Here is a 72,089-nt window from a genome sequence, read left to right on the forward strand (position 1 = left end):
CATTTGCTCCAAGAATGTCTAAAGTGTTTTTAAGTGTTTCGTGATTTTTGCTGCTGTGCATAGTAAGCTGTGTTTTATAATAATGTGTAACTGAGAGTAGGTCTAGGAATGTGTGAGCATCCTCTGAAAATATGGTATTGTTACCCTGCCAAACAAAAACTGGCAGAGTACTGGAGTAAGTCTTGCGTCCGGATCCACCACCTTGTGAGATAATTATTCCTGGTGGGTTAGTTAATGTCACATGTTATTATCGCAGATGGTAAGGGAATTCTGCGTTTCCGCAGGTTAGATACGATGAGCTCCCGTATCTAAAACATGGAATGGATGATGCGGCAGCCGTCGTATAAATAGCATTCAGCAGATAGAACAGATCAGCAGACCTACACACACAGAAACGCCAGAGATTTCAGCTTTAATATCGGTGTCTAATAACGCTGCTTCCTTAAAGTAGCCGCATAGGCTTTCCCCACCATTAACTGTTATTCCGCTAACTTACGTATAAGTTGTTCCCCACACCTCTCAGATTGTAAGCTCACTTGCCCAGGGCCAGTGTTACTGTTTGCATCATGTCACTGTATGTAAACTGTATGTAAACTGTATGTAATTACTGTATGTAATTTGCATAATGATCTCTTCAGTGTATAACACTGCGTAATATGTCTACGTAATAATAATAGCAATAATTATAATGTTCGCTCTGCTCCAAATGATTCATTTACATTACCATGTGCAAAACAGATCTGCTTTGTCGGCAAAATCTGCCACACTCCTATCTTTTTAACCTTGGGAATAGGAAACATGAGGACAAGCCAGGGACTGCTGGCAAGTATGCAACTGATTTTATACAATGTGTCACAATTGTTTTTCTTTACATATTGCACAGTACGCTTGCAGGGCTATAAGCAGGCCCGGCGCTCCCATTAGGCAAGTTTAGGCACTTGCCTAGGGCGCCAGGCTCTGGAGGGCGCCTGGAGGGCGCCACAGAATGGTAAATGACTTTAAAACCGTGTGGCGACCGCTGACCATACCTGTCACGGCCGCCGCACAGCATCAGATGCACGGGGGAGGGGGGAAGAGGCTATTGCTCACGACCGCCGCCTCTCTGCTCCGTCTCCTCCCCTCCACTCACTAGTGTCAGTGAGTGGAGGGGAGGAGACGGACCAGAGAGGCGGTGGTGGTGTGACAAGGTAAGGAGAGACGGGGTGAGGGGGGAGGAGGGAGGAGGGCGCCGATTTTTGCAGGGGGGGGGGCGCCGATTTTGTAAAAATGCCTAGGGCGCCATGGACCCTAGCACCGGCCCTGGCTATAAGATGATCAGCCTGCAAATGGAGAACTTATTTGCTCAATCTATTGAGCACTTTGGGCCTGATTCATTAGTGATCTTATCTTGTGCAAAAGTTTAGATGCTTATTTTTAAGAAGAAACGGGGATAAGAGTGAAGTTCAGATGGATTTTCATCTTAACTTAAGAAATTCTTTACTTACGCAGTGGATTTGGCTTCTTATCTCCCTTTTCTGAGCATGCACAGAGTGAATTTGCTTAAGATAAGCAAAAAAAACGGCAGATAAGATCACTAATGAATCAGGCCCTTTATCCTGAAGTCACATTGTTTAACACTATCATTTCCTGATTGCTCTGCTGAGAGGTGCGAGAAAGTAGTTCATGTGGGAACACATCTCATTCACTTGTTCCAGGAAAACTCCTTTGTGCTTTTTTTACATATACCTTTTAGATGGTGGCACTGTCTACATCGCCTCAGTCTTTAGCTCTAACCAGTTTGTCTGTACCAGCTTTCACTAAGACAACTAAGGTATATCAAATTTTCATTACAACATGACATTGTAATCAGTTATTTAAAACCCCGACTGCCAATCACAAGCAGCGAGTATCCAAAGTCACCTGTGTACAATCTTCCTAGTTGAGAAACAACGTCACGGGTTGAAGGGGTAATGCCTTAAAAAATAAAACCTTCACGGGAAGACCCAAAAATAAACAGTTACCAATAGAACTATAGAACAGCATACAAGTACCCTTGGTAAAGAGCTGGTTGGCTGTTGATGATACATAGAGAAGAGTTTGAACACAAATAGAGAAAGAAGATATCTATCTCTTGGGTTCATGCCAGAATATCCTGAAAACATTAAACAACTGTTCCCCCTTCTGGGCAATAATGTAACTGCACTTACAAATCATAGAAGAAAAGCAATAGTGACCTCCACAGGCCATCAGGAGGTACTGCATTGTAGTCACTCTCTTAGGGCTAGATTTACTAAGCTGCGGGTTTGAAAAAGTGGGGATGTTGCCTATAGCAACCAATCAGATTCTAGCTGTCATTTATTTAGTACTTTCTACAATAAGACAGCTATAATCTGATTGGTTGCTATAGGCAACATCCCCACTTTTTCAAACCCGCAGCTTAGCAAATCTAGCCCTTAGTCTGGAAATGACTATGATTAAAACCAATTCTATCAATTCTATATTCCAATACGTCATGTCTGAATTTTATTTATGTTTTTTGTGTCATCTTGTCTGCTTATCTCTGGCTCTTTCTCTATTACCATTTTTATTACTAATTGCATGCCTGTATAATTATCTGTTTACTACATTCATAGCCTGGGATCATAAACTGTTATAAAACTGCTGATATATATATTGTCTAAATAAAATTTACACTAAAACTCATTTCATTGGTTGAAACTTATGCCAATCAAATTATGAAGTACCTATTGGTGGATAGTTACTTAAATAACCAGCCCGACCAACACACTGGTTGCCTCACAGTAGAAGCAATTAGTGAAATGTATGTCAGGTGTTGTTTTTAGAAGGAGTCTGTGAGTCAGGTCAAGCAGGGAGTCCAGCATCTAGCTGGTTATAAGAGAATCATAGATATATCAGAATATAATTTTTGCTCTATTAAGGAACTTCTCTATATGAATCTAGTGGTAGATAACTAAAGATGTCATTAACAGAAATTAAAGCAGATATACTGTGATGAAATTCTTAAAGGGTTTTTTTTTTTATCATAAATCAATCCAACTAGGTCTCTATTGTCTGTCAGATCACTAGAAACACAAAACAAATTGTGACAGTATAAAAAATATCCCATAAAAAATAGAGGAAAAAGATACGAAAATATTCATATAATTTAAAATGTATCTATCAGTCCTGGCTGCCAAACATCTGAGAACTAGCATTGGAACTGTGATTTGTATAACTAATTAACCGGCTGTGATAGATGTCAGCTGTAGAAAAAGGTCTGTGTTTCCGACTGAATAGACACCAAATGGAACAGGGAACATGTAGCTAATTATGACAGTTTTGTCATTAATATACCAAAAAATGAATTTTGTCCTACTATAATAAAATATTTTGCTACACTATCCCTTTCCTGACAGGCCTTTATATATATATATATATATATATATATATATATATATATATATATATATATACTATGATTAAGAAAGCATAATTGGTATACTATAAGGTGCTGTTCCTAGAAGAGGCCTGTGAGTCAGGTCGAGCAGGGAGTCCAGCATCTAGCTGGTTACAAAAGGATTCATAGATATATCAGAATATGATTTTTGCCCTACAAAGGAACTCCTCTATATGAATCTAGTGGTAGACAATTAAAAATGTCATTAACAGAAAACAGATATACTGTGATGAAATCTATTCTAATCTAAGTCTCTATTGTTTGTGTTAGAATACTGGAAACCTAAAATAAATTGTGAGCATATAAAAAATACTCCATAAGAATCATAGGAAATATATATGAGAATACCTATACAATTGAAGTTTTATCTATCAGTCCTGGCTGCTAAACATCTGAGAAACAGCATTGGAACTGTGATTTGTATAACTAATTAACCAGCTGTGATGAATGCCAGTTGTAGAAAAAGTCTGTGTTTCTGAGTGAATATATACCAAACGAAATAGGGTATATGTAGCCAACTATGATAGTTTTGTCATAAATATAACAAATACGAACTTCATTTTACTAAAATATTTTGCTACACTATCCCTTTTCTGACAGGTACCTATTTATATATATATATATATATATATATATATATATATTAAGATCAAGAAAGCATAATTGAAATACTATAATCACATTTTTATAGTTTCTCCAGTTATTGAAAATGCTTTGAATTTCAGCTATGCATGTCAGAACACTAGAGACTTTACCCAATTTGTGGCCACATAATAATGAGAATTAATGTGGGATATACAGCAATACTGCTTCAGCAGCACAGATGTATATATGGTACCATCCGTATACAAGAACACATGTAGAATGTCCTTAACTGATGCTATACGTATTTAAACTCCAAAAAAAAAGAGATATACTAGCCTTGCACTGGTGCAGCAGAACAGGTGTATACAAACATGAAATAATCTGCCATCTATATACCAACGTGGCAATTCCTGTGATTTGAAGATTAACACAGTAATACACTTACCAGGACTGTTTATATTCCTTATTATTGTGGATCTCTGGGTCTTTACTGACATATTATAGTGACATACTCATCAAAGTGACACTGACCCTATACCTCATCTGTGTAAACCACACGTGACTGTATGATTCTCATGTCCATATGATGGAAACACAATACACTTACCTTATATGATCACTATTTATGAATTGTTGGTTTTTTCAAGACCCCATCACAAGATATCTGTATAATATAACTACCATAGATAGAGACTCCCGGTATATATTTACGGAACCAATTAAAGTGTATTGATCTTCTGAATATACGTACCTGACCAAGACTCCGAAATTTTAATATTTCGCTTTTTAACCATACAGTTTTATTTGCATGACTAATAAATAGTAGTTTTATAGTGTAGTGTTAATTTATTAATTTGTTCATTTCTATCCACTCTTGTTATCCACAATGAAGTGTCCCTTCAACAATACAGGATTTTCTCAATGAGTGTGCCTTCCATACAAGTAGTACTTATCCTTCTCTCCTATTATATACTATCTCAAACTTGCCAACTTTTCCTCGTTGGCTTCAGGGAGATCCTGGGGGAGGTGGGTGTGTGGGGGCGGGGCTTGACAATTTGCATAACTTTGGTTAAGATGACACAATATTTGTGTCATTAAGCCCCACCACTTATCTATTGCGGGGGGCGAGAACCGGGAGTTTGTCCTGCTCTCCCGGGAGGTCTCCCAGAAATGCGGGAGTCTCCTGGACATTCCGGGAGAGTAGGCAACTATGCGTTAAAGAAAAGCAGCTAATGAATCTCTACAGACTGAAGTGTCTTTTACATTTCTGTCTCCATTACTGAAGTCATGTTGTCTTACCTGTCAGTCTTTGATTAAATTTTGGTCTCCATGAAAATGGCCACCTCCATAGCAATCAATACATGGACATAGGACACAATTTCTGAACTGTGTCATCATGCCACAGATGGTGAAGCCAACCACGTCTTGTACTGGCTCAGCATCAGGGAGAATGCCAGGGAGTGAGGGAGATCACCCCTATTTCAGGGAGTCTCCCTGACATTCAGGGAGAGTTGGCAAGTATACGCTACCTTGGCCTGCAACTCCATACGCTTCCCCGTAGAACTGTGTTAGATATGTGATGTCACAAAACGCATTCGCGTTGAGACTTTACTCTTTTGTGGTTCATAAACGTCTAGGGAAGGGAGATGCAATTTAAATTTTCATAGGTCTTATAAAAGATGCTGAAAATACAAATAGAATGCAATACAAATGAAAATATATATATTATATTTTATATTAAGTACATATATGACCATTCAAAAACATTGAAAAGATACATAACTTGTCAATGTAAATATTTAAAAACTTCAAAAGACACATTCACTTCCTACACTCAATGGTCCCTTTATTAGCTCCACCTTTGTAGTAGTGGATTGGAGCCTCCCTTTGCCCCCAGGACAGTGTGAATTCTTCATAGCATGGATTCAACGGAATGCTGGAAACATATCTGAGAGATTCTGGTCCACGTTGACACGATCGCATCACAGTTGCTGCAGATTTGTCGGCTGCTAATCTCTCAGTCCATCATATCCCACAGGTATTCTATTGGGCTGAGGTCTGGTGACTGCTAAAAGTCAGTTTGTAATATATTAAGGTTAGAAATGTCAGACATTGACCACTGAAACAGGATATTCTTCTTCCCCCAAAAAACCCCCAAAATGAATATGACCAGAACTTTTGAGCGACCTTTGTCATGTCTTGGAATAGTCAAATATCAATTTCAAATCCTTTTAAAAAAATTAACTGTAGCCTCAGTTGACCTGTGTGTAATGCAGAGACGCAAATAGTGACCAGTATACAATACACAGATCCCTGTTCTTCCAGGCAGTATTGTCGGGGAGCCGAGTATATATCAGCTGCTTCAACATGGAGGCTTCAAATCTGCCCACTTCACTAGGAAGTGGGCAGATGTGAGAGAATTGTCAGCTCCAGGAGACCTACCCGGAATTCGAGAGTCTCCCGGGCATTCCGGGAGAGTTGGCAAGTATGTATTTATCTCCACTAATTGATAAATAGGTTCCTAAGAGATTGATAGTAGAAGGAACAAGGTAAACTCTACATAGGAGAGGGGAAACCACTGTGGTCAGTACTGTATACTATATACAATTACAGGGCTTCAGTTTTGGCCACAGTTGAATTGCATAGAGGGAGGACTGTTTGGGTAGCCGTGCCCCTTTCTGATCAGAAGTATACCCTAGCTGAAAGAAAATATCATTTCCAGGTTGCTCGGGAATGTCACCTACAATTAGATGTACCTTCATCAACATCATAATCAACGTTTATTTATATAGCGCCAGCAAATTCCCTAGTGTTGTAGGGTCAATTTTGATAGCAGCCAATTAACCTACCAGTATGTTTTTGGAGTGTGGGAGGAAACCGGAGCACCCGGAGGAAACCCACGCAAACACGGGGAGAACATACAAACTCCACACAGATAAGGCCCTGGTTGGAAATTGAACTCATGACCCCAGCGCTGTGAGGCAGAAGTGCTAACCACTGAGCCACCATGCTGCTCAATAAGATGTCACAGCGACAAGGACGTCCCTGTGAGGTTTCGCTCCTGTAGTTACATAGGACATCTTTGTGAGTGTTGGGAACGAGCCGTAGGCACCCAGACCTTCAGACACAATACTGGCGATAAGCGCAGTTGACTCCGTAATAGGATTTGAGTTTCCTGCTGCCAATTTGCTCCAGGAAGGACCAGTGTATCACTAATCGTAGGATGTGTCATTCTATAGTTGGGCAGCTGGAGACGAGTGTGACATGAACCAGTGGATCTACGCAAATAATAATATGCAGGAAAATGCAGAGACTATACATTGCATTTCTCCAGTGTTTTGTAGGTTGTGTGTTAACATCCATAATTTATTTGTAGAACACAATCTCTTGGTGAACCCTAATAATTGAGTACTGAATTGTCAGGGTAACAGATTAAACCAATGTAACATACCTGGACTCAGCTTGGAAGTTGATGATATTGCTGCTATGTATAAGGTACTGTGTGCATGCATAATTATGGACGGTCCATAGGCTAACAAAAAGGGGAGTTTCCTAGTGCCTGGAAACCCCCTCCAAGCCTTGGGCACTGTATAATTGAGGTGGCTGGACCCTGCTCCCACTTCACACGGCTCTGCTTGAAAAGGGAGAGCTGTGTGCACCTAACAGTAGCGCACGCAGCATTGTCCATGTATATTATGGGGATAGGAAGAGTTGGAGAGCAGCCAAGCACTGTCTAAAATTATAGCCACGCCCCCATGCATGCTGGTCACGCCCACTGGCAGCGTGGTGTGGAAACCCCCCTCTACAAATCCCTGCGTTTGCCCATGCGGTCCTTGATCAAGTCCATATTACATCAGGGTGTATTTAAGCTAAGAGATCGGTTGGTAGGCGGTTAGTATAACTGTACAGCCTAGGCTTAGTGCAAAACAGTTAAAGCTGAAATCACATGAAACAAAATGTTTTTTTCCGCCTAAATCTCATTGGTTACCTGTTAGAACTTAGAAGCCACATTGGTTTGTTCGGTTTTCCTTTGTCTTTCCTTCAAGCTTCTGTTCATGATTTACAGTTGGCTTGGAGTCACGCTAATACCATGTCAATCAGGTTCATGTGACATATGATGACGGGGCAGCACAGTGGCTCAGTGGTTAGCACTTCTGCCTCACAGCACTGGGGTCATGAGTTCAATTCCCAGCCATGGCCTTATCTGTGTGGAGTTTGTCCACACAAATAAGGCCGTTCCCTGTGTTTGTGTGGGTTTCCTCCAGGTGCTCTGGTTTCCTCCCACACTCCAAAAACATACTGGTAGGTTAATTGGCTGCTATCAAAATTGACCCTTGTCTCTCCCTCTCTGTCTGTCTGTCTCCCTCTCTGTCTGTGTGTGAGTGTGTGCCTATATTAGGGAATTTAGACTGTAAGCTCAAATGGGGCAGGGACTGATGTGAGTGAGTTCTCTGTACAGCGCTGCAGAATTAGTGGCGCTATATAAGTAAATGATGCTGATGATGATGACGATATGATGAAGTGAGCTGAGAGTTCTCAGTATACACAATCATAGCACAATACGTCTACCCCCTCCTTGCTCTGCTTTGCATGACCACTGAGGAGGGTCAGCGACTGACTGGCTCAGACTCAGAGATCAAGATACATTCTACTCCTGATTGAACATAAACCAACTGCTGCCAACTGAAAATACTTTTTAGTTACAGTCGATTGTGGGATTGTAGCTTTAAAATTATTACATTTTCCAAACCGCCACTTTTAAATTTAGGAGTATATGTACTAAACTGCGGGTTTGAAAAAGTGGAGATGTTGCCTATAGCAACCAATCAGATTCTAGCTGTCATTGTGTAGAATGAACTTAATAAATGAAAGCTAGAATCTGATTGGTTGCTATAGGCAACATCTCCACTTTTTCAAACCCACAGTTTAGTAAATATACCCCTTAGATTTCGACCACTGGTAATACCATGTAATGCATGAATATGAAGTAGTTACACCCAATAAATCACTGACAGCTGAAAGAATATTTGAGTCTGGATTGATCCAACATCGATTAACAAAATACAAACCTTTTAAGCCCAAAGAATACACAAAACATAGCAATATTTTCAACATATATTCTGCGTCAAATATTTTCAAAAATATTTACAAGGCAACCCAAAGTAATATGATGTTACTTTTCAGGAATATATATATATATATATATATATATATATATATATATATATATATATATATATATATAGATATATGTGTATATAAATATATATATATATATATATATATATAGATATATAGATATATGTGTATATATATATATATATATATATATATATATATATATATATATATATATATATATATATATATAGATATATGTGTATATATATAGATATATGTGTATATATATGTAATATAATATATAATATAACTCTATATTTTTATTTTTATTTTACAAAACTACACTTCTTTTTCTATCTCATTCAATATATAAAAACACATTTCAAAAAAAATATAAGACCTTTTATTCTATTTCAATATATTAAATATTTGTAGACATTATTCCTTTATTTACAGGGTTCATTTACCAGTTGTAATGAGATTACTTAGACATTGCTGCCACCTAGTGGTACAAGTACATATTACGTGACAAAGGCACATCTTTAAAGGCAATCAATGGATACATTTTGTTGACTTCTTTTTGTTTTTTTATTTTAACAATAATTTGTGCTATTTTCAATGACTCCATCTACTGATAAAGAGGACCAGTAGGAGAGCTGCACAATTGCCTGTTTTATGCTCTCTTAGATTCACTCGGCCTGATTCATGTTCGTAAGCAACTTACGTTTTAAATAAAGACCTTGGAACTTGAGAGTAGTTCCGACTATAGTCAAATCCAGGCGGATTCAATTGGAATCTGGGTGAAAGCACGCTTTGACGAAACGCTACTTGCCTTACGTAGACAGACAGAACAAACTGCAGTATACGTATAAGTGTAATATAAGGTCACATCAGAATGCATACCAAAAATATTCCATTTTAAAATAAATGACCAACTATTAACAGTATAATCATTAATATAAATATGTATTTTCAATTATATTTTTTTATATTAAATACATAAATCAAAATGCTTTCAATGCATACTGTACATACAAGACGTCTACTGTACGTATCTTACATGTATTAACCTCCGATTCTAGTAAATTGCCGATATTCAGCGACTTTGCCCGCAAAATTTAAAACGGCAACGCGTTTAAAAGGCAAAACTTGCCTTTAGATAAATTAATGTGTTTAAATTTGGCCGGCAAAGTCGACGACTATCAGAAATTTCCTAGAATCGGAGGTTAATACCCCCAGATCTGTTTTCATGCTACCTCTGGTTATCTGATAATACTGTGGAAGCCAAAGAACTAGCACCATCAAGTGTGTACAGATGACTGATACACTTTAAAATCCTTGTCCAGCAGCGAAGGGTAGCTCCCCCCATAATTATACAAGGCCAAATGTGAAGGTAGCCTCTAAACCAACTATCCTCCTTCAACCCAAAACATTTCACAGTATAAATTTATTTTATTAATAAGTGTAAGATGAGCACAGCATTGTGCACAAGTTGTTCGCTTTACAAATACTAATAAAATGTAGCGTTATTTTAAGTGTTTTAAATATCAGATTTTAAAACAATCTGCAATATGTTGGGGACAAGGATGGGTTTGTTGCAGTTCACCAGTCTAGAGAATGCTCTTTTTAGATAAGGTGCATGATAGATGGGCAATTTCCCTGTGCAGTGGTTGCCAGAATCTTACCTAATGCTCTAGTGATTCCATTGAGTGCCCAACCTAGCCCCACAATTACGCACAAGTGTGATAACAACAATGGCCAATTAGTGGTACTGCCTCAACTCAGAAGTGAACATGCAACAAATTTTCCACATCTCCTTGATGCCTTGATGAGCGTTTCATTGTTGTGTCACCCTTCCCCTAAACTCTGTGCCGAACTATATCCATGTACAGGAATAAATATATTGCAGGAGGTCACAACAAGGTTAAAACAAGGTCACAGCATGTTTTTTGAAGTGTCAAATTTCTGTGAACGATATGGATATTCACATTTATATTTCCTGCAGGTCCTGCGTTCTGCTGGACTCAAACAAGCTTCGCCGTATATCCAATGACAGTCCCTAGGAGTAGAAGAAAGATAGTGAAAGATAAATGGGGTCCATTCTCCCCTTTGCTGAATATATGTAATGTTCCCGGCTCGGTGTGGAAATCTCTGGCATCTTCCAAGGCATGGAAAGCCGCCTCTGTCAAATTTGCATTCCCCGAAACCATCAAGTCAAACACGCAAGACTGAAAATACGCGTCCTCTACGGACAGTTTGTCCTTGCACAGAGATCTGGTTGTCTCCATGCTAAGAGAGTTAGTCCTACTGAGGTCTGTAGTTCTAGAGATCCGCTGACTGGACGGACAGCCCGTCACACAAAGCTGCAAGTCCTGCTCCTCTTGGAAGGCTTGTGATATCACCTCTGCCATACGCAGAGAGAACGACAGCTGTCTGTCCAATTGCCGCACCCGGATGGTGGTCCCGATATAAGCGGCCTGAATCTCAATGTACTTCCCAGGCTCCCTCTCGTGAATGGTCAAGCTGCTCCCGCCTGCTCTTTTGCCGCCGTTGATGGATCCATCGTCAAATGCCGCCGGCACGTTGCCCACCTCCGCCTGGTAAACCCTCTGGTCAATGCATTGCTTCATGTCCTTGAAGATAATCGTTAACTACGAAAAACAAATTATACAGAGTGAAAAAAAAGACATCTCTTTTAAGATCAGCAAACATGTTCCACTACTTTGTGTTGTGAAGTTCTCTCTGGGCTCAAATGGGGATGCTCTTATTTATAGGAAATTACAAATGAACGAGAGATTTTACAAATCTTGAAGATGCTTTTTCTTAGAATGTACAAGTGTATCAATATATGGTCAGAGCAAAGTGATATATACACTACCAGCAAAAGTATGATCTTCATCAAATTGCTATACATTATCTAAGTGCACAACACATTTAAAAATATATTTTTACAATACTGGCTCTATATACTCTAAATCCACAAAATATATTTCATTATGGGCAGAAGTGGCAAGTATTTAACGTGCGCCCTTCAAAACGGTCCACATAAACTGAGCAGAATGTCGGTGTGCACCATGAAATGCGTCGGGTTGACCATACGGTAAAAAAAACATAGTGATTTGTGGTGCACATTCAGCGCTGTACGTTAATGAGGGCCACTGTGTCTCTACAGTTCGGTTTAGAAAGCTAAAATAATAGTATCTATAAAAGCTAACATAAAAGTATACTGGAAATTTCTAAGTCTACAAAATGACTACATTGTGTGACCAATGCTTATATTATACTAGCATTGGTCCATTAATTTATGCCAGCAGCCTCTCATTATGCCAGCAGTTCTTACATTATATAAGCAGTACAACCATTATGCCAATTACACAAGCAATGTCCCATATTGTCCCAGTATGGCTGTAGTATGATATAATGCCCACATTATTACAGCAATGTACACATTATACCAGTAATGGCCAACTATACCAAAGTACATACCAACAGTGCCCATAATGGTACTACCCCGAGATAACAGTGATGCCCACCATCATATTAAGGAAGGGAACAACAGGCACTCTATCATCAAGGCTGGTGTAGCTGAAACCCAACACCCTATAGACTGGATCTCAATTCCGGGATTTTACTTTCCTTTAGAATCAGACGAAAGTTGAAAAGTTGAAGGATGAAGCTGGCCCCCTTCCCCCCCCACTTCTACTGAAAACTGGATAACTGAAAGTAACCTCCAGAGACCCTTTTAAAACTCTGAGACCGGCACATTTACCAAGTACTATGAGAACCTGGAAATAGGCAAGAAGTCCTGACACCTAGGAGAACAGGACAGGTAGACTTAGGAGAACAGGACAGGTGGCTAGTATGCATCTGTTTGAGCCTTATTCCCTAAAATAACAGGATTGGCCTATGTGGGGGAGGGGGGGGGGGGGAAATCTAACAATTAACTGAATAATTTGCAATTAGTTTTTTGCTAGAAAAATATATAACAATATATCTAGTATTATATAATGATCTAATGTTAAGTATAACCATAGTCACTTTTCAGATTGCTTTTTTTTTAATCATTTTATAGTGCTGTGAAAAATGACCTGACGATGTTTCCAATAAAACCGTGTTGCTAAAGTCATATTTTGATTATTTTGGTCCTTTATGTACATTTTCTATTGTATATAGGTTGTTTCTATTGTTTCTATTGTATTGTATAGGTCTCTTAGAGCCTATAGTCACTGCTTTATGGTCGGTTTGTCGTCATGCTGTAGATACAGTGTTACACAACTTGACAAAGACAGCGAGTATGAAAGAACACTTAAAATCATAATCAGAAACTGTCTCCAAACTTCTCACCATTTCCTTCTCCCCCGTCTCTCCCAATAGACTTTCTCCTCCCCCCCTCTCCCTCTGTTCCTCGCTCTCTGCTTGATTTTGCTACCCACTTCACCTCCAATTTTGGGACTATACTTCATGACAACTCCTCCCATCAGACCCTCCCACTCCAGCTTCTCTCACCTCCTTACCCACCTTTTCCCCCTCCCACCCCCTTCTGGGGACCCTATCTCCACCTTCCGTTCCCCACTGCAATTCTCTCACTAACCCACCTACCTTCTCCTCCTTGACGCCAGTATCTGCGGATGAAGTCCAAGCCATTCTATACTCCTATGCCCCCTCCACATACCTCCTCCAATCCCTCTTTCTCCTCAACCAATCCCTCTCCTCTGATCCCTTCCCTTCCTCCTTCAAACATGCTCTCATTTCCCCCATAGTCAACAATAGCCCCTGCCTCTCTCTCTAATTACTGCCCAATCTCTCTCCTTCCCTTTGCCTCCAAACTTCTTGAACATGTTGCTCACAACCATCTCACCTCCCTTCTCTCCTTTCACTCCTTCCTTGACCCACTTCAATCTGATTTTCGTTCCCTCCATCCCACCAAAACCATCCTCACTAAAGTCACTAATGGCCTTTTCTCTGCTAAATCTAAGGGACACTTCCCCTTTCTCATCCTTCTCGACCTCCCTGCTGCCTTCGATACTGTTGACCACCTCCACCTTTTGCAAACTCTCTATTCTCAGGGCTTCCTTAACACTGTACTCTCCCGATTTTCCTCTTACCTCACCAACCACTTCTTTTCAGTCGCCACACCTGACTCCACTTTCCCTTCTTCCCTTACCTGTTAGAGTTCGTCCACATCTCCTCCCTTGGTGATTCTAGGCCTGATTCCCTAGTCCTGGTTTCTTGAGCCCAGACCCACATCACGTTGGACATTACCATCCCTCTTACTGACTGTAACATAAATAACTGCATTACCAAGTTTTCTGTGTGTAATCTGTTAATTATAAGATGTCTGGTCTGTATAATTATGTTAAGTTTAATAATGTTTTATGTAATGTATTATAGATCATTGCTGTGTATTGTATACTACTGTAAATTTCATGTATGGAGTTGTAGACCATTTTTGGCACAACGTTTCATCCTATTCGTCCCATGGACAGGATATTTGGAATTATGGCTACTGCAAGGTAAAGCCTCAAACAGGAATTAGTGTTCCCATCCCACCTTACCTTGCTGGTTACTGTGGCTTTGGACCAAGGAGAGAGTGGCGTGCTGGTTGCCTGGACGTACAGATATTCATTGTCCAGGAGTGGCCATGAGCCATCCACCGCGCACGTCTGAAAGTCACCACCGAAAGTGCGCACATGTGGATCCCCAAACACCCCACAGTACAGGTACTTGGGGACAGTCCCATGCTTTTCATGGAAGACCTTCTCATAATCACATGCTTGTTTAACAGTAGCGTCAGGAAGTGGCTGGGGAGGCTGCCGCCGGGGAGAGTTAGTGGGCCCCACCTTGGAGCAGTTGAACTGAATCATGCGATCCTCGATGATGTGCACGGCAGAGTGGTACACCAAGTCTCCGCGACAAGTCCGGGCCGTGTTGCGCGTGCACTGAGAGTATGAGCGTAAGGCGTTGCAGTACACAACATTCTTGTTGGAGATCCTCGTGTTTGATGTGGCGGTGACATAGTCTGTGTTACATTTGATGATCTTACACTGGGCATCCACTGTACAGAGAAGAGAAGACAATAGTTTTAATGGTGCAGTCAAAGAGATGGATTCATTCACTGGTAAAATACGTAGTTTAAAGGAGTTGTTGACTTTAGGACGGTCTCCATCTACTTTAATATATGATGCCCATGTTTTGTGAGAAGGAATTCTTACCCTTACCTTGTCTTAAGCTCAAGTCCACCTATTACGGAGCTTCCAGCTCCAAACCTCAGAAGTAGATTTGTAATTCAAACCCGATTGGACAGATGCTGCAGGCAATCGTATCAGATTCACGCAACTCCTGCTGAACTGCCAGTTAAGTCAGGCATCTCCAAAAAAGGAGGATTTGTTCCAAAGTTCACAACCCATTAAATTGTAAAGCCTGGAATTACCAGTAGCTCAGGATTTTGAACATTACTCATTCGTTATTTATAGTCCTTAATGCAAGTCAATACAACATTAACTGTGGCATCAAACTGGTCCGTTCCGAAGCAGAGTCTACTATAAATCATATATATGGCATATAATTTCTACAGTTAGTGGAGGGCTGGTAAAAGTGGTGGAAGGCCCTCCTTAAGCAGTTGAGGGCTGGCGCTACATTTAGTTACTTCACTGGTATCACCTGGCAACCACTGGTACCCACTGGTTCTTGGCTCCTAACCCAAAGGTTATCAGCCTTCCACTCTCTACAGCACATGGGTCAGAGGGGAACTTAAAAATGAGTATCAGGTACCAGACAGGTCAAGCATGAAACAAGGTAAAATTTGAGAAAGTTGTTCCAAACCACTAGAGGAAAACGTGTAGTGTATATTTAATTGTTATCGAAGTATATTTATAGCAATAACCTGCTAAAGTATTCCTGTCCAGGCCAGGTCTCCCTGCATTGAGGTCAAGGGTTGGAGGCAGGAAGTGGACCTGTTATCACGATGGGTCTATCCCCCTTAGGAAATAAAGATTGAGCAGCTGTGTTAACTTTTTAAACACGTGAATAGCTAATTGCCATTCATGAACGATTAAACCATCTCTAAGACCGGGTCCTGGTTACACAGAATTGCTACACCCATCAACCAGGGCTTTGTTTTTACTAGCACCCAAGTAATGGTCAAGTTTTCTCTAGACCACAGGTTTGTTTGATGATCAGAGCAAAAGGTAGGAGGCTTATCGGTCAGTGGTGACCTGACACCACTGTTCCTCCTGCTGACTTCGAACATTGAGTGGTGATACTTTCCATTTCATTGGTTTTGCCTACAACATAGCTGCAGGAGAAACAAGGGCAATTTTGTGTGATCTCGTTCTTGGCTGCAGGTAAAGGGTGGGATCCTGGAGTGGGGAACCACCCTATACCCTGTACACGCCAGACATATTTCATTGACAAGTCCACTAAAGGTGAAGTTATCCGTTATTGGGCATAAACTGGATAAGGTCCCTAAATATCCTCAGTTTTACACTAAAAGCCTCTCCCCCCACCTTCGTCATCCTTACCTTGCTCACAGAAGATTAGTAGAAGCACGGTCTTAAAGAGGACACTGTCTGAAGATCTTGAGAGAGAACGTCTAATGGTTGGTCTACCCATTCCAGTCCATTCAAATCTCAACGGTTCATCTTCTGCCTGTCATATGAAAGTCATTAATTGAATGAGTTTTTTTTGACGTTGAGATAAAACAATGGTCAATTGATATGCAAAATGAATAAACAATTACATATAATATATTAGGTTCTAAAGCACTTAAGGGCTTATTTGACACACACCCAAAAGTTCTGTTTTTCAGCAGTCAAAAAGGCAGGAAATTACAAAATTGGGGTGTGATTTCTGCAAAATGAGACTGGACAGATCGGGGTGTATATGTGAGGATTAAATGTGTGGTCAATTTTATTGTCCCAATGTTTTATCCACTGGAATGTTGGGGCCCCTATTTAGCATTAGTCACATTAGACTTTTCTACTCCGAGAGGCGATCCTTTCTTTGCGTTTATGTTGCACGTTCATGAGCAAAGGAAAATCAGCTGATGTATGTTTTACTGTAGTGGTGATTAAATCTTATATTCTGGGAAATAAAAGGCAGAGTTAGTGGTTGGGACGGGGCTACAGTCTCCTGTGACAAAAATTTTAATTTTTGACTTCCAGTCCCTGGGAGTACACATAATTTCTTGACAAGAGATAAAGTGAGCTTGGCATGAGAGCCATGCTAGCATTATTATCGCAATTTTGTAAGATGCCACAGTGCTCCACAGAGTGGAAAACAGGACACACATAAAACAGGGACATACCAGGTAGACAAAATAAATGTAGACATGAAAATAAAGTGTACATGCTAATTGGAAGAGGGCACAGCCGAAACAAGTGGAGCGAGTGGAGCGAGTGTGGCTCAAAGTGGAGATCGGGACAGAAGTTAGGGTGCATTAGTGTGCGTAGTATAGGTGGAAGTAGTTCTAGTAAAGAGATGGGTTTTCAGAGAGCGTTTAAAGATTTGAAGGCTGGGAGAGTCTGATCGGGTGTGGTAGGGAATACCATTGATGAAGAGCAGCACGGGAGAAGTCTTGTAGGCGGGAGGCAAAGGTGGTTACCAGAGATTAGGCAAAGAGCAGGTCAGAGGTAGATCTAAGAGGGCGGGAGGGAGAGTATTTTGATATGAGATTTGGGATGTATGCAGGGGTGGTGTTGTTGAGGGTTTTGTAAGTAAAGTTGAGTAATTTGAATTGTATTCTGGAGAACACAGGGAGCCAGTGTAGGGATTTGTAAAGTGCTGCAGCAGATGCGAAGAAGAGAGAGAGGAAGATCAGTTTAGCTGCGGCATGTAAGATGAAGTGAAGTTCATAGATGGGTGAGGGGATTGGCAGACATCAGCAGGTTGCAGTAGCCAAAGCAGGAGATGCTCTATATTCCAGAAAACCTAGTGATACCTAGTGAAACCTCCCAATAGTCTTGATTTTTACAAAGGACACAGCAAGGGCAGATTGGGACATGGTTTTGCGCGGATTAGGGGCATGGCCTAATTTGATCTAATTAAACCTAATTAATTCATGTAAGGTAGGTTAGAGATATACAGGAAAAATGGAGAGTGGCCTGGAATGGAAAATACGAAATCACTTGTGCTTTTGTTAAACATACCCAACAGCTAACAGCATTGCAATCAATGACATTAAAATTTGATTTTTTTACTAAATAAACGGTGCTACTACACATTACAATCTGGATGCGTATTAAAAGTCCGGTAGTATTGTAGATTTCTTATTCTTATGTAGGTTGGTTTGACGGAGGTTTTTTTCCTTTACGACAACAGATAGAGGAACCTACAGAGGGGATACCCCTGTCTCCTCTCAACGTCTCAATTTCCTAGCTCGATTTTCAATACCAGTTGCCTGTTCAGCAACTTGGCAGTTTTCTGTGTCAGACCCCCCCTTGTGCCACATCCACTCACTATCCCCTGGGCTGGCAGACATCTGAGCTTTCAGCGGAGACTGGCTGAGTACCCATATCTTCCTCAAGTACCTCTTAAAGCTCAAGGAGGAACAGTTAAGATTGGCAAAGGCGGACGTGAGCAGGACAAGAATTTGAGCTCAACATGACATTGGTCTTTGTAGTGAACTTAGAACACAAGTGTTAAATCCTTTAACTGTCTTGGAATAATGTATATGTGACTTCATAGGAGTAGTCTAACAAGTACCTCGGCAACCTATAATCTCTTTTTACTTCTTTACGTTGGCACTGTGAATACACTCTTAAAGGGACTGATTCATTAGTGATCTTATCTGCCGTTTTTTTGCTTATCCTAAGCAAATCCACTCCGTGCATGCTCAGAAAAGGGAGATAAGAAGCAAAGTCCACTGCGTAAGTGAAGAATTTCTTAAGTTAAGATGAAAATCCATCTTAACTTCACTCTTATCTCCCCGTTGCTTCTTAAAATAAGCATCTTAACTTTTGCACAAGATAAGATCGCTAATGAATCAGGCCCAAAGTGTCTTGGTTGTTCCATCTGGACCATCTATGACGATGTTTCTGCTCTCAGGCGGCGTTTCTGCAAACTGTGTGAGATGTACGAAGGGGCTGAAACGATGTGTAAATGTCGCATCCTGACACTTTTCAGTTTTATTTAACACTGCGTAGTGGAAAGTCAGACTGTCTTCATGGCTTGTGACAATTTTGTGCTCTTGAAAAGTTTTTTTTTATATTGAGCAAAGTGCGTCTAGCAAGCAAACCTGGAGGGTGTCCTACTAAAAGTGCAAGACAAGAACCGATTTCTGGTGCAAAAATCAAGTCCTTTTGCAGGGTGGAAACTGCATTGAGCACTTCTGCAAAACAACCCACAATATACCTCTTATCCACCCCTTTAACTTATTTTAATGCATGCTTGCCAACTCTCCCTGAATGTCAGGGAGACTCCCTGAAATAGGGGTGATCTCCCTCACTCCCTGAAGAGTCTGGCATTCTCCCTGATGCTGAGCCAGTACAAGACGTGGTTGGCTTCGCCATCTGTGGCATGATGACACAGTTCAGAAATTGTGTCCTATGTCCATGTATTGATGCCTATGGAGGCGGCCATTTTCATGGAGACCAAGATTTAATCAAAGACTGACAGGTAAGACAACATGACTTCAGTAATGGAGACAGAAATGTAAAAGACACTTCAGTCTCTAGAGATTCATTAGCTGCTTTTCTTTTAGCACAGTTGCAAATCCGTGCACTTTGGTGCAAGTATCAGCACGCCTGTGCAAATCAAAGATCACAGCAGCAGATAGGATTCCTCACTGCAACACCACCAATTCACTTCACAAATACTGCTCTCTACGGGGGCATTCCGTAACATTTAAGAAGCCTGACAATGTTCTTAAAAAAAAAATCTAATTTGGCACCATATTTTAAAAAGTGTTCAGGAAAACACATGAATACATTAAAAATATGTAAAATACTCATTAGCATAAAAAGCAGAAATGGTAAAAATGCGCTATAAAGTTAGTAAGGCGCTGAAAGATAATAAAGGCAGCATTTCTATTCCTCCTTTTATACAATATCTCCCTCTTTTTCTTTACATGTTGGTGTTTACAAGTATGAGCAGAACCTGTTGTCATATTAACAGTAGAACATGATAAAAATAATAGTAATAATAATGATATAATAGTAGTAGTAAAAATAATAATAATAATAACAACAATTTTCCACAATGTACAGGATAGTCATGTAATTTTTTTGCTCATTCGTTAACTTGAGAGTACACTTGTACCCATAGAGTATTTAAAATCTATTCATATAGCTGCCATGTTCCACCGAACACCGCGGCTGAGCTAATTTCCGGGTACTATGGAACCCCAACATCGCGGAGGTTACATCGCCGTGGAGTGTTCCCTCCGCGGACAGTTGAATGCCCCGCAATATGTTGTATCAGTGACTGTAGGGAAAATTAATCTGACTTAGGTGGAGTTTACGGTAATTCGTTAGCTATATCAGTTATTCCAGAAAGATATTAGTAGCAGCCTAGGACTTTCAGGAACATGAACCAACTGATTTGAGTCCTGGGCAGCCCCTAAGGGGAAGACAGACTGTGTTTCCACCTTCAAATTCCAGATTTCCTTGTCTTGACCTGTTTTTTGGGGGCTGCAAGTGGAAACCAGGGAAAAAAAAAAACTTCATTGGATCTATTAGTGTTAATAATAGGGGATACTAGACGCTTTAGGGGTATATTTACTAAACTGCGGGTTTGAAAAAGTGGAGATGTAGTATTTAGTGCATTCTTCATAAAGACAGCTAGAATCTGATTGGTTGCTATAGGCAACATCTCCACTTTTTCAAACCCGCCGTTTAGTAAGTATTCAATTGTCTGCGAGGTTTTTTTTCCCTGCAGCGTTAAAAAAATAAATAAAAATCTTGCGGGTTTTTAACTGCAATACTGACCTTTCAGTTGGTGCAGTGCGAAAACTCGTGCAATTCAATTGAAAAAGAGGGAACGCTGCCCCCGAGCATTAAAAATTGTGTTTAGAAGATTTTAGGGGAGTGAAGGGGAGTTTTAACGCGGTCATGTCTAACACAAAAAAAGGTTTTGCATACATTTCCATACATAAGATTGCATTACACATTGATAATATCTACATTACAGTACTTTCTTTTGCATATTTTTTAATTGAACTATTTTTTTTTACCATAGAATCATCTATACCATGTCAAAACACATTACTACATTCATATTTGTACCAAAAACATATATAAATTTTTGTTTTTTTTAGTTTTTTTTATTTTATGTTTATTTTATTTCATTATTTTTTCACAAGAAAATGAATTTTTACATGTTAGGCATTAGTGATAAACATAAGTTTAACTTTTTTTTCACATTATTACCTGATTTCAAATACTTTTCAGAGGTTTTTTATTTTGAACACACCCCAAGGAGGCGCGAGATAAAGCAGCATATTGGCCTGTTTAACGCGCCACGTTAAAAAACAATTAAATAGCTTTTAACGTGGCTGCCTCTCGCACACCCTATACTTTCAATAGACCTTCTACTGGAGCGCGAGAGGACTGTTTCGTTAAAAAAAATAGAGCGCTAAAAATGGAATTGAATCGCGGGTAAAGTTAACCCGCTCCAAAATTATAAAAAACAGCGTTAAAATGACTTAACGCGGTCAAAAAAAAAAACTCACTGACAATTGAATACCCCCCTTAGAGTTGTTTATGACTATGTATGGTCTACCTTTCTCAAAATATAATAAATAAAACATATACAATTATTTAAAAATGTGCAACAAGAGGACAGTGTACGGTCACAGTCCCCGAATTTGCAAAGATGCTTCACCTTTACTAACCTAGAACGGCTCCATGAGACAGGCACTTTTTCTTATTTTCTCGAGTAGTGTTCATGACGGATCACAGATGTGGGGACTGTGCTCTGGAAAGGATGTCTACGGATGTCTGAACTATTTTTCCTGCATTTTTGACTGCGATGTCTTTTACATTGCTGTCTGTTTGAGCAACACACGTGTTTTATGCATCAATGATCCATATGCTTTTTGACACACATGAACGTATACAGCCTCTGTAAGAAACAATACATGGTGCCTATCTGCACAATATATACTGTAATCATAGAGGTGAACTAATTGCAGTACAGGCATGTATATTTCATGTGTGTCCGGCTTTTAATGGTTGATCTGGCAGTCTAACTGCCATCTGTCTCCGGGACGCTCTCACTAGCTCAGGGTATTAACTGTGCCGTTTGGCCTGTCACGTAGAGGAATGCATTGCTAATACCGCTCAGCTGTGATAGCTGCCCAGCGCACATGTTGAGTTTTCATGGGTGCAAGGCCTAGAACCTACACACTGTACAGCTTAGCATTGCACAAGAGGCTGAAGTGCAGCTTAGCTGCTTTGCCGCTTTCTTATACACAAATGACGATTGCTGCTATCATTCCAACGTTTGTGCTGCAAGATTAGCACATGTGCAAGAACCTATAACATGAGTCATTTAATCACGTCATGCTGGAGGTATTTTGTACCCCAGTGACCAGATTCATTTTCACTGAGGGGATGTCCCATTAACGTCATAATGCTGAAACACTGTACACTAAGCAATTGCGGACCCAGAAACCAAATTAGAAATCTGTGACAGGGTGGATCGCCTATGCCACCTTGTTGTTGCTGGGAACCGACTGGGCTTACTTTGCCACCGTCCCCTTTCGTTATTCCGAATACGCCCCTCCTGCCGCAGTGGGAGGGGCCTGCTGCCACCACTGAACTCCTTTTATGGCACTCAGAACCACGTTCCTTCTGGGTAACTGACGCTGCTAGTGTACCTTGGTTGGTACTCCAGACCTCTTACTGTGGATCGGGGTTGCAGTGGATGGATCCCCCCCTGGCCTATCACACTGACCTGGGCTGCTGGGTAGTGGGCAGAGCGGTGGTACTGAAGAGCTGGGTCCAACCTCAGAATCAGCCGGAGAACGAATTAGATTTAGGGTCTAATCTGCAGATCACAGGAATACAGCGATATTGAAGATGTTTCCAAGCAGGTCTTTGAAGCAAGTGATGTTTATTTGCTCTCACTGGTTAGAGGTACCAGTGATCAGGTCATATGTTGAAATCAGAAGATCTGTACAGCGCTGCGGAATCAGTGGCGCTATATAAATAAATGGTAATGATGATGATGAAAGTTTCTAGCCCAAAGACTGGACCCCTGGAGTGTCAATAACAATGGGTGAACAACAACGCTGGCAAGCTTGGGAAAGAGCGGTTGCTATCTTTAATGACCATTTATAACCGTCCATTAAGAGATATGAGGGGGATTCAATTGCTGGCGATGAGGCGCGTGTTTTCTGTCAAATCTCTGCTGTGAATTGTCTCACAGGCATTCCGGAGTCACTTCGCGGCTAATTGAATTCCCCACATGGAACCTCCTGAGCGGCTCTTTTTTTGAACAGTAAAATGTGATTTAAATATAGTTCAATCTAAAAATGCAACACACCTTAAGTGTGAGATTACCAGATTAATCCAGGCACAAATGACATACACATTCTGCATGACTGCAATCTGATTAGTTTTCATGCGTACTGCAAGAAAAAAAAACCCACTTGCAAACATGTGGACTAACTGTCTTGCAGCCGATGTACCTCATATGTGCTCAGATTTACATGGCTGTACTCCTTAACATTTCCTACGTAGAAATCGGCACACTTTAAGCCATGCCTATATACCGTGTCATCCACACTACTGATTTGACTAACTAATCCACCCAAAAATCTTTAAGTCCTTTTAAAGATCCAACATAGCGGTGGGTGGGAGGGAGGGCGGACCCCCATTTTTCTTTTCTGCCACTGCTGTCTGTCAATGTGTCCTAGATGTGGTAGGAACTGCCGTGTGTTTGTGTCATTGTTCTGTCACTTACCATCCAGCCAGGTCGCTTCAGTATTTGTCCGAAAGTGTATGAAAATAATATTGTGATTTGTGAGGTGGTCAAAATTGTCTGCAAATGACTTGAAATTAGTGTTATTGAGGTTAATAATAATGTAGGAACAAAAAAAGAGCAAAATTATGTGATTTTGGCATATTTTAGGAGTTTTTCTAAAGAACCAAAACCAAAACATGAAGCTAATCCAGATCCAAAACCAAAACCAAAACCAGTTCACGGGGATCAGAGAGCATCTCTATTAGAATATGGATATTTTTCCCTGTACATGGGAGACGATGATGACTTTGAACTCTTGTTGAAGCCATTGTCAAATTGAGATTAATAAGGAGAGTCTAGCCATAAGTACAATAGAACAATGGGCCTACCACTAATCTTGCTAATGGCTCTGTATCCACCACTTTAATGGCAGTACTAACCTAAAAGACCCCTGACAGTGGGGAGGCTGAATTTGGAGGTAGCATCTACTGGCCTCTAGGTAGCCATATATTCATATCTAAACCACATAGTCCCAATTCTCCAACTCTGGAGTGATGTGACCTATCAGAAAGCAGAATGTGGATTTGTGGTGTTATGGAAGTGCTTGGGTGTACCTGGGTGAGCTTTGGGCAGACCATGGGCATGGCTTGGCTAGGATTTAATTGTCTGTTTGGAGATCTGAAACTTCATGATGTTTGGTGATCTCAGAAACCGGTAGACATGGACGGGTGGTGGGAGCTAAATCAGAATTGAACACCGGACTCAAAGCTTACTTCTCCTTCCCATGGAAAGCTAATGTTTGGACACTCAGACGAGTACGGTGTAAGCGTTAAGTAAAGTGCGCTCTGAATGGCATACCTCCAAACTGTTCCAATTCAGTTGAGACGGTCACAATCTGAAAGGTCCATTCAGCCATTTCCACCGTCTGCACCTTCGTCCCAATGGCTGGAACGTTGGCAAGGATGAGCCATTCACCACCACACTCCATAGCACACAATCCCTTTATCTGACCCCAGAAGATTCTCCTCAATCTTTCTGCGGGGTGATAATTCTTTCCCATTACAATAGCCCAGAAAAGACTGAAAACATGACAGAGAGCAAGCAAATATACACCCCATATGTTGCAGTCCCTCTAGCAAAACAAATACAATTTTTAAGCTTTTATAAATGTACGACTTTTTGGGAGTTTTGGGATTGACTACAGCAAGGCTATCTCCATATCTTGGTAATGCATTTGTTGAAATTTTAAATCCTCCAGTAGGTGGCGCTATCCACTTTGCTCTCTGTAAACAGCATTGTCTTACAGCAAAGCTTCTCCTTTACTATATATAAATCCTTTGTCTCACTTTTATAAAAAACAAATTATACTTTGTTCACATGCCTATAAAATGCGCAAGATTTCGATGTACAGCCGGCAGTACACTGTCAGATACGTACAAGTCCCTGTCAGGCTTCCTGAGGTTAAAGATGTTATTTTAGGTTAATCCCTCATTATTTTCACATTCTCTGGCATGGGCTGCGTACATCTGTTGAGGTTCCAGCTGACAGAAATTTGGGGTGACATCATAATGCTCTTGATTTTTTTTTGGGAAATCATGGAGTAAGAAGTTCCCACACTTAGCCCTTGTGCCGGACTAGTCTTTCAACATCGGCTTGTGTGTATGCCACCAGTGAACTTGGACCATAAAATCCACTTGAATACATTCCACTCGTCTTGCCATCTTCATCTTGTCCGAGCTAAGGAAATTCGGGAGATTTATGGCTTAACTCAACATTTTACATCACAAGGAGAGAGAAAAATCCACCAACTGCTTGTTATTCCATAGAAAACATCTGCTCCCCCCCCCTCTCTCTTTTCTTAAAAACAACATACATCTTTTTTCACCTGCACTAGGGATTAGAAAGTCAAGCTTGCTTGCCCCAGAACTCTATTGACCCCTTTCTAATATAAACCATTTGTCGCCATTATTTTCTGTGCATCAAAGAGCCGAGCCGAAGCAACATTTGGGGAGGGAATGAGGACCCGAACATAAAGCTATTAAAACAAGGGGCACCCTTCACGTCCACCTGCTGCACAGGAGAGAGTCTGCAGCTGGGAATGGGAGTGCCTTGGACCATCAAACTCTTTGCAGTCCAGCTAATTGCTCTCCGAAGGGTTGCGAAGAATTTCCTCCCGGATCAACATGCGTCCAGATGTCATGGGGTGGGGGGGGGGGGGGGACATTGCAGATGTATATTGCCATGAAAACACAGCTCGATCTCTCTCTTATACATATGGAGTTCTTCACAACGGAGATCTCGCTTACTTTATGATCTGCGGAAGCTTACAAGAGACAGCATTATGTAATCAGAAGCACTCTTGTTACCTCATTAAAAATGTCATTTCTTTGGAGTAGATACAGGTACAAGCTCAGAATTTATCAGTGTAATAGTGGGCCTCAGGGTTAGGAGCAAATCCAGTTTAAGGGTGCAGATTTGCACCTGGATGCAAATTCAGTTTTTCATGCATGCAAGGAAAATACTGTCTGCTTTTGCATGTAGCACACACACATACTGGCCAGCTTTATTTTTACACAATGATTTAGAGTTGAGCTAGGAGGAAATCTTTCTGAACATTTAAAATCCCCCCCCCCCCCCCCCCCCGCACCTCAACCAGGGGCGGGCTGGCCCGGGCCGCTCTGTCAGACCGCTATTAGGGCCGGGGAGTAGGCGGGCCGGGCGCCCCCCGGATGCAATATATCTCCTTTTTACCCGCGGCCGCATCTGATGACATGAGATGTCATCACATGCCCCCTGGCCATCCCTCTCCCAGCCCGCGCCTGACCTCAACTTGGTTTTGCCAAGGTGGATTTTATTTACAGATGACTGTATAATCCTATTTATTATAGAAGGTTACTTATCATTTGAGAAGATACATGCAACTGAAAATAGTGTGTTAGAACGTGTCTGCTTCAAGAACCACTTTGAGTGTCACATGATGCGGTCACGTACCAGAGAATGCCAATCATCAACTTGATGATGATGATGATGATGACTGGCATTTTACTGTATATATGAAAAAGTAACACGCGCCAGTCTCAAAGTCTCTGCTGATTATCGCTTATGTGATAGGATGAATTTTGTGGGTCTACCCAACCAAGAGCCTCAACCATTGCCAGGCTGAGCTGGACGCATTATAATGGGGTACTATATCCTGGTGCTATTGCAGGGTGGCCCATACTGTTCACCACCCCCACCGCATTAGCCGTAACCGGCCCAAGCAGTGAGCACTGGTGCTTGGTTCACCTTTGTGTGGGAGGGGCGCTTTTTTTTTTTTAAAACGACAAAGGTCCATGCAGATGATCATCAGCAACAGCAGCACAGATGTTTGTTCCAGGGGTCGGGCACACCAGACAGGCGTATCTGTGGATGAATCCACCTCTAATTGTGTGTAGTTCGTTGTGTTCGACTGTAGGAAAAGCTGGTATAAGGGTCCCTGGGGTTATGAATGCAGAGAGAAGGACGGGCTCCATTCATCAAAACCATTCCAGTGCTTCCAATATACCAGACACTCTGCAGGTAATCAGGAGTTGTACCTGATGAGGTGCTAGGTAGTTCAGCCTCTCAATACCTGGGGAGGAGGTCAGATGGCTCCTGAGAGATACTACAATTTATGGCCAGTAAGTTCTGTTATTTTGTATGTGTGTGGGACACTAGTTCCTTCACTTCAGAGAGGTCTTCCTGTGTATTAGTTAGAAGCCAAAGAGGCTAGGACTTTTGATTATGTTGAATTTGTTGCTGGTGAATAGAACTAGCTACAGCTACTTGATCCAAGGCACTGGACTGGTGTGATATATTTGGCTGATGCATATGAAGCGCAGCCGTCTACCCCAGGAGACGGTACCCCTAACCCGATCTCGCTACACTAGATATGGACGTATGTATACTCAAAGTATGAACATGATTGTGGGGCAGCACATGGGCAGCACAGTGGCCTTGTGGTTAGCACATCTGCCTCACAGCACTGGGGTCATGAGTTCGATTCCCAACCATGGCCTTATCTGTGTGGAGTTTGTATGTTCTCCCTGTGTTTGCGTGGGTTTCCTCCGGGTGCTCCGGTTTCCTCCCACACTCCAAAAACATACTGGAAGGTTAATTGGCTGAAATCAAAATTGACTCTAGTCTCTGTCTGTCTGTCTGTGTGTGAGTGTGTGTCTATAATAGGAAATTTAGACTGTAAGCTCCAATGGGGCAGGGACTGATGTGAATGAGTTCTCTGTACAGCGCTGCGGAATTAGTGGCGCTATATAAATAAATGATGATGATGATGATGATGATGATTGTGTCTATAACAAAAAACAGACTTCTGTCCAACTCTAAATGAGCCCACTATGTCTATAGAATATATGTATATATAAAAGCTATTTTATAGCACTGGAAGTGGAAGCGCAAACTAAGCTAACCGTTTACCTGCGCACCATCTGACCCTGCCGACAAGCCAGCAACAAAACCCAAACCTCCATTTGGGGATCACTGGTGAATACTGGGGGTTTGTTAGAAGGGGTTTGGCAAAAGGAATCTGCTAAATGCAGGCAGAGAAAACGGTGGCTATGGATTCCTCTAGTAACCCCTCTCCCAGAGACTTCCTACAACACCTTTGCGTGTAGGGCTAAAAAACAAATAGAAAATCAAGGTCAACTCATGCAATGCTTGCAGAGTCTCTCCCACTGCGAGGATATATTCCAGTATAGCTTGGGTACTTAGTTCCCTCCACCAGCCCCAGTTGAAATACCCATCACTCTGGTGGCACCATCTCAGCTTCATATTCTCAAGCCACCCTAAATATAAAGGGCCTATAGAGGGTTTTCGAATCGTTCAATGCAATTTGATTGATCTCCTTCTGTGGAATTTTCCTTCTGAAAAGGTGACGGTGGATTATATTATTGCCCTATTGTCCTAGCAAGCTTTTGCCTGGGCTATGCCCATTTGGGAGCACAACAATCCTCTCTTGCATATCTGCGCCTCCTTTCTGGATGCCATTAGGTAGATCTTCATCAATTCTAATCGCGTTTCTACTGCCAGCTTGGCATCCAGGGTTTTCACAAGGCGGGCTCCATTCCTCCCCTGTGAAGAGTACATGCCGCTGGGACATTTGGCTCTCTCCAGAAGAGCAGGAGAGAAGATTCAAGAACGATCTTTGCTTCTACTTTGCCAAGCCCGGTCATCTCCTTGGAGCCTGTCCCCAACGTCAAGGAAATGCCCAAACCTAGCTGGTTCCAGAGATACCATGTTAGGTTCAACCACTCACTCTCCCTCCATTAAGTCCTGGGCCAAATTTGAAACCATAGTCATTCTGCACCATCCATTAGGGTTGGCCTCTTCATCTGCCTTCTTGTATTTGGGTGTGGTTGGTAATTTCATTGCATCCTCTGTGGTCTCCATTTCAGCTCTACCCACACAAGCTTTGGAAACTCTTATTCTTTGACTTTATGGCAGCAAGATCGACTATGGTACTATCTATTTTCAAACTGCTCCGCTGACCCCACAAATAGGAGTTTCACACAAGAAACCAGTAAAATGCTTAACGGCTGATATCCTTTCCTTACCTTATACTCTTACACCATTAACTAAACCATAAAATAACAACGCAAACAACTTAAATGTGGCGAAAGCAAAGGAAATTTATTGTAAGGTATGGTGGCGGAGAAAGAGAGCAGTCAGAGTCGACATCCGCCAGGCAAACCAGGGTGCCCCAGCATTTACCATGGGACATCCGTAAACTTCGGACAACCAACACACCCCAAGACGCATATATCTACCTTCAATTGGGCCACAACCCCGGGCACTACAAAACCCTCCCCCTTTCTAGGCTAACGGAAGCAACCACAAGCCAACCTGCTTGGGTGGTACTTGGATCGAGACTAATAGCCCATTCCATTGAAACAGGGTGGGTTTAGAGTGCCCGCTACCGTAATGTGCCCTTACCACTGGCTGTCCACTGTACTGCGATTTCCGGCCACGCTACTCCATCATGTCCACCAGACACACACCCATACCGTAACTGCATGGCAATGAAGCAAATAAACATCTTGACCAAACAACAGCAGGGAGGGAGGGTGGGTAACGTCCAGCTGCACAAGAGACTGTTTCACTTCCGTCCATCCCAAATATAACTTCTATAACGCCTCCCGGTGACTCAGATGGGCGTACTTCCGCAGCCAACTATTAACCCACAGAGTACCAATACAGTCCAATAACAGCCTTAGTTTTTAAAATCCTTAGAGCTTAAGTTCAGCCCTCAGTCCCTATTCCTTTTATATCATTCTAGAGGCTGTTAATCTTGGTTTATTGGGTGTTCCCTGGCTTCACTTATACGCTCTAATGCTTGACTGGCACACCGCTATCTTGGGATCCTCATTCCCAGTGTCTTCAATAAAATGTTTCCCTACCTCCCTTACCCGTGTTCTCTGCTACCTCCTCAATACACCTCATTTGCTGACGCTCATTTGGTACACTAGTTAGAGCCCCAGTGCTTTTCAGATCACGAAGGATGGTCCTGCTTCTTTTCTCGCACTCAACCAGTGGCAAAAAGCAGGGCAATCGCCCCTATTAGCGGCATAATTAAAGTAAAGGAGGGGGTGTAGCCAACCAATCAGCACGAAGGAGGTGTATGGCTATGCTAAGTCACCCCCCCCTATAAAAAAATCTAGTTACGCCTCTGACCCATCCCCATAAGCTCTTCAGGCTGTTGCAAGATGACACTGGGCTTCCCTCCTGTAATGGTATAAAGCTGGTGCTGGTAATGAGACGCTTTAAAAAAAAGTATTATTAATATCTTTACTTGTGGAGCTTCTCCCATACATTTCAATAACTGAATCATTTCAATGGGGGTTCTACACGTCAGAAGTCCCATTGAAATGAATGGCCTATTGAAATGAATGTCCTATTGAAATGAATGGGAAAAGTTTGGTGCTGTATGCGCCTGGGTGTGTTTACAAACGCATGCAAATGTGTCCAGCACATATCCAGCACGGAAATACTTTATATTTAATTTAGGCATGCGGAAACACAAGTTAATTTGCAGGTGGACGCATATGCTCATTTGGTGCACATAGGAAAAAACAGAATGCACGAAAAAGTATACTTATGTCGGATGCGAACAACTGAAAAGAGAACTTGGGGCATATTCAATTAGCCATGATGTTCGGATGAACATTGCGACTGTGAATCCTGTGCAGAAATACAGTACCGCATATTATGGATTTATCTTCGCAACCCTTATGGCGGGGGGGTGGATTTGCAACGTTGCGGTAACGTGGAGTGCCGGAGAAACTCTTGAATATGCCCCCTTAAGTAGACCCTACACCAGGTGTATCAGTGTGTGTATTGTTTGCCTGACGGAAGTGTAGGATAGGCAAGTGTTAGTCATATGTGTTAGTTCTCAATGCAGAAGTGACATTACCTTATTCTACATAACCTAATACTGTCATGAAACATGTTTCAATACATTATTTTTGGATGAGAACCAATAGGGTAATGTAGTCAAATACACAATAGAGAATAATGCTTTAATTATTAAAGCAAAAGTAGCATTTACCATAATCTATAAAAAAAACAGTCCTTTGTTTATCCCTTTAAATATTAAATGGTGAGTCGTCTTTCCTGCAGTAGTCCGTATGGAAAAATTAATTAAGTAATGTGAATAATAATTAATTTTAATCTAATATTGCGGCAATGCTAATATATGAAGTTCCATCATCTGGAGGTCAGTTCGTTAATAGACAATAAGAAGCAGTTAGACAGTGCTGCTGATAGTCATCGGAACGTCTGTGGGAATCTCAATATAGTGGGTGATCTCCAGGGTTCCGAGAGACTATGACCTTAAAAGAGATGGTGAGGATAACACAGCGTGACAACATGATTAGCGTCATCACCCAGCCTGACTTCGCTGAGCGGGCCTCCTCCGCTACCGGAAGGGAGCTCAGAAAAGTAGGCAAGTACGGTTTATATTTTTGGATGCAAAAACAACACAAAAGGGTATCCAGCCTAATAATAACCGTTACAAAGAGCATGAAAAGATATTGTCCACTAGTGACATTTGTTGAAGCTTGCCAATCACAGTTCCCTGTATTGGGATTGGCCTAATTATCCAGGGTATACGCCATTTTGTGTAATATATCTGTAATAATAATAATTATAATAATAATTATATATATTGAGAAGTCAAAGCAATTTGGTTTCCCTCATAAATTTACAACACAAATATCATCATCATCCCCATTTATTTTTATAGCGCCACTAATTCTGCAGCGCTGTACAGAGAACTCACTCACATCAGTCCCTGCCCCATTGGAGCTTACAGTCTAAATTTCCTAACACACACAGACTAGGGTTAATTTTTTCAGCAGCCAGTTAACCTACCAGTATGTTTTTGGAGTGTGGGAGGAAACCGGAGCACCTGCCCAATAGATTTTTTATGTTCCATACTTATGATCGCTTAAACTTACGGCATTTCGCTCATGTGTAAATAATAACTTAGGAAACAGACAACATTTGAGTATATATTATACAGATTATAATATTTTTCTGGCCCAGACTTACTATTGAGTGCTATGTTCCGACCATTGCATAAAGAGTCCCATATTGCGTAGCGCAGCAACGCGGCAAATCCTCTGCGGACTGTGGAGGTCAAAAAGACACAGACTCCGTCCTGTAGTTCACCTGAAATATATTTCGGTGACAGCTAGCGTACAAGGCACTTCACTCTTTTGCTGGTCCTGCTCCATACCAGGGATAATCCAGGACTTTCAGAAGCAGCTGTCCTCCTATATCTACAAGGATTTCGAGCCCTTCAGTAGCTGTCAGTTAAAGGGCTTCTATCTAAGACCGATCTGCCCTTCAAATAGAACAGATCAGGACGGCAGCAGCAGGGTTTGGCATGAAATTATAGCATCACTTTGGCTGTTCGTCCAATGCTATCCAAAAAGTACAGGAGAAATCAATCTAGTGAAATTAATTACGTCTTGCTTATTCCTTGCTTAGCAGCCACAGAAAGTCACGTACTGGTCTTTCGGCCCGTATTCAACTTCAATGTCATCTCAGAATATTGAGCTGGCAGGTTAATCCTGCTATAGTATATTGGGGTAAATAGGATACGGAAAATTGCAAGTCGTCCGAGTAACTTTTCCAGTTCCTCCTGGACCAGTTAGTGTTCAAATGTTGTATTTCAATACAAAAATACAGCACTTTTAGCTCTCATAAGCGTTATAGACATTTCCTCTTTGCCCAGTCTGAACTGATATGTTATTAGGTAATGAACACAGAGTGTGTTTCCTCCAAAAACACAAAGCTAATCATCAACTTGTTCCCGGTAGAGACTGAAAAAGCCTTGATCTTTGTCAATTCTCGACCATGCCAACTCAAAGAATAGGAAATTGCAATAGCAGTCATTTGTGGTATTAGTCAACTAGTTTTTCATTACATGCCTTTTATTTTATTTGTGTTTATTTCTTGTGTTTTAATATTTTATTTTATTTTTTTCTTGTGTTTTATTTCACCCCACCACCAATCCATTTATTTAACTTAATTTTATCTATTTATTTAATTACTCCACCTTATTTTACTGCTTACTGTACATTGTTCTGCTTTGCCACTCCTCTTCTCCATCTACATTGTTTCATTGTCTTCACTGGTTAAACTGCTATACCACTACCCTTCTGTTTCACTCCGTCTGGTTCTGTGCAACTCACCTCCCGTCTCTCCACGCTCCGTTAGTGTCACCTGACCTTACTCGAGTATTCTCCTCCTGCCTCCATTGCCTCTTCACTCTCACTCCTGCCACACATCTCTCATTATGCCGCCCCGCTCCTTTCCCATTCCCATCCTCTCCCAGAGTCACCCTTACCGGTCCTCCTCTCATGGTCCCTTCTCTTTCCCGGGCTCCAATAACCTCTCCCCCACTGCCCCCCACTGGTCCAACTCTCACCCCCACCCTCGCTCCATCAACCTCGACAACCTTATCCGCATCTCCCCTCATCCTTCCCTCCCCTTCTCATGTGCCCTCTGGAACTCTAGGTCCATTCGTAACAAACTGACCTCCATCCACGACCTCTTCATCTCTAACTCTCTCAACCTTCTTGCCATCACTGAAACCTGGCTCACTCCCTCTGACACCACCTCACCTGCTGCCCTCTCCTATGGGGGCCTCTCCTTCACCCACTCCACCAGACCGGATGAGCGTCCAGGAGGTGGAGTGGGCCTCCTCCTATCCCCCTGCTGCACTTACCGGGTCATTCCCACCGTACCTTCCCTCTCTTTCTCCTCCTTTGAAGTTCACTCCATCCGTCTCTTCTCTCCTATCCACCTCCGCGTCTCTGTCATCTATCGTCCCCCTGGCCCTACCTCCCTTTTCCTGGATAACTTCGCTGCCTGGCTCCCCCACTACCTTTCCTCTGACCTTCCTTCCATCATACTCGGCGACTTCAACATCCCTATTGATAACTGCTCTGACCCTGCCACCATCAAACTTCTCACCCTCTCCACCTCCCTTGGCCTCACCCAATGGACCTCCTCCCCCACCCACTGTCTTGGCCACTCCCTTGACCTAGTCTTCTCTCACCTCTGCGATCTCTCTGATTTCTCAAACTCTCCCTTCCCACTCTCGGACCACCATCTCCTCTCCTTTACTCTGTCCTCCTCCCCTGCTCCCCCTCCGCCGAAAGTCACCCTCACCAGACGCAACCTTGAAACGATTGACCTTACCTCTTTCTCCTCCTCTCTTGATTCTCTCCTCTCTCCCCTCCCTTCCCTGGCCTGTCCAGACCAAGCGTCCTCTCTCTACAACCATTCACTCACTACTGCCCTGGATGCTGTCGCCCCCGCCGCTCCCATCCGCCGCCGCCGCCTTATTCCTCAACCGTGGCACTCTAAACTCACTCGCTTCCTCCAAAAGTGCTCCCGCACTGCCGAACGCCTCTGGAGGAAATCTCGCTCCCTCGCTGACTTCCTTCACTTCAAATTCATCCTCTCCTCTTTCTGCTCTGCCCTCTCCCTTGCTAAACACACCTTCTTTAAATCCCTCATCTCTTCTCAGTCCTCTAATCCCCGCCGCCTCTTCGCAACCTTCAACTCCCTCCTTTCTCCCCCCTCTCCTCCAGTCCCACTTTCCCTCACCGCTGCTGACTTCGCCATTTTTTTCACTTCCAAAATTGAGGCCATCAGACTTAACATCTCTTCTTCCTCCCCCTCTCCTCCTGCCCCTATTGCTCCACCCCCATCCAACACGCAACTCTGGTGCTCCTTCCACCCCACATCTGGCGATGAAGTTCGCTCCCTTATTCTTTCCTCTCCACCCTCCACCTGTCCGCTTGATCCCATCCCCTCTAACCTCCTTCGTTCTCTCTCTCTTACTGCCTGCTCCTACCTTGCACACCTACTCAACTTATCACTCGCCTCAGGTGTTGTACCCTCCTCATTCAAACACGCTCTCATCTCTCCCATCCTCAAAAAACCCAATCTTGACCCCACCTCCCTCGCCAACTATCGCCCCATCTCACTTCTCCCCTATGCCTCCAAATTACTTGAGCGGATAGTCTGCTGTCGTCTCACCAATTACCTCTCAGACAATTCCCTCCTCGACCCTCTCCAATCTGGCTACCGCCCCCTCCACTCTACTGAAACCGCCCTGGCCAAAGTCACCAACGACCTCCTCTCAGCCAAATCCAGGGGTCACTTCTCCATACTCATCCTCCTCGACCTCTCTGCGGCCTTTGACACTGTGGATCACCCCCTCCTTCTGCAAACTCTTCTCTCTCTTGGCCTCTCTGGTTCTGTCCACGCCTGGTTCTGCTCTTATCTCGCCAACCGCACCTTCTCTGTCTCCACATCTGGCTCTGCCTCCACCCCTTCCCCTCTCCCGGTTGGTGTCCCCCAGGGCTCTGTTCTCGGCCCCCTACTATTCTCGCTCTACACTTCCTCACTCGGGACTCTCATCTCCTCCTATGGTCTTCAGTATCACCTCTATGCTGACGACATTCAGCTCTACGTATCTTCTCCTGATCTCTCTCCCACTCTCCTCTCTCGTGTATCTGACTGCCTCTCTGCCATCTCCTCCTGGATGTCCTCGCGCTTTCTCAAAATTAATATCTCTAAAACTGAACTAATTGTCTTCCCTCCCCCCAGGCTCCCCTCTCACCACAACCTCTCCATCGTGGTTAATAATTCAACCATCTCCTCTGTCACCCAGCTCCGCTGCCTGGGTGTCACCCTTGACTCCTCTCTCTCTTTTGTCCCCCACATCCAATCTCTAGCCCAAACCTGCCGCTTCCAGCTGCGTAACATTGCCCGCATCCGGCCCTTCCTCTCACAAGATGCCACCAAAACCATCATACATGCTCTCATCATCTCCCGCCTCGACTACTGCAACCTTCTCCTTACTGGCCTCCCCCTCTCCCACCTCGCCCCCCTTCGCTCTGTTCTTAATGCGGCCGCCCGCCTCATCTTTCTCTCACGCCGCTCCTCCTCCGCCTCCCCTCTCTACCGTGCCTTACACTGGCTCCCCTTCCCCTACAGGATCCTTTTCAAGCTCCTCACCACCACTTACAAAGCCCTCTCCCAGTCTACTGCCCCCTACATCTCCAACCTCCTCACCATTCACACCCCTGCCCGCTCCCTGCGCTCGGCCAACGACCGTCGCCTCTCCTCTACTCTGATCACATCTTCCCACTCCAGAATCCAAGACTTCTCCCGAGCTGCTCCCCTCCACTGGAACGACCTCCCTCGCTCCATCCGTCTCTCACCCAGTCTGTGCTCCTTCAAACGGGCACTCAAAACTCACCTGTTCCTCAATGCCTACCAACAATCCACTTAACCCTTACCTCGTTGCACCTTCGCAAACATCCTTCTCTTGTTCTCCCCTCTCTCCACCAGCCCCACCCTTCTCTCCCTTACTTTAATGGCTCCCTCCTGTACCTGTTTGTCCACCCTCCCTTAGGATGTGAGCTCGTATGAGCAGGGCCCCTCTCCCCTCCTGTCTCCATACCTGTTCTTCTACTCCATCTTCACTCATATGTCTGCCCGGAGTTCTGAAGTATTGGTACTTTGTGTTTATTGCTGTGTACTATGTCACCCTGTATGGTCTCCTGTTTGTATTATGTACGGCGCTGCGGAAACCTTGTGGCGCCTAACAAATAAATGATAATAATAATAATAATGCCTTTAAAAGTGTCATCTGCCATCTACCAACAAAATTATAAGTAACGGAAATTCAATATTTTCGCTATTTAAAATATATATCACACGTCACTTCAGTAAGAAAACAGCAGATGAAACCGAACGTGATAGAAAACTGTGCAAATTCTAGGAAACTTTCAATCAAAAATTGTGGGATCAAGAAAACTTAACAAAATAGGAAGGTTAAAAAAAATGAAAAGAAAGACAAATTTCATCAACATCAACATTTATTTAGATGCGCCAGCAAATTCCGTAGCGCTTTAATATTTCGATAAAGGGCGCAAAAGAAATCAAAGAGGTACAGGAGAGAAGCAATCTACAGACACGTATTAGGACAGCTGCACTATAAACTCGAGGTAAGCCGCTTTAGAGGGGATTGGAGGAAGAAGTAGATTGACAGAGACCTGGTTTAAGAGAAAGAGGCCCAAAACTGGATTGAATTTGGTGGTTAAGCCCTGGTTTAGGACGACCAAATATTCCACTGAGATTTTTTTTTTTTAACAACTTTATTTATGCAAAGTTCAGGGTAATAATATCATACAGCGTCCAGGGAAAAGAGCAGGAAACATACGAACAAACATAGGAAGACAATTGCAAAAACAGTATTTGGCTCAAAAACAGACTGACAATTGAGAGGACAAAAGTATGAAAAAGAAAGACTGAACCGTTTTTTTTCTAAAGAAGAAAAGTTAAAAGTGTGAGTTCGGTAGAGAGGCGGCGTGGCGCGCCGCTAGAGAGGAAGAATGAAAAGATGAGAAGAGAAAGAGGAAGATAGAAAGAAGAACGAGAGGAGGGGAAAGGAGGCAGGAGCCAAGTGGATGGAGTCTAAGAAGAATAATTGTAAAAAAAAAAAAAAATGATACTGAGAAAGGAATGGGGAAATGGAAGTAGGAAGCCAATGATTCCCATAATTTTAGGAACGGTTTAGAGGTGTTGCAAAGAATGCTGGTCATGTATTCCATTTTATAGGTGTGTGTCAATCATTGATAAATGATTATTTGGAGATTTGGAGCGCTAGGCCGCTACCAATAAGTGGCTGTTCGGCATAAGGCAGCCGAGACTATGGGCTAGATTTACTAAGCTGCGGGTTTGAAAAAGTGGGGATGTTGCCTATAGCAACCAATCAGATTCTAGCTATCATTTATTTAGTACTTTCTACAAAATGACAGCTGGAATCTGATTGGTTGCTATAGGCAACATCCCCACTTTTTCAAACCTGCAGCTTAGTAAATCTAGCCCTATATGTCTAAACAGTTTGCTCTGTTGAGAAGTGGCGACCGGAAGCCCAAGTGGCAGGGGGAAGAACCTGGGGGGAGGGGGACATCAAGATTTAACAAGAGGGATGGAAATTTCTTTAGCTCTTGCCAAAACGACATAAGTTTGGGACATTGCCACCGTATGTGGAGGAAGAAGCCATCAGTTAGGTGCCCCCCTCCAGCATCTGATGGACGAGTCAGGGAAACTTTTATTCAACTTGGTAGGGACCTAGTACCACCGATATAGGAGTTTATAAGGGTTCTATTTTGTTTTTACACACATAGAGCTAGAGGCAGTGTGTGCTCTTGTCTTCCCAGTCCTCGTCGCTCATACCGTTCCTTCGTGTTCATGTCTGGAGGTTTGAGTTCCCAATATATAAGGGAAATTAGTTGATGATTGTTTAAGAGAAAGTGATAAAAAATATGTCAGTGGTCTGGCCCTCAAACAGGGTTTGAAGGTAGAGTGGAAATTTCGGAGTTGCAGATTTTGGAGAAATCATGGAGAAGATATTTATTGAGGCAATTGATGATCAGACCGGGATTTTCATACTACTATAGCTTGGCCGTTATAACCAGGACATTTCTTTACAGTCCTGGGGGTAAATGTATCAAGCTGAGAGTTTTCCGGCGGGTTTGAACAGTGGAGATGTTGCCCATAGCAACCAATCAGATTCTAGCTATCATTTTGTAGAATGTACTAAATAAATGATAGCTAGATTTGTAGAGGGGGGTATCCACACCACGCCACCAGTGGGCGTGACCAGCATGCATGGGGGCGTGGCTATAATATTAGACAGTGCTTGGCTGCTCTCCAACTCTTCCTAACCCCATAATATACATGGGCAATGCTGTGTGCCCTACTGTTAGGTGCACTTAGCTCTCCCTTTTCAAGCAGAGCCGTGTGAAGCGGAGGCAGGGTCCAGCCACCTCAATTATACAGTGCCCCAGGCTTGGAGGGGGGTTTCCAGGCACTAGGAACCCCCCTTCCTCGGTTTGTCTATGACAGTGGACCTTGTGCGTGATTGCAAGAACGAGGAATAAGAAAGCTGGTTTACGTCAGGACTGGGCGGTTCTTGGGAGTCTGGACGATAGAAAGGCGTGGCCAAAGTAGGTCGGGGGCATGTCTATGTGTGTGCCATTTTTTTTTTTCATTGAGAAGTGGGTAAATATGTGTCTAAAATAATAAAGATAGCTACAAATCACATTTTGCAACGTAAAGTTAATTTTCTCGCGTCCTTGAAGAACACAACGCTGCAAAACATTATTGGACGATCACTAAACCTAGAATACACATTGTATGGTATGACAGACTCCTGGGTAACAGATATGTAAAAAAGTTTTAAAAACTTGTCAGACCTGAATATACTATAGTTTGTATATGATATGTGAGAGGAAAACTCACTAGGTATGTTTAGGTGTATGAATGTTACAAGATTTTATCTCATAATTAATAATTTGCATTTTAAAGTATTTCTGTCACCTACACCCAGAGAAGGCAGCCATTTTGTGGGCTGGGCCAATATCCATGAAAATGCAGCCTATCAACTCGCCAGGAAATAGTGACATCACTGAACAGTAGGTGGAGTTGTCCAGCCAAGACATAAGGTTGATTACACATATATTGGTTGGTAAATTCTAATAAATTTGAACTAGGTACAAATTTTGTTGTTGTACAACGGCCTAGCTATAAAAATTAACCGTCCTGGTAAGACCCTCACCCAAAAGTAAAACCTGCAGCCCTCGAGCTTATGTTTATTTTGTCAAGGCAACTAACACGCTAAATTTAGATGCCGTTCCTGACAGGGCCAATTAAAACATGCACCTGGCATGCTGTAGTAGAAATAGCTTATGTGGGAAGGAGAGTACGGGACTGCTGTCTGCATCAGGCACAATGACATCTGATTTGTCCTCTAGGTCCCACCCCTACAAACCTGTATATTCATTTTAGATTTGGGTGACAGGGCACAAAAATGTGAGGTCTGTGGCACAATGTAATTACTATTAAATGTAATTACCATTTAATCAGGACAGTCCGGATTTGGGGGGACTATCCCACTGCCCCCACAGTTAATGACCCTTGTCCTGGATCCAGGACTGCGGGAGGTGTACCCTGCCAATGAATGCCCCTCGCATGCAGGCAGCGGGTGTACGTGACATTGAAGGGGCGTTTAAAGGGTACAGGGCGAGAGGAGGTGTAAGCGTGACTTGAGATTGAAAAAGTTGTACGCAAGTGTATGCGTATGTACGCTGCATATAGAGTTGAATATACATTCAGGGCTGAATGACTAGCAAATGCGTACGACACACCGCTCAGACACTTTCGTCCAACTTGTACAAAAACCTTTAATTTGCTATGAAGCATCATTTAAACTGGAATATCCTAGCTAATACAAAGGGACAACTTCCCTACATGCTTGCAAAAGATTAACATTTTTTTTCTTAGCTTCGCTTAAACACGTTTGGCAAATCCTAATCTGGTGACTACCAAAGAGTCACTAAGTACAAACGTTTCGTTAATTCGGGTATTTGTCATTATCATAATTCCCTACTTACACCTGTGCCTGACCACCCACAAATAGCCATATTTTACACTAAGGGTATATTTACTAAACTGTGGGTTTGAAAAAGTGGAGATGTTGCCTATAGCAACCAATCAGATTCTAGCTTTCATTTACTTAGCACATTCTTCAAAATGACAGCTAGAATCTGATTGGTTGCTATAGGCAACATCTCCACTTTTGCAAACCTGCAGTTTAGCAAATATACTTCTATGTCCCAGTCTGAATGCATACACAATTGCACAAACACGACCTTACTGTACTTAGGCTACATTAAAACACCTTTCCCTCCCCCCATCACACCTCTTCAGGCATAAGGAGTCGTAAGCGCCAAAAAGTCACAGGTCTGAATAGTTTAAGCTGTGTTCGTTCACTTTCTGAGCAAGCACAGTGCACAAAAATCAAATTATACTTGGTGGGAAACTAAAGCTCTTGTCTAACCCTTATGTGATGTGCAAAATTGAGAGAATGGGGGCTTGGCGTGGGTGCATAAAAGTATACATTAGGGGCCTGAGTCATTAAGGAGAGCAAAGCAAAAAAAGGAGCAAATTTGCACCTTTGCAAAACCATGTTGCATTGGAGGGGGTGATAAATTTAAAAAGTGGGGACAGATTTATAGTTGGGATACGGCATGTCCTAGATCAACTTTAATTTTCAGTGTTAAAATAAAGCTATCAAGTATGTGTGTGTTACATGAAAAAACAGCCAGTATTTATCTTAGGTGCAAAATAATAAACTAATTTGCACCCCTTGCATTGTAACATGGTTTAGTCCAGGAGAAAACTTACTCATTCAGGTGTTTAAAATGTGTGACTCAGTCAGGTTTAGTCTAAACAGATCTATAAAAATGTGTTATTTTCATGCCTTGGACTCCATTTGTAAACTTTATAGCTGTGATCAATACTTAAAAGCTTTTATTCTACAGGGGACCCAGACACAAGGAACTGGTGGATATGTCGTAGGGGGGGGGGGGGTGATTTTTTTTGTTTTAATCATTTATGTCACTACAAACACTCCCAATCATGAGATGAGAAAAAATGCTGCTTTCAGGCAATTTATTTGGAATGGCAAAAAAACCCAAAACCAATTAACAGATTAACAGACAAGACCTATATGCTAATATGTCTATAGAACACAAATGTATGCCACATCTGGTTCTAGTTCACTTTCTTTATTGACACAAAGGAGAAAGACCAATGGGAGCATCAGAGAATCCATTGTGGATGCCAGTGAGAAATGTGATTTTGCTTAGGTGACGCCATCTTGTTACCCGTCAGCCATTTTGTCCTTGTACAGCTTAAAGGCAGCTTAAATACAGCTAGTTTGTAGAAGTTATTCTTGGTCGGTCTGGCATAGAGCTAGAAATAAATGGAGTTTGAATGATTTTCATTCATTATTTTTCCCCTTGACGCAAAATGCGGATTTTCAGTGGGGGAAGGCCAAGCTTCATGTCCATTCATTAGATGGGAAACAGAAGGACAGTCACATTACTCAGAATGCTGTCTGACCCTAGCTTCAAATAAACGTTGTCTTCCTCACAAGCTAGTGGCGGAACCAGGGGGAAGGGGAGGTTATTGGGACAACCTTTTAAATTGGCAAGACGCCAATCAAAGGGGGCGGGGCCGATTGGGATCAGCCGATCAGAATGAATGAATTTCCTTTATCAGTAGATTGGAACTAACATAGAGAGAATTTTGTACAGAGAATAACTCTCCCCATCTAGTTGTCAAGCCATTGTTATATCAGACACAGCTTAATGTAATAGTGCAAAAACGTACCGGCCTCACTATATAACAGTCTATGGGACTGTCCTGCGATTAAAAAAAACAACATTCTGGCTTCAGGCTGGAGATCATACGACCTCATAATTGTTAAATTGTGCACCCCTGTGCGCAGATTGGGCTCTCTTAGGTGTCCCTGTGACAAAATGTAGCTAAAAGCTTCTCGCCATTATACCGCAGTTGACCAAAAAAATGCATTGTTCAACAACACCATGGTCTATGTCAGTGTTCAAGCAGAAGTTATTCTACATTTTCAAAATGGACTGGCTAGAAGCAGCCTTACATAAAGAGCACGTCTTTATGGTTTGGGACAGTCTCTGGAACGGTCAAGTTACAAATTAAAACCTGCTTTCACATGACGAAATAAGACTATTGATTGGAGAACTGCCAATTCTAATATTAATGATACCTGAGTTAACACGAGAGGCCTTCATCATGTTTTTACTTCTTTTCCTCCCCTTCTACGCCTCCCCTCCCCAACTTTCTCTTTTGTACCTAACAGACACAAAATGGCTTCCACGGGATGTCAATATGTGGAATACGGATTTATTTGAACTCAGTTTAATGCTGTTGACTTAACAAAGACAATAATATGCATTGTGAGATGGGGACCACCGAAGACTGAAGTTATCCTCGTAGACAGGGGCTGACTGATCAGGGGGCACCTCCCATAGTGTACTACCCTGGGCTGGGTCATCTGCATATTTATAGGCTGCTGAATCAAGTATTGCCCCCCCCCCCCCCCCCCCCCTTTGCTAAAATTTATCATCCAGCCCCATTTAGAGGATGTTTTAATCATATTTGCCTACTTTCAGGCAGTGCAGTCTGGGAGAGGGGCGTGACTAGAGGGCGGGGCACAGTCAATCGCGTCATTTTGGCCCCACCCCTTGCAGCAAAAAATGCCGTTTTGCCCCCAGGGGCGGGACCAAAATGACGAGATTCACCTCGAATCGTGTCATTTTGGCCAGGGAACTGCAGGATGCGGGAGACTTGCCTGGTCTCCCGGAAGTCTGGGAGACCGACCTGGATTTCAGGAGTCTCCCGGACATTCCGGGAGAGTTGGCAAGTATGGTTTTAATGGAAAACTTAGATGATAACATTTTGCCAATAATTTAGGGGAACCTATGCAGCGTTGTAGTCTTGTGAATTTTAACTAGTACGCCTATAAAAAGGTCAGATTTCTATGTTCACCTCCCGTTAATGTTCATGTTCTGTCAGGTGGGAATTGTAAATATGAAATGATGTCCCCTCACATGTTGTCTGTCAATGGTGCACACATGTAGTGAAGTGAGGTGTCCTGTAGAATTCCTGCACTGGACAGATGACGAATTTGATTTAGTAAACTTTACAGACACAGGCACACAGAACCTATAAGCAGGCCAACACACTCTCCCATGTGGTAACTTCCACCAGGTGCCGAGGAGAAGGGGGGAAGCCTTGTTGTACATATCAGGTGAGCTCTGGGGAGCAGGCTATGAAATGCATTACTAATCTGCTCGTATCAGGGCTGTAAACAGCTGTTGAACAGGTTCAGAGTCAGTGCGCTAGGCCAAGTCATATTGCAATGCAATGCAAGGATATTTTAGCTGTGTATTTCAAAGATCGAGGCAATGTTCATCACCGTGGTGCGTACGCTGCTTTTCATATCAGCTCAAACCGATTATCTACAGATATAACGTAGCTTGTGCAGACTCTCATAAATAAACTTTAATCGCAATTACAAAAGAGTGTACCATCATTTAGGACAATGACTATGTTTGTATTTTCCTTCCAGGCCTTCAAATCCAGAACCTAACTCAGGAAAATTCTTTAAGACCATGCACGGCTTTTTGTCATCCTACCATGTTGGAGGAGAAAGTTTTCGCTTTTTCTCTCGCTAGCTGTACTGTATTGAAAGAGGTAAAAATGCAGAAGTAAAGCCACGCTCAGAAAGTCATTCGATGAGAACATACCTACTACCTTTTCCAAGTATTGCAAAGTATGGCAACATTTTTAATCATTCTGTTAAGCTAGGTACACACTACAGGGTTTTCGTCCAATAATCGGCTCAACCAGACGACATACGACCGCTCGTTCAAAAGTCGGGTCAGTGTGTGCAGTGACACGATGGTCGAAAGTCTGCCCAAATGGAGGATTATCGCCTCATTTCGTTGGTTGTACCGTTAAATATTTTCGTTCCAATCTCGTTTCCGTTGTGTAGTGTGTATAAACTTCCGACCGATCCACGACAATCCTTCGATACTTCCTCGACCTGGGGGGCAAATGTTGCTTCAGTGTGTACGAAATTGCAATCATTGCTCGCGACAACATGGCTGTAAAAAGTCGCTAAAGGGACGTCCGCTCTTCCCTTTATCATATAAAACAAGGCTAGTATGTATGCAGTCCATGGACCGAGCGATCGGACCATCGATCGCATGTAAAATCGATCAGCATAAAAAGTTGGAGGAAAATTCTGTAGTGTGTACCCAGCTTAAGACCTCGGTTTTTTATTTTACAGATTCTATACATAAAGGCCTAACATGAATACTATTAAGGTCCAAGTGTTTTTTTTTACCAGCTCTAGTAGACCACCGATGGTCGGTGGTTCATCAAAACTATTCATCAGCTGAAAGCTCAAGTAGAATCTTCTATTCTGACAGGATCTTTCCCTAGGCTTCTCTCAAATAGCCATTTAAGCCTCTGGAGTCTGTTGCACTAGAGGTCCCGTTATTAATAATGACTATCTTGTTGGTTTCCCAGTTGCTCCAGATATCTGACCCCCATTTGTACTTTTCCCAGGACAGAGTTATTCTGAGGCCCATCGAGTCTTTTAGGAATGATGTGGTCTACACTCTACATTATGTTTGCCGAAAGATTGACTTTCAATGAATTCATCGGTAGAGGAAAGAATGAATTGCTGGTGAGTGAAGAGAGAATCAATTAAAGAGGACTCTCAGTCTGTGGCTTCCTGCTGCCTCCATTTCCCTCCACACATCATGTCACTGCCCCTGTCACATACAGCCCTGTCCTCACTAACACGTCACTTGTCTTCTGATATACTCTGTGCTGCTGGAGACCCTGCTCCTTCCACTATATAACTCTCAGTCTGTGGCTTCCTGCTGCCTCCATTCCTCTCCTCACATCATGTCACCACCCCTGTCACATGCAGCCCTGTTCTCACTAACACGTCACTCATCTCCTAATATACTCTGTGCTGCTAGGAGCCCTGCTCCTTCCACAATATAACTCTCAGAAATGCATCTTAGAAATGCAGGCTCTTGTATTAGTCTGAGTTAGTGCTCTCTCCCTTGCCAATAGTTTTAATACTGACCGCATGTGTCTGTTACAGATTACAGCGAGCAAAAATTAGTTTATGTGCTGCTCTGACTAATGATTGTGGTCAGGAAGCGTCTGTATACACCCTGCTTGCTTATCATACCAGTGTTCAACTCTAGTCACTGAATTGACCATAGTAGCTAAAAGTGCTACCTAAATGGGCATTCCGCGGACTTTTATATATTGACTTGTACATACCCGCCTGCAACCTTTACTAAATACAAATATTTTACTTTGTAGGTTCCTCCTGTGCTTTTCAGCCATGTCTTTATCTAAACACAGATTGTATTTGGGGCTCTGTGTTACTGCACAAAGCTGCTCTGTGGATAACACTGAAGAGACCACAACAGAGCAGTACTGGATCGCAGAGCAGGGAAATTAAACACCAATCACACAAAAACATTGCTAGACAGCTGCTAAAAACAGGTTTAATGTATTTAGACCTGCAGAGCATGTACAAGACATCTGATGTTGGACTTTCCCTATAAACATATGCTAACAGTTTCTCTTATATTGATTATTATATATTACTATATATACTGTAGGAATGCTCCAGGGTTACGTCCTTGAGCTGATCTCCAGTTGACTTCATTATCTAGAGATCCTGCCGCATCTGTAAAACCGCTCTCTGAAATATCCGTCTTGTTCTGAATATCAAAATTTCTTACACATTTTGCAGAATTTGTCCTTAGTGTTTCCGGTTGTCCCCGCAGCGCTATTCATAGACTACAAATGGTGCAAAATGTCATCCTGCGTAAGCACGGTGGCTAAGTGGTTAGCACTTCTGCCTCACAGCGCTGGGGTCATGAGTTCGATTCCCAACCAACCATTATCTGTGTGGAGTTTGTATGTTCTCCCCGTGTTTGCATGGGTTTTCTCCGAGTCCTCCGGTTTCCTCCTACACTCCAAAAACATACTGGTTGGTTAATTGGCTGCTATCAAATTGACCCTAGTCTGTATGTATGTGTGTGTGTGTGTGTGTCAGGGAATTTAGACTGTAAGCTCCAATGAGGCAGGGACTGATGTGAATGAGTTCTCTGTACAGCGCTGCGGAATTAGTGGCGCTATATAAATAAATGATGATGATGATGGAGAAACAAACGTGAAAGGGAAAGATTGGATTGTCGGAACTTCACAACGACCTGCCCTACCGCTAAACTCAGCGTGTGCGAAATTTTGACAGCGACTTCGCTCATGTCTAAGGGGGAGAGTCAATGGCAATTACGGTAGGAATGACCGCCACCAGGTGTCTGCGGCACGTCTGCAAGACACTTCGCGGCGGAGATTGGTCAGAAATCTCCGCTTATTTGTCCTAGTGCCCCATAAAGGTGCGAGGGACAAGAAGCATAGATTCCTACCGTAACTACCGGCAATGTGCTAAGCGTCCCGGAGACACCTCACGTCTAATTGAATCTCCCCCTACGAGTACTGTTTCTTCTGTTCTGTATACTTAATGCAATTTCCAGTATCTAGTCTGATATATAAATAGACAACAGCAAGATATGTTGTTCTACTTACTAATTGTAATTCCCAGTACATTCTTATTTTCTGTATACTTATTCTGTATGTATAGACATACGCACGTTACCACTTCCTTTGTTCCAAATGCTAAAAAAAATCTAGGTACTTTTTATTATTATTATTATTATTATTATTATTATTATTATTATCACCATTTATTTATATAGCGCCACTAATTCTGCAGCGCTGTACAGAGAACTCACTCACATCAGTCCCTGCCCCATTGGGGTTTACAGTCTAAATTCCCTAATATGCACACAGACAGAAAGACAGACAGAGACAGACAGAAAAATAGACACACAGACTAAGGTCAATTTGTTGGCAGCCAGTATGTTTTTGGAGTGTGGGAGGAAACCGGAGCACCCGGAGGAAACCCACGCAAACACGGGAAGAACATACAAACTCCATTGTGTAAGTTACCATTCATTAAAAGTTGGTGAAATACAACAGAATTGCATTATGATCACATCAGGGGTAACAGTTCCCTGATACAGAGTTTTACGACCCCAGGTGTCTCGTTCCATTAACTCCAAAATGCCTCCTCCCCTTTACAAGTCAGTGCAATATTTTGAGCACAAGACTGGTGTAGCTGAATTTGTCACCTCTCCTGTAGTGAACTTTATATCACTCAAAACTTCTGACCCTCCTCCCCCCTCTATCACTTCCCAGAATGCTGTTCCGTCAATCTCCTGCAACGTGGACAGACAGCTGTCGTGTCAGGACACTTAGCAATTCCTCCAATGGACAGCAGAAAAAAACAACCCGTAATCAATTAACATGGCCACGGGATATAAAACTATGCTGCATCATTTATAAAAAAAAAAATAATACAAAGACATTAATCCCATAAAGGGCATTCAAACATTGTCTCAGCTGGTTTAGCCAACGTTGGCTCGTAATCTGTAGCGTTCCGTAAAGAGGCCACCAGTGTAAGGGATGACTCTGGGATTGGCCTTTCGCTGTGGTTTCAGGAGCAGCTGGGGTAGCCCACACTACAAAAATACACATCTGACATCTGAGCTGAAGCTAATTTATATATTTAAAGAATAATGAGTTTAGGGTGCAAAGGAAAAGAACATAGGTGAAGGGATTAAGCGAATAAAGCGCCATTAATGAGGTAGGGTCTTCTCAGCTGTTGCTAAACTACAATTCCCAGCATGCTGGAGTTTTTCTAAACCTTATACAGGACTATCAAACTTTATCAATACAATGCACGTTTACACAACAACAATAGTTTTAGCGATGGCGCAAAATGGACAAACTTGCCGCAACAATAATTTTTTTGCCAGCTTCAAAGGAAGTTTTCCCGAAATATGAAGTTCCTGCAAGAATTCTTGGTCACACTTTACATTGTCTCTTATGAGAAAACTATATACATTCAGAGAAACGACCCTTCTGTCATAGCTATTTTGTGAGATTTGTTGGCTCTATTTTGCATCTTGGAAAAACAAAATATCGGTGCCAGTCTAAAGCTGAAAGCCAAGATATTTAATTGCGATAGAATTCTATAGAATTGAGTTATAAAAAATTACTCGATGGAAAGCCTTGGTAACGTATTTTAAAGACAAAACATTTTTAAGGTTAGAAAAAAAAAAAGTGAACTTGTGTATTGCGGCAGGAAAGTTTGCTAATCTGTTTCAAATTAAAATGAAATAAAACATGATTTCACGGGACGGTTTTCCTTAGTCAATCTCTTCATAACATTCATAATATTCTTCATTGATTCAAAAGGCAGCTCATAATAAAAACTGTACAATCCTGTAGTTCACGAACTAAGAATACTCTTCTTTGCCTCAGCAATATTGTAAGCATCAGGGTTGAAGAACCAGTAGGCGTCGAACAGCTGGGGAACTACAAGTCCCAGCACATTGGGAATAGAAGCCTTTTCTATATTTTCTTAATTATTTTATTTTTTTCCCTTTAAGATTAGGTAGGTGGGTGTTTGGATCACATTCATAATATTCCTCACCGATTCAAATGTAAAAGATAATTTAAAGTTTCTAGAAAGTCAGCTGCTAACTCGGATTTACACAGGGTCTGATTTAGTCATTTTAACTACAATGCTGTTGGTCATAGGCCTATCCTATTAAAATAAACAAACGGCTTTCTGTTGGAGATCTCAGTGCACGTAAACCAAATATTGTTTTGGATTTTTGGCAAGTTGCAGAGGCAGACATCCTGCGCATAATGACAAATGTTGGAAAATAATATTTACAGACGTGTAGCAAAATCTTACCTGCACTCAGCTGGTCACGTGAGCTTCATTCGCCCATGGCGGCGGAGGATTTAGCAGCACGGTACGGATGCAGGTGAATGGATGCATTAAACGTGCCACTTGACCCAGGAACTTCACCAAGATTCAACCATCTCAGCGAAAGACTTAGTATATCACACGAGCCAACTCTCTTTCCCCTAACTCTGTACCCTCTCCTCTAACACCACCTTTTAGAGAGTGGGTGCAGATTTTCTCAGCAGGACTCCGGAGATACCAGGGGGGGGGGGGGGGGGGAGATAAATCAATAGACTTTGGCACCTGCTTTTAGCTTGAACAACTGTGTATGGCCTCCTTACTGCTTGCGAGCTCGGTCCATATGTTTCTAGCTGGATGGAAGGAGCATAGGGTGTGTGTGTGTGTGAGAGAGAAGGGGGAGAAACTAGAGGGGTCTAAAAAAAGATTCAAACAGATGTAGTAGAAGCAGCATGCTCAACATGTCAAGTCTTCCTGTAGCTTGGACGAACGCCGTACTTATGACATTTCTGCAGAGGGATGATGCAAAGAGCTCAACAGTTTTGCAGTCAGGGAAAGCACAACTCTAGGCGCATAAACACGCGCACGTTTCTTTAAATATGCGCATTTTTAACCATGCGTGTTCCACCAAACGGCTATAAACATTCTCACGTCATGGTAAATCTAACAATACAATGTAATATAAGAAGAAAAAAATGTTCCAGCACCGGTCCTTGTAAAATTCGGCCTTTCCAAATGAAAAATAATCCATTTATATCTTTAAATATGCACATAAAATCACACCAATAAAAACCACCCGGTATCAAACCACATTTGCCGTTTTTTGCTTATCTTAAGCAAATCCACTCTGTGCATGCTCAGAGAAGGGAGATAAGACGCAAAATACACTGCGTAAGTGAAGAATTTCTTAAGTTAAGATAAAAATCCATCTTAACTTCACTCTTATCTCCCCGTTTCTTCTTAAAAATAAGCATCTTAACTTTTGCACAAGATAAGATCACTTATGAATCAGGCCCTAGGTGCGGGGGCCTGATCATTTTTCGCCCTGGCCCCCTCCGCTTATCCACATTTTGAGTAGTTTGGGCTTTTAGGGCATGTGGAGGATTAAACCGGAATGCTTCACATCCAGCTTGTACCATTCGGTTTGGCATCAACCGCATGCGGTTTAGGAGTTGGCAAACTACCACACATTAGATGTGGTTTCAGTTCTCACTCTCCCAACCGCAGGATGATAAATGACGCTGCATCTGATGTGTGGTGGTTTGCAAACCCCCTACTAAACCGCACTTTAGTAAACTTCTCCCTGTCGCTGTCATAACTGGGACAGTGCATTCGACTCTTAATAAAACATTTTGTAAGGGAGCTACAATAACTATGAAGTTTTGAAGGGCAAAGTTTAATCAGGTCAGAGGAGCATGGAAGCTTGCAGACTCGGAAAGTGTACTCTTAAATAAAAGCACGGAAGTGTAAAAACTTTTTATTTAAAAAAAAAAAGTTGCAAGCAGGGATTGCGCTAACATATATACAAGCGTCACTTACACCTTGCAAAAGTCTAGCACTCCTCCATATCAGTCCCAGGTTTTGCATGAGACTGGGCTGGACTGTCAGAGAGAAAAAAGAAGCTTACAGCGCCTTGTTCCCTTAAAGGAGTGACTTACAATGTCATTATTAAAACATCCTGTGTAGTAAAGTGAAAGGAAAGAGGACGCTTTGCTGGACACCCACAGATTTAGAGGGAAAGCTTCGGAGAAGACCCAGGTAAGAGTTGCTACCTGAGGCTGCAATGTGATAATAGTGGTAGAATGTTGAGATATGAGGACATAGAGTGCAACCTGACCTGAAGCTGAAATGTGATAATAGTGGTAGAATGTTTAGAGCCGAGGACATAGAGTGTGAACTGACCTGAGGCTGAAATGTGATAATAGTCTTAGAATGTTTAGAGCCAAGGACATAGAGTACGAACTGACCTGAGGCTGAAATGTGATAATAGTGGTAGAATGTTGAGATATGAGGACATAGAGTGCAACCTGACTTGAGGCTGAAATGTGATAATAGTGGTAGAATGTTGAGATATGAGGACATAGAGTGCAACCTGACTTGAGGCTGAAATGTGATAATAGTGGTAGAATGTTGAGATATGAGGACATAAAAAGGAACCTGACCAGAAGCTGAAATGTGATAATAGTCTTAGAATGTTTAGAGCCGAGGACATAGAGTGTAAACTGACCTGAGTCTGAAATGTGATAATAGTCTTAGAATGTTTAGAGCCGAGGACATAGAGTGCGAACTGACCTGAGGCTGAAATGTGATAATAGTGGTAGAATGTTGAGATATGAGGACATAGAGTGCAACCTGACCTGAGGCTGAAATGTGATAATAGTGGTAGAATGTTGAGATATGAGGACAAAGAGTGCAACCTGACCTGAGGCTGAAATGTGATAATAGTGGTAGAATGTTGAGATATGAGGACATAGAGTGCAACCTGACCTGAGGCTGAAATGTGATAATAGTGGTAGAATGTTGAGATATGAGGACATAGAGTGCAACCTGACCTGAGGCTGAAATGTGATAATAGTGGTAGAATGTTGAGATATGAGGACATAGAGTGCAAACTGACCTGAGGCTAAAATGTGATAATAGTGGTAGAATGTTGAGATATGAGGACATAAAGTGCGAACTGACTTGAGGCTGAAATGTGATAATAGTGGTAGAATGTTGAGATATGAGGACATAGAGTGCAACCTGACTTGAGGCTGAAATGTGATAATAGTGGTAGAATGTTGAGATATGAGGACATAGAGTGCAACCTGACTTGAGGCTGAAATGTGATAATAGTGGTAGAATGTTGAGATATGAGGACATAAAAAGGAACCTGACCAGAAGCTGAAATGTGATAATAGTCTTAGAATGTTTAGAGCCGAGAACATAGAGTGTAAACTGACCTGAGGCTAAAATGTGATAATAGTGGTAGAATGTTGAGATATGAGGACATAGAGTGCGAACTGACTTGAGGCTGAAATGTGATAATAGTGGTAGAATGTTGAGATATGAGGACATAGAGTGCAACCTGACTTGAGGCTGAAATGTGATAATAGTGGTAGAATGTTGAGATATGAGGACATAGAGTGCAACCTGACTTGAGGCTGAAATGTGATAATAGTGGTAGAATGTTGAGATATGAGGACATAAAAAGGAACCTGACCAGAAGCTGAAATGTGATAATAGTCTTAGAATGTTTAGAGCTGAGGACATAGAATGCGAACTGACCTGAGGCTGAAATGTGATAATAGTGGTAGAATGTTGAGATATGAGGACATAGAGTGGGAACTGACCTGAAGCTGAATAAAAAATTCTGTTAATTTGATTAAACAATAGCACTGCATTTAGGGCATGTTTTGGCTGTGTGATGCTACATAATTTTGGAGGCAAACGAGCCTGAAACATAATGGATCATGGACCATTAAAAAATTAAAAAGAAGAAAAAAGATTGACCGATTAAACCATAGAAGTCTGGGATCTATTGGGGTGCAGTTTGCTGAATCCAGGATTATTCCTTAGTTTGGAAAACTGTGCGTAAAATATGCTAAATTACAATAAAAATGTCCTGCTGTCTATCCCTGCAATGAACCCAGTGTTACTCTCTGCATTAATTGTGTAGCAGTGCTCCTCACAGTGGCTGTTGGAGGAACTTGCGGATCATGGGCCTGATTCATTAGTGATCTTATCTGCCGTTTTTTGCTTATCTTAAGCAAATCCACTCTGTGCATGCTCAGAAAAGGGAGATAAGAAGCAAAATCCACTGCGTAAGTGAAGAATTTCTTAAGTTAAGATGAAAATCCATCTTAACTTCACTCTTATCTCCCTGTTTCTTCTTAAAAATAAGCATCTTAACCTTTGCACAAGATAAGATCACTAATGAATCAGGCCCCAAGTCTGTATGTACGATATTATCACTGAGCTGCAGTCTTTTTTTATGGTTCTCAAATGTCCAGCATAACAGCTCTTTAATGCCACTCTTCACCCCCATCATGCCATCTTATAGCCTTTAACATGCCCCTATATACAGCATGGGCTGTTTTTAGTTTTGACGCTGCATCCGTACTATTGAGTGAATATGTCCTAAATAAATAATTGTGTACGCCAAATGCTCAATGTCTCTATCTAAGGCTGGGTACACACTGGAGCATTTTCGTCTAATAATTGGGCACATCAACCAACATATGACCGTTTGGTCAGAAGCTGGGTTAGTGTGTATAGTGACACGATGGTCAAAAGTGGTTCCAAATAGTTGATTGTTGGCTCATGTGGTGAGTGCTCACGATCTCCATAGAGTTTACAGAGTCGTGTTCTTTTCAGCCGATGCCGGCAATGAATGTCCCAGTGAATAAATGTAGAGAGCGCTGTAGAAGGAATAATTCATTTTGTTCGTTCAGAGACAGAATGTTTCGTTTCAGAGTAACAGAAGCTAACGAAATTCGTTAGGACATGTGGATAGCTATAACAAGGTGGTTTTAATCAGTGTGACAAGAACAAATTAATGAATATTGTGCTGTCCTTCTCTGAAGACTAGAGGACCAGATGAAGGACCAGATGAAGAGCACAGATCTAAAGGTAAATCGTGTTAGTGTGTGTGCATGAATCGTCAGACTGATCGGACCTTCAGTCGTAGGTACAATCGTTTGAGATAGCACGTCGTTCGGAAAACTTTTCAGTGTCTACCTAGCCTTACACTAACCCCGTTATTCGGACAAACAGGTGACTGATAGACCAAGTGACAGAAAAAGTTAAAAGGAGATGTCCCTAATTAGCTTATATAGTAAATACAGCCAAACAGGACAAAACATTCCTAGCGCCTTTATAAAGCTAGCTGTCTTTAGTCGGGTAAAAGTGTTATGTTTCCAATTTTAATTTTGTGAATTCAACCTTTGTCATTTTTTTTTCAGCAATACACAATACCCCCACCCCCACCAGTTTCAAAACATGACCTTTTCTTCGTGAACTCTGACTAAAGAGTCATTTTCCTTGTACTAACAATCCACTCTCGCCAGAACGCTTTCATCTAACCGTATTTGTGACATAAGCACATTGACATACAATGCAGGTAATAGGACAAACCGTGGCAGATGTCCAATCAGCCGGAGAGACTATTTATAAAACCGTGGGGGTCCTACACATGAAACCCCCTGTGGTTATCTGAATGTTCTCTGTACTTAAAAGCCCACTAGAATGATATATTTCATTGTATAGGAAACATTAAAATGCTTTATCTGTTGTACGTTGGTCACTATGTTTTCTGTATTGTATATTGGTCAGTAGAAGGACAACTGTACCATATATTTTATAGTTGTTACTAAAATGCTATCTATATTATATGTTAGTCACTAAACTGCTCTCTGGGCAATAAGATGCTCTCCTTATTGTTTATTTATCACTTGAAAGCTGCCTGTATCATATATACTCTCTGAATTGCATATTGGTCCTTAGAAGGCGTCCCATACCATGTATGAGTCATTTGGGGGCGTGTTTTGCTTCCCCCTGTGGGCAGGTCCAGCCCCACCCATGAGCAGATCTAGAGCTGCTCAGGAGGAACCTAAAATACTGGGCGCATCATGCTGCCAGTATATGGGTGGCACACCGCCAGAGGCTATATAGTGTAGCAGGGCTGAAGGCAAAATGGCACGGTTGCATTAAATTGGTGACATCATAATGGGCGCACACTTACAAGTTGGCAGTTTGTTTTTAATTCTGTGGCTGATCAATCACCATAAGGGCCGAGAACAAACCTGATATCTTTATGGATTTCTCCTTTCCGGTGCCAGCAACATCAAACCAATCTGAGAGGAAAACTTTCATAATGATTCCTCATCTTGTAAAAAAAAAATAAAAAAAAATGTCAAGGTGCGGAAGACATATTTGAAGCAAAACGGCACAGCTTAGCAGGTACGTCACCTGAGGTGGCATATCAGGTTAGTACAATAGTCTGATAAAGAAGGGAACCGGTATGGGACGCATACCTTGCGTTGAACCAGGTGTGACGCTGCCATGGGGTGAGGGGAGGGGGGTCTGGGGCTATGAGGTATTGAGTAAAGAAAGGGAGAGTTTTACGGCATGGCGGGTAGTGGGGTCGCATGGTGTGAGTACCAACCACCCCAGATTTAATGAAAGGAAGCTGCTTTGTTGTTCTGTAGACTAGTGATATATTCCATACGGGACACAAACCAGATGCGGTTGACTATTTCCCGGCGTGAGGGACGACTGCTTTTTTTTCAAATTGCGAGGTAACTGGAACTTCGCCGTTTAGGAGATTTGCAAAATCATTTTGTCAGTGGTTTTATCAAAATGGGTGCACACAGGAGAAGAGTAACAGGTGTCAAAGCGAGGGTGAGCCCAGTGACGTCTGCGATGAGGGAACAGATATCAGCCCAGAAGGAAGACTGTACTGGGCACGTCCACCATATGTGTATAAAGTTTCTCCGCTGGTCACATTGCCGCCAGCATGTGTCTGAGGTGTAAACACATGGCATGGAGGCGGGCAGGGACAGGTACCATCCTGCAAGGATTTTATAAGAATTTTCTTTAACTGATGGAGCAGATGGAAATCCAAGTATGTATTCTGTCCCATTGTTCATCGCTAAGGGAATTGCCAAGGTCAGCTTCCCAGGCCGCAATGTAAGGGGCTGGTGGAGGGTCTGATGGGGCCAGGGTAGAATGGTAGAGGAAGGAGATGGCACCTTTGTGGTTAGCATTGTACATACAATGTTGCTCGATCTGGGAAAGGTGTCGGAGGGGAGCAGACAGTTGAGAGGACCATATGAAATGTTGCATTTGGAGGTATCAGTAAAATATTGAGTTGGGGATGTGTACAAGAACATTTTTGTTGAGCGACAGTAAAAACAGTACATCAAATGACATAGTAACAACGACTGAGTGGCGTATGAATCAAGAATTCTAAACACTATAAAGTCGGTGGGGGAGGAAGGTTGGAGGATCCCATCCAAATGGCAGAGAGAACATAAGTTCTCGAGGGATTAATAAAAGCTGCGTACGTTCAGTTGGCTTGGGTTATATCAGTCTAAGGTGGACCTATAGGTCCATACTAGAACGCAATCTCAATGTTGTACTACCATAGCGAAATTTTAACAAACATTTTAGATGAGTTAACGATAGCTCTAATTCGAGCCAACTTATAAATATACCAGACTCTGTTTATCAGAGCTACGAGACGGGGGAGTAGGAGCTTTCAAACTCGTGACAAATTAGGAGGTGACTTTGCTGCAGATGTCTCAAATTATCTTAGTACGTATGGGCTCTAACAGCAAGCAGGGAGCAAAAGGGAGAATTGGCTGGAGGGGAATGTTAATGACAGTATTAGAGCCGTCCAAAATTTCACCAATATGGGACACCACCAGGTGTAGGTGAAAGGACCCATCCAGGAGCATTAGTGCCAACATAGATCTAAATATGGAGAGAAGATATGGATCTGGGAGGGCACTAAGTACCACTGGTAATATAATATATAAGTGTGTTTCTTGTCTCACACATATTGAAGTCTTATAGAGGCTCAGCTCCTGTTCTCACTTGGTCTTGAAGGAGTATTTTTCCAGGGAAGCTTGGCCAATAATTATTACGTACACGTTTGAGACTAAACCGTTGGCTATTGGGTGGATCAGACCCAAGGATTCTACTGTTCAGAAAGTGTAATCGTATTATTGGTCTGAGAATTCAGGTAAAAGAAGATAGTAAGGCCAACTCATTGAGAAATCTGATCTTGCATGCATCAATATTTGAAAAGCTTTTGGGCTCATACCAGTGGCGGATCCAGTGGGGGGCGATCGGGGCATTCGCCCCCCCTAGCCGCCGATCAAAACGGGAGGGGTGGGGCTAAGCGCGAGGGGGGAGGGCTAAATGTGGGCCAGCCAATCAGAGTGGTCCCAGCCGGCGATCACAACGGGAGGGGCGGGGCCAATCACGGGTGGAAGGCGGGGTTTAACGCGAGCCAGCCAATCAGAGCAAAGGAGGGGCGTGATTATGCAAAATCGCCCCCCCTAAACATAAAGTCTAGATCCGCCCCTGGCTCATACCCAATGTAATTTGTGGGTTGTTCCTGAGAGGACACAATGCATCCACTGCAGAAACTAGGTGTTAAGATTACACTGCCCAGTCGCAAAGGCCACAGGACAACAACATGATAGGTATATTCTTCAGCAGAGCATAGGTTTGATTCTGACCAGAGTCGTATGAACATCAGCCAATTTCATACTGCTTGTCTTTAAGCCTCAGCCATAATGAGTAGGCCCTTTTACCAGTACCTGTCTTAGTGAGCAAATTAAACAAGATAATACGTGTAGGGAACGAGAGATAACATTGTAAAACAAAATATAACGAGAGTCATTTAGAGACTGGAAAATAATCAGGATGCACGGCACATAATGAATATTGTGCTGTCATTCTCTGAAGACTAGAGGACCAGATGAAGAGCATTGATCTGATGGTAAATCGTGTCAGTGTGTATGGATGAATTGCCAGACTGATCAGACGTTCAGTTGTAGGTACAATCGTTTGAGATAACACATCGGTCATTAAATTCTTGCAAATGCTCCTGTCGGACTGCCATCCACATATATAAGTACAGACCTACTTTCCACATCCATTGGCTTGATTGCACTCTAAAAAGGTAAAGTGATTGCCGGCAAATATAAGAAAATAATCTCACCCCATGGTTCAGTCTACAGTCACTTTAGGCAATAAATCGTATGGGATTCCAAGGCGCTAAAATGGTATCTTGATATATAGTTTCTGTAATCGATATATGTGCTCCCTATGGTAAAGCAATCAGCATCAATCTGGTATATATGTGTCTGCTAGTAAGCCCGTGAATATAAGTATATGATTTTAACAACAGTATACAATCATATACAATAAATTCTCTGGCCAGAGGAAATAAACAGGCAATAAATGGAGCCTAGAAACCAAAAAACGATATCACATGACAAAATCCCACTGAATAAAGCCCAGCCCAAAAATGACTTAACCAGCGGATAACTGAGATTGAAGATTGTTGGCAAGAAAGAATCAAATAAATTAATTTCAAGGCTGTCTCTTGCATAGAAAACAGATGATGCAGAGGGGGTGCAGTGGTGTGACGCGGACCATGGATTGGCCTAGTGGTAATGCCATGGAAGGAAGAGGTGTCAGATAGAAGAGGAGGATGATGGTGATATTCTGCAGGTCATATTATCCTTCCCTTCCCAGTGATGGGCATATTTAGTATATTTAGTCTAAACACTGCAGTTATTTCATGTATATGATTCTGCTCAGTAATTCTCAGCCTTTAATACATATATATTTGGGCTCTTCTATAGTCTACACTGCCATCTAGTGTCAACTCAAATGTACTGCATGCCAATGAGCATATTAATTACTGATATATGTCTCTGTAACTTTATGCCGACCGGCTGATTTATAGTAGGGAACTTAAATCTATTACTTCTTTTTTACTTGGCTATTAACTTGCATTTCAGTGCATATCATCCAAGGAATTGATGTTTATGGTTAACTTGTACCAATATATTATTGGAAGTATATCTTTGATAAGACTTCTATTATTTTAAAAATATGTAAATATTTTTATATATTGGAAACTTGGTATATTTTTATTGGTGACAATCTCTTCTCTCTTCTCTATGCTCCTACCTTCTACTGTCTGCCCCCCCCCCCCTCTGTAATTATTTTGATTAATGTAGAATAGTAGCTTTACTTGCTCTTTAATGGACAAGTAATGAGTAGAATTTGCTATAATTATTGACAGATACATACACTTTTCTGAAATTTTCATTAAATGTTCATTTAAATCAAGTTGTTCTTATATACATATATTTGTATTTATTTAACGAATAAGATCTCATTTTCCTTTCTCCTTCAAGTTCTGCAAGTTGCGATATCCAGGAATCTTGCGCATTACACTGTGGAAGCCTTTAGCTATGTTCTCTGAACCTAAGATTGGACAGGCGAAAGATCAGCGGATTAAAATGAAATAAACAGTAATAACTCCCTCCTCCCCCCCCCCACACACACAACATAATCTGCACAGATATAGAGACTAATGTTCTGGAACTCACATGTCTCTTCCAAATTCGGTAAGTTGAGACATTTGGGTATCTTGCATATGACTCTCTGCAAGGGGGCTCCCGTCAAAGTGTCAGCAGGAAGAGAGCAGTTATTGGAGCAGGAAGAGAAGAGGATATAGGAGGCATTTTTCCAAACATTACAAACTGTTTGGGGTGTCATGTTCCCTCCTAAATAAACTATTTTCTGCCTGTAGAAATTGTAGTATACCAGCACAATTTCTTTCTGAATTTGCACTACAAGTGCTTGGGGTGTGACATATTCCCCTGTTCCCCCAAAATTATTTTCTGGTGCTGAAATTATTATATACCAGCAGTATATATTTCTGAATTTGCACTACAAGTGCTTGGGGTGTGACATATTCCCCTGTTCCAAAAATCTATTTTCTGGTGCTGAAATTATTATATACCAGCAGTATATATTTCTGAATTTTCACCACAAGTGTTTGGGGTGTGACATATTCCTCTATTCCAAAAAATCTATTTTCTGGCGCTGAATATTCCTCTATTCCCAAAAATCTATTTTCTGGTGTTGAAATTATTATATACCAGCAGTATATATTTCTGAATTTGCACTACAAGTGCTTGGGGTGTGACATATTCCCCTGTTCAAAAAAATCTATTTCTGGCGTTGAAATTATTATATACCAGCAGTATATATTTCTGAATTTGCACTACAACTGCTTTGGGTCTCATTAAAATGGATTCACAGCAGTCCACATATGAGCAGGATCAGCAAGCAGCTGCTGGCACCAGTCCTGATGGTAGTCTTCCCTGTACGTCATCTGGTAAAGCCTATGTAAAAGTACATAGTGTTTTTAAGTCAGGGAAAAAAACACACCAAAAAAAAGACTTTTACCGTGTTGAAGAGAAAAAGAGGTGTAACTGATGAAAAGTTAATTGCCAAGAATTTTTTTTTTGCCAACATGACATTCTACACACGCAGTGGCAAAGAAGGAATGAGGCCTTCGCCTCTCTCTATTAGTGCGAGATCTAAAAATGTTACTGAGCCTTCTTCTTTTAAGGTCACTCGTGACCAAGCAAGACCAAGTAATTCAGAATACAAAAGTGGTGCACAACTACTGTTACGTGTCAAAGCCGAGCTGCAAGAAAACAGTAAGGCATTAGAGGAAAATGTTTGCTCAGAATCAGAAATGACACCAATCCCTGAGGAGAGTCCATCCACGAGTGGTATGTGTAATCGTGACCATTCTGATAGTGTACCCATAAAGAAGGGCCCTTTCAGCAGTTCTGCTGATGTGTGCCTGAACAGTCTGAGATACACCAACTGAGGATGCCACTTTGGAATTAGAGGATGAGGTGGAGATTTGTGTAGGCGAAGAGGGCGCTAATGAGGATGTTGATGAGGATGAGGTTGTTTGTGTAAGTCCTGCACCAGTGGCAGCAGCTCTGGCACGTGACAAGAAGAAACCCATTGACATGGCTGGGCATAAAACCAAAAAAGCCACTTCTTATGTGTGGAATTATTTCTACCCAAATCCTGACAACAGTTGTATAGCCATTTGTAGTGTATGTCAAGCCACAGTCAGTCGAGGGAGGGACCTTAACCATCTTTGAACCTCATCCATGTTACGCCATTTGACGAGAGTTCATTGCAAGGTTTTGGGAAAAGCTGAAAGTTATGGCACAAAAATAACAAGCACTCCATCATCAGCTAGGACCCTTCCCTCACCTACATCCCGACGGCTGCAATCTACACCCACAACACCATCCTCATCAATATCCTCAGTAGCGATCGGAGTTAGCCCTGCATCCTACTTGGTAAAGCTCGATGACTCCTGCACTATAATTGATTCCTCTGAAGAATGTTTGAGCGTTAGTCCCACTGTTGCTGCTGTTGCTGCTGCTGGGGGTGAATCTTCCTCCCATAAGAAGCCCAAGAAGAACAGCACTAGTACTTTACAACAATTAACTGTGAAACAATCTTTTGCTAGTGGAAGCAAATATGAGAGCAGTCACCCAGTCGCCAAGCAAATCACAGACGCCATGGCTGCAATGTTAGTGTTAGATCTGCATCCAATATCCACAATAAACGCAGCTGGTTTTTCACAGTTAATTGATGTTTTGTGTCCCTGTTACAAAATTCCATTGCGACACCATTTTTCCCGTAAAGCTATTCCGCAACTATACCGAAACGTACGTAAAAATGTAGTAATTGGGCTCACAAATGCCATTCTGCCCACTGTACACTTAACCACAGATATGTGGACAAGTGGAAGTGGGCAAACCAAAGACTATATGACTGTGACAGCCCACTGGGTTGGTCATTCACCTTCACCAGCAGGAACAGCAGCAGCATGTACACCACTACGTAACATTTGTCACAGGCAGGCCACTCTTTGTATCACCGGCTTCACTAACAGGCATACAGCTGACAATTTGTTACGCAAACTAAGAGATGTGATTGATGCATGGCTTATACCACTTGGACTCTCCCCAGGATATGTTATTTCTCATAACGCCAACAATATTGTGCGAGCATTACAGCTGGGTGAATTCCATCACATTCCCTGTTTTGCTCACACAATAAACTTGGTGGTGCAGAGCTTCCTACGAACTAACCGTGAGGTGCAGGAGATACTTTCGGTGACATTGACATTTCCGGCATTCTGCCACAGAATGTAGGAGATTGCAGCAACTCCAAGAACAATTTAACTTGCCCTGCCACCAACTTAAGCAAGAGGTGGTAACTAGGTGGAATTCCACCCTGTACATGCTTCAGAGGATGGATGAACAGCGCAAAGCCATCCAAGCCATGACATTGGGAAAAGAGGGAGGATGTATTTCACGCTTGCACAGTGGGGAATCCTTTCAGTGCTGTGCAAGGTGCTGAAACCATTTGAAGTCGTGACGTGTGAAGTGAGTGCAGACTCTGCTAGCTTGAGCCAAGTCATTCCCTTAATTCGACTATTGGAAAAGCAGCTTGACAAACTGAAGGAGGAAATGAAAGAAAGCAATTCCGCAAAGTATGTTGGCCTTGTAGATCAAGTACTTAATTCACTTCGCAATGATCCAAGAGTTATTAAAATATTGAACTCAGAGCACTACGTTTTGGCGACTGTGCTTGATCCTAGGTTTAAGACCTACATTGATTCTTTGCTTCAAAATGACCGAGATGTGAACATTTGCAAAGAGCTATTGGTCAGCAAGTTGTCCACTGAACTGGTCCTTGGCTTGACGACGTGTCCTCCTTCAGTTTCTCAGGCAGCTGCTGCTCAGAAAAAAATGCACTTTCCAAAGCAAAGCAGGGATGAGGATGACGCAGGGGACAGACCACAACAGTTTGACATCTGGGCTGGTTTGAAAGATTTTACCAAAAAATGTGTGACCTTGCCCATAACTCCATCCAATCCTACTATTAACATGCAAAGGATGGTGGAGGATTATTTTCAAGAGTTAATTGATATGAAAATGTCAGACAGTCCCTTTTCATACTGGGAAGAAAAACAAGCCATTTGAAAACCCATGTACAAACTTGCTTTGCAATACCTAAGCTGCCCACCCTCCAGTGTGTACTCAGAAAGAGTATTCATCACAGCCGGGAACCTTGTCGGTTATCGACGTAGGAGGTTACTTCCGAGAAATGTGGAAAAGATGATGTTCATCAAAATGAACTACATCTTCCACGAGGAAGGCCTTTACCGTCAAATACATCCAAGTACTGACACTTCTGTAATGGCGGATTCCAGCGGAGATGAATTAATAGTCTGTGATGATGATGTACACACTGATGAGGGTGAGGATGATGCTGAAGATGATGACATCTTTTTAAAACTTTCACTATAAGTGTAGGATGTAATCTACCCCAAAGAGAAAAGAGACTTGGGGCATTTCTATTTAACCTACAGTCTTTGCAGGCTGCTGTTTTGTCAATTTCACTATAAGTGTAGGGTGTAATCTAGACCTAAACAGAAAATATGCTTTGGCCATTTCTATTTATATTACAGTCTTTGCAGGCTGCTTCTTTCTCTATTTAACTAGAAATATAGGGTGTAAAATACAGACAGACACCAAACTGCCTTTTTTGCTATGGATTTCAATAGCTATTTTTAGACCGTTGGCTGCCACCCTGGATAGGTGTGTGTCTGATAAAAGCACACATCCTGGGGGGGGGGGGTCAGCGCTCATTGACATTTATTAGCTGTAGAATTACCTCACTTAACCAAGAAACAGGTGGAGCACTAAATTATGTTATTTTTAGCCCAAAAAAATTAAATTTTGTAACAAATTGCAAAACAAAACCAAAACACACAAGGGCGGTTTTGCCAAAACCAAAACCAAAACACGAAGTACGAAGGTAATCCAGATCCAAAACCAAAACACGGGGGTCAGTGAACATCTCTACTAGAGATTCTCACTGACCCCCGTGTTTTGGTTTTGGATCTGGATTACCGTCATGTTTTGGTTTTGCTAAACCGTCATTGCGTGTTTTGGTTTTGTTTTGCCATTTTTGAAAAAAATTAAAAAATTTTGGTCTAAAATAACCTAATTTAGTGCTCCACTAGTTTCTTGGATAAGTGAGGTAATTCTAAACCTAATAAATTATGAAAAAAACAGTTTAATCCCTGGTAGGCCATCCTTAATGCGAACACTTGCCTGCAAATTATACAGACAAACCTGGTTGTCTACCTCCTTCATCTTTGATTATTGGCAATGTAGCCATCGTCTTTGGGTGTATATTACACCCTCCACTTGTAGCTGAATAGAAAAAAAGCAGCCTGCATAGACTGGAATTAGAAAGTAAAAATAAATGGACCACGGTAGTTTGGTGGCTATCTATGCCCCCCCCCCTCAACTTGTAGTTGAATAGAAAAAAAGCAGCCTGCATAGACTGTGGAATTAGAAAGTAAAAATAAATGGACCAAGGTAGTTTGGTATCTGTTTGCATCAGACCCCCTCTCCACTAGGAGTAAAACAGAAAACTATTCGGCCGTTATAGAGTCTAGAATATAAATAGAAATTGAGAAATGCAATTTGGTATCTGTCTGCATCATAATCATCAACATCACCATTAGTGCCCTCGTCGCCTACACAAATCTCCCCCTCATCCTCGTCTAATTCAAAAGTGGCATCCTCAATTGGTGTATCACCGACTATACTCTGGCTGTTAAGGCACACATCAGCAGAACTGCTGAAAGGAACCTTCTTTATGGGTACACTTTCACTAACAGAATGCTCACGATTAGACATACCACTGGTGGATGGACTCTCCTCAGGGATTGGTGTCATTTCTGATTCAGAGCATACATTATCCTCCAATGCCTTACTGTTTTCTTGCAACTCGGCTTTCACGCGTAACAGTAGTTGTGCACCACTTTTAGACTCCAAATTACTTGATTTTGCTTTGTCACGAGTGTCCGTACAAGAAGAAGGCTCAGTAACATTTTTGGCATTTTTGGCACTTAACTTTTCCTTCCTCAGTTACACTTCTTTTTCGCTTCAACACGGTAAATGTTTTTTTGGTGTGTGTTTTTTTGACTGATTTCAAAAGACTGTGTAGTTTGACATCGCCTTTCCCAGATGACGTACTGGGAACACTACCATCAGGACTGGTGACAGAACCTGGTTGCTGATTCTGCTCATATGTGGACTGCTTTGAATCCATTATGAGCCCAAAGCACTTGTAGTGCTACAAATTGTTTTAGATACTGCTGACAAATATGACTTTTGACAGCCAGAAATATTAATGCAAAAGAATGGGGGACACCCCAAAAGCACTTGGGAGTGCTAAATATTATATTTTTAGTCTGCTGAAAAATAGTACTTTTGACAGCCAGAAATATTAATTACAAAAGAATGGGGGACACCCCAAAGCACTTGCAGTGCCAAATATTGAAAAAAAAAGACTCCTCTATCCTCCTCTCTTCTCTATCAATTGTAATCAGAATTGTTATCAGAATTGAATTCTCTGTCCCTGCTCTAATCAGCTTGTGACTACACCCTGCTCTCTCCCTCTGTCAAATGTCGATGGATTGCTGTAGAGGCAGGTATTTATAATTTTCAAATATCGCGAGAACTGAGCCCCGAGATTGCTCGGCTCGGTACTCGGATAGGCAAAGTTCGGGTGGGTTCGGTTCTCGGGGAACCGAGCCCAGTGTCGGACTGGGGCATAAAGGGCCCACCAGGAAATGCAACACTAGGGGCCCACCAAAGGGGATGTGGTCAGCCATCATAGAGGCGGGCCCAGACACTAGAGGGGGAGTGGTCAGTCCACGAAGGACAGCTAGCACCTTAGTGCAGTATATAAAGAATGCAGTGTGTGTATAAAGAATACACAGTCTTGACCTGCCCCTTACATTGGGCAGAACAGTCACCAAAAATCACGATTGTCCCACTAGACCAGGATTGGCTAACCTGTGGCACTCCAGGTGTTGTGAAACTACAAGTCCCAGCATGCTTTGCCAGTATATAGCAGCTTATTGCTGGAAGGGTATGCTGGGACTTATAGTTTCACAACACCTGGAGTACCACAGGTTAGACAAGCCTGCACTAGACTGAGAACATTTGACAGACTGTCCTACCTGTTGTTGTCACTTTTACCACCTGTGTCTGCTGGTTTCTTTAGTTGCAGCTTGTCTGGATCCTGGAATGTTGAGGGCCCTATTTGGAAAAAATAATGGGTACATTTAGAAACGTCAACCATCCCCGCTATTAAATAAACAGCACCCACATTTAATAATTAGGCCTCTCTACAGCCTCAACATTAAAGTAATAGTACTCACATTTGATGAATAGATCTATTTCCCTCCAACCAACCCCAACATTAAATTAATTGTATTCCCATTTAATAAATAAACCTATTACCCTCCCTCCAAACAGTCCCAGCAATAAATTATTAGCATTTACTTTTAATACATCCATTTCCCACGACCATTCCTAGCATTAAATAATTAATATTCACATTTAACAGATAGCCTTCACACTCAGCCCCATTCAATTATAGACCCAAACCAACTCAGCATTAAAGGTCCCATCACCCCCTCCCTATAGTGTTCTCTGTACAGCCCCCCTCACTATAGTTTAGCATAGGCAGCCCCCCTATAGTTTAGTATAGATAGGCAGCCCCCCTATGCCACACGGTAGTGCCCCCAAAACAATGCTATGCCACACGGTAGTGCCCCCAATGTTATGCCACACGGTAGTGCCACCAATGTTATACCACACGGTAGTGCCCCCAATGTTAAGCCACGCAAGTGTCCCCGATTCATATTATGCCTGCAATAGTCCTCTCAATTCACACACATTATATATATATATATATATATATATATATATATATATATATACACACACTATAATATATATAGCCGATATTATATATGCGTTGTTGATCTTGAAGTTTTTAGTGTGCACACAAACGCGGATTAGTATACCAGTTGCCGTGGAGACGCCTTGGCAACGCGACTACTTCCGGCTGGATTACTTCCGGTATTGGGTCCCGAATGCGCATGCGCAAAATGGTGCAGCGCACTACATTAAGACATCCGAGCAGTACATAACATCTATCATATTTCTCCTGATGAAGTCCGATACTGTAGTGGACGAAACGCGTTGAGACTCTATCTATGATACCTATCGATTGTTTCTTTTGACTGCGGGGAATCCATTATATTGTGATACTCATTTAGGATCACCTGCATTGTTTACTGTGGATTATCGGTTGCTGTTCAACAAAGCTGATCATTTGCTACCTAATATGTGAGTAGCTTAAATACATCTATTAAATATATTATTCTGATATTACATCTGTGATTTTGCTTCATTTCCTGAGGCACTGGTCATCTATTGAATATGGAAGGCGAGTGACCTGTTCCCTCTGGCTGTACAATCAGATAAGCCTTAAAAGATATATCTCTGGTACGCATATTCACAGTAGAGTGGCTGGTGTGAATTCTGTTATATACCTCCACATTAATTAATCACTAGATTATCTCCTGGTGCAAGGGTCTCTTCACTACCAGACCTTTCTTGGTCTGCCTATCACTTAAATACTACACTATTGTGCGCCCTGTGCTCCCCCCCCCTTTTTCCCCCCATATATATATATATATATATATATATATATATATATATATATATATAGATAGCACAAAAACACATATATACCCAGTGCCGGAACTGGGCTGCAGGATGACAAGTAAGAGGAATAGGGGAAAAGATGGGGCGGGGGGAGGGGGGGGTAGATGAGAGGGACAGGGGAGAAGGTGGCACACGGGGAAGGGGGGTAGATGAGAGGGACTGGGAAGTATAATAAATTATAAATATAATAATATATAATAATAAATATAATAATATAATAAATAAATAATTGAGACGGACAGGGAAGAAGGTGGCGCAGGGGGGGGGGGGGGGTAGATGAGAGGGACTGGGAAGTATAATAAATTATAAATATAATAATATATAATAATAAATATAATAATATAATAAATAAATAATTGAGACGGACAGGGAAGAAGGTGGCGCGGGGGGGGGGGGGGGGTAGATGAGAGGGACTGGGGAGATGGTGGTCCAGAGGGGGTATATGAGGTAATTGAGACGGACAGGGAAGAAGGTGGCGCAGGGGGGTAGATGAGGGAGACAGGGGAGAATACATAAGTACAAAAAACAAAAAAATACAATACCAAAAAATAATTATTATACATTTTAATGCCCCCCATAGCTGTTACTTCCCCTCTACACTCCCTCAGTTCTTGCTCCTGGATGGAGCACCCTATTTCCTAAATTTTTTAAAAAAAAAAAAAATTACTATATAACATTTATTTCCCTATGTTTCTTCCCTCCTGGATGGTCAGCACAGCAGTCAGCAGTAGATGAAGGACTCACTCTGTCAGCTCAGCAATGGCCGCTCCTCACCTTCTTCTCAGATGGGGGGTGGGGGGGTGGAGCAGAGCAAAGCATGCTGGGAGGGGGCGGGGCCTGTACATAACTTTATACACACTGTCTGTCACCGACAGACTGACATCTCTGAAAGATTCTCAAAATCTGCCCACTTCACTAGGAAGCAGGGCCATCTTTTCCATTGGGCACGATGGGCAGCTGCCCGGGGGCCCCACGGGCAAGGGGGCCCCATAGGCAGGGCTCTTAATGAGAATAAATAATCCTGCAAAAGAAAAAAACCTGCAAAAAAACCTTCAAGGGTCACTGAGCAAGTACATCTATCTATCTCTATCTCTATATATCTATATCTATATCTATATCTGTATCTATATCTGTATCTGTATACATCTATATATCTATATCTATATCTATATCTGTATCTGTATACATCTATATATCTATATCTATATCTATATCTATATCTATATCTGTATCTGTATACATCTATATATCTATATCTATATCTATATCTATATCTATATCTGTATCTGTATACATCTATATATCTATATCTAGGGGCCCCGGTGCACTGCTTTGCCCGGGGGCCCATAATGTTGTTAAGATGGCCCTGCTAGGAAGTCCAGGATGCGGGAGATTTGCCAGCTCTCCCAGGAGACCTATCGGGAATTTGGGAGTCTCCCGGACATTCCGGGAGAGTTTGGCAGATATGTCTAATTGTACGCCCTGATGAATCCCTTGCATCCTGTTGTTCTGCTAGTATTGGGAGAAGGGATGGTGCGCGCTTCTTTGGCGCCCTGGGCAGTGCCCCCTCCTTCCTATTGGGCACAGACCCATGCCCACTTCTTACCATGTGTGCGGTGGGTTGCATGTTCTCCTCTTGGGAGTGTGGGGCCAGGCAATAAGCTGACGTCTGCCGCTACACCGCGTCCACGGCTGGCGCAGAGTGAGCTGGTGCGAAGGTGAAAATAAAGACGCTGCATGAGGTACATTACGTCACTCATTCTGTGGTTTAGGCACATCGTAAACCCTGGCACCCCAGGTAAACCTAGTCACAGCACCGGCCCTGGAGGTAGTGTCAGATAGACAAAGTGGAGATGTTGCCTATAGCAACCAATCAGATTCTAGTTATTCTAGTTATTTAGTACATTCTACAAAGTGACAACTAGAATCTGATTGGTTGCTATAGGCAACATCTCCACTTTTCAATCCCGCCGGAAACTCGCAACTTGATACATTTACCCCATTGTGTTATAGTAAATGTTACCAAATACTCCCTAAAATGTGTTCATTGATACTAAGGACCCTCATCTGTATATACGTTTATTCAAATACCCCATAATTTGGTACATTTATACCAGGCTACTCCTTTTGCATTTTAAATTTTCATAATATGTCTTCTGGTTAATTTTGTGTATATTATATTCTTTACCAGCAAATCTCTCTGACATATCTCTTGGGAGATTTGTACTACATGGTGAGATCCTTGGACCCGCAGTCTTCCAACCTGCAGTCGGTCTCGTGTCCATCTCTGTGCTTTGGTGTGTGCTAACCCCACCGTCTCTAACCAGGAGTTAGCAGAGATCGGCGCGAGCACAGAGCGCACAAGCAAATTTGCATACGGTGACACGAGACATAAGGTAAAGACGGCTCTGTCCAAACACCCTTACATCTCAGAAGGGTGAGGGACGCTAGATAGATAAGGTAGCGAAATAGCAACTGTAGGAGAAAGTGCAGAAGCGTTTTCAGCCGCCAATGTTGCGCAGCAGTCGGCGTTGTCATTTCTGTGTAGTCCTCGGTGGTATTCCATGGTTGTAACGAGGAGAGTCCGCGGATGATGGAGACATGTAAGATGAGTCATTGCAGAGCTCTTAAAACAGCCACTGCTCTTATACCCCCTTGTTAGATACATGGGAGCACATTTATCAATATTCACATAAAGTGAAAAGTAGTTTTCAATCCTTATCGCAATGATAAGGATTGAACTATTTCTCACATTTATGTACAGCCCTGCACAGAAACAGCAGTTCCGAAAAACTGCTGTTTCAGTGATAAAAAAAATCATACTTACCCCCCTCTTCGGAAGCGCTGTCTCCGGGTCTTCTCTTCACTCTTCAATTGCGCATGTCCAGTTCCAAGAACTGGACATGCGCACACAGATCCCCTCTCTGTCTCTGCAACTATCGTTGCAGAGAGAGCTGTGAGTGACAGGGAGGGATCATGTGATCCCTCCACACATGCGCTGTACAGCTCTGCTCTTCGGAGCAGAGCTGACAGCATTAGATTTCTTCAATTCGGATGATGTACGCCAGCCTCATGACAAGTTAACATGACAAGTTTCCGAAAAAAATGTTTTTTCGGGAATTGTTAGATTGCGGCCAGGAGCAGTCACCATTCTGTTGAATGGTGACTGCTCCCAAAAACGAAGAGGAATGCAAAGCAGCAGATATCCATGATATCTGCTGCAATGCCCCCTTAATAAATTTGCAGAGGACAGGAGGCACCTTAATGACCCGTTAAAAGCACTATCGTGCTTTCTTAAATATGCCCCAGGGACGGCTAAATATCACTGTATAACAATGCAATTTGCACAGTAACAGTAACCAAACCGCCGCACAGTGAGCTTGCCATGGTGAGAGTGTTTCCTGTTGCTGTAATCTCAGACTTAATTTTAAATACGAACTAATTTCTATCACTATAATTAAAACATTTGAAGATATTGCTACACAAGATAATCATATATGATTTAATCAGAACGTAAACCTTGCATTCCTCAAACTATTATCCCAATCATAAATTTTCCGCCACTGATAATAACAGAACTTTTAATTCTCTAAACATCCCCTAAAATGTCAATTTCTTATCTTTTGACTGCAATAATACTGTTGTCCAACAGGTGGCAGTATACCACTGCCTTTTAAATCTTGTTTAATAAAAATGATGACATTCTCCATAATAGATCTAGGACTGTCCAGTATTGAAATGCAGTCAAAGATTCATTGTGGGTTTGGTTCACTTTGCCAGAGGCTTTAAAACAGAGATGGGATTCGTGTATTTAATCAGTTAACACGTTGCAATATTATCCATTGATAAGTAATATCAATAACACAAGTGTCAGAACCTCAAAATAGTTATTACATTTTCTCTATTTACCTTAAATAACACATATCAAATA

The 72,089-nt window shown here is 42.2% G+C and overlaps 1 protein-coding gene across 2 annotated transcripts; it reads right to left on the reverse strand.

Annotated features, from left to right (window-relative positions):
* Positions 1 to 9,529: 9,529 nt before the first annotated feature.
* On the reverse strand, positions 9,530 to 50,307 carry HJV (hemojuvelin BMP co-receptor). 2 transcript variants are annotated; one of them, XM_075193590.1, is made up of 4 exons: positions 49,923 to 50,307; positions 16,663 to 16,789; positions 14,698 to 15,197; positions 9,530 to 11,793 (listed from the first exon to the last, which is right to left on the reverse strand). In XM_075193590.1, the coding sequence occupies exons 2-4, from the start codon at positions 16,751 to 16,753 to the stop codon at positions 11,167 to 11,169; spliced, it is 1,218 nt and encodes a 405-aa protein (XP_075049691.1). In that variant the 5' UTR covers positions 16,754 to 16,789; positions 49,923 to 50,307; the 3' UTR covers positions 9,530 to 11,166. The 2 variants fall into 2 exon arrangements, with proteins under 2 accessions (XP_075049691.1, XP_075049692.1); XM_075193591.1 differs by lacking the exon at positions 49,923 to 50,307 and adding an exon at positions 32,627 to 33,320.
* Positions 50,308 to 72,089: the final 21,782 nt, after the last annotated feature.

Source organism: Mixophyes fleayi, chromosome 12 (genome assembly GCF_038048845.1).
Source record: "Mixophyes fleayi isolate aMixFle1 chromosome 12, aMixFle1.hap1, whole genome shotgun sequence".
Classification (NCBI taxonomy): Eukaryota; Metazoa; Chordata; class Amphibia; order Anura; family Limnodynastidae; genus Mixophyes; species Mixophyes fleayi.

Bases quoted from the DNA above. Each gene is read 5' to 3' on its own strand.
- HJV (XM_075193590.1), bottom strand. From the start codon at position 16,753: ATGGGTAGACCAACCATTAGACGTTCTCTCTCAAGATCTTCAGACAGT. The intron at 15,198-16,662 runs GTAAGGATGACG...TTCTCTGTACAG, and splicing joins ACTAATCTTCTGTGAGCAAG to TGGATGCCCAGTGTAAGATC. The intron at 11,794-14,697 runs GTAAGGTGGGAT...TGTTTTTCGTAG, and splicing joins AAGCCACAGTAACCAGCAAG to TTAACGATTATCTTCAAGGA.